Genomic DNA, 64484 nt, shown 5'->3' with positions numbered 1-64484 from the left:
GTTCAGACACAACACCGGTTACAGCACTTGCCCATCGACCCCACCGTCGTTTTGATTTATATAGTAATAAAATAATTTAGTTGAGTTAGAGAACAGACACTACAAATAAAAACTGAACCGGCTTAATACAGCATGAGCTGAACGAGAGTCTCGGCACAGACCAGCAGCAGGAGTCAGATTTCATTCATCACGAGAGTGAGGAGCTGAATGACAGGATGATCGCAGAAGATTTGGGTTCAAAGCGAAATGTAAAAGGGCCTATTTAAGCGAGCTTGTCATTGTACTGTTGTGATTTTCCTAAAAAGAATATATTGAACACACCATTCAAGCAATTGTCCCTGGATTAGTGCTAATTCTAAACCGAAAGTAAACCGACGATTAACCGGTGGGAAAATTTCCCAGCATGCGGGATATCCGCTTCTGAGCCAAATCCTGACTGATGGCAATCCATTCTTGCCTTATTAGTGCTTGGAGATGATCACAATTTCTGGGCTTCTGCTCGTCCACTCGCCTTTTGAGTCTCTATGGATTAAGATCTTAGGTGTTGCTTCAGCAACAGATCCACAATTTCAATGTAATGATCTCAGAGCCGCTACATTATCACTCTTGCCTTGTGACACAGTGCTCCATAATGTAGAATAGATCATCACCAAATTGCACCCGGGAGAAGTTGCTATCTCTGATCTTGCAACGATGTGAATCAACAATGCGATTTAGATTTTTTAAAAAGCAGAATAAAACAACAACAATGCTAAATTTAACTTTTTTCCTCTAAAAGTTTCCACGGACCTGCTTGCCATCCCCCTTGTGGCCCTTTGAAAAATAATAACAGCACTACCCACTACAATGTCCTAAGGTAAATCATAGATACACGGGCATTCATAAATACTCTCATTGCTTTTTAACAAACATGTCCTGTTCTATGTATTTGATATACACAAAACATTGGGGTGCATTCACTCATGCATATCCAGGGAGCTTGGTACAGGTGCACTTGTGCAATTTCCCATGATATTTCAACAAGCTGCGACACGCTTTTCTACCTTGTGTATCTCTCTCTGCTTAACAGGGTGCGTGCTGTATTCAGCAGTGTGGGAATGCCCTGTCCCTCCGATGAGTTACTGCACTTTGACTCTTAGCAACAAGCCAGCCAATCCCTCCATACAACCTGCACTGAGCTCAGATTTCTATTGGCCAAAATGTCAGAAGTCAGATTTTGTTGGGGAGCAACGCAAGAGGTAAGCATTATTAAAGAGAATTTGCCCAAACAGGACGGCCCTGTTGCATCTTAGCCTGATTCAATTGCCTTGATTCTGTTGCCAAAAGAAAGCTTACGGAGGGATTGTTTCCCTCGCGCTTATATAACATATGTCTTTTTTAAATGAAGACTGTAGTCATTCATCTTGTCATTTACATGAAAAGGTGATAAACGACTTGCCTTTGAAATAAATGAGTCATTTTCTGCTTCTGATCTTGGATGGCATACATCACGCAGTGCTCTGAGAATCCACAGAATTATCAGAATCCACGGGGGGAAAAAAGCAATAAAGATATAAATGAACAGTCATTAAAGGTCATACATTTTTAATATGTGTCCTATATTGAGCATGCCAGCTAATCTTTATTGCCATGCAGAAGAGAAGAGTTTTGTGTGTAGATCAAGTGTTCTGCAGAATGGATGGGCTACAGGGGGAGAGTAGAGAGGCAGAGTGAGGAGAGAGATGCTAGTCTCATGTTACACCAGACCTCAGTCAAATGACCTTGAATATGTAACAACTGGATCATCAGTGGCAGCAGGCCAACGCTGATCACAGTTCTCTTGTACATGTCTTTGTACTATAAATACCATATTTGCATTCATCTAAATGTCAACATCAATGTAAATATTATTAATAAATACCTTCCTTTTCAACAAATGTATGTGTATTTGTACCAGATAGATAGATACATACATACATACATACATACATACATACATACATACATACATACATGCATACAGTGGGGAGGACAAGTATTTGATACACTGCCGATTTTGCAGGTTTGCCCACTTACAAAGCATGTAGAAGTCTGTTATTTTTATCATAGGTACTCTTCAATTGTGAGTGACAGAATCTAAAACAAAAATCCAGAAAATCACATGATCACACATGATTTTTAAGTAATTAATTTGCATTTTATTGCATGACATAAATATTTGATACATCAGAAAAGCAGAACTTATTATTTGGTACAGAAACCTTTGTTTGCAATTACAGAGATCATACGTTTCCTGTAGTTCTTGACCAGGTTTGCACACACTGCATCAGGGATTTTGGTCCACTCCTCCATACAGACCTTCTCCAGATCCTTCAGATTTCGGGGCTGTCACTGCTGGGCAATACGGACTTTCAGATCCCTCCAAAGATTTTCTATTGGCTGGCTAGGCCACTCCAGGACCTTGAGATGCTTCTTACGGAGCCACTCCTTAGTTATCCTGGCTGTGTGTTTCGGGTTGTTGTCAAGCTGGAAGACCCAGCCACGACCCATCTTCAGTGCTCTTACTGAGGGAAGGAGGTTGGCCAAGATCTCGCAATACATGGCCCCGGTCATCCTCTCCTCAATACGGTGCAGTCGCCCTGTCCCATGTGCAGAAAAACACCCCCAAAGCATGATGCTACCACCCCCATGCTTCACGGTTGGGATGGTGTTCTTGGGGTTGTACTCATCCTTCTTCTTCCTCCAAACACGGCGAGTGGAGTTTAGACCAAAAGGCTCTATTTTTGTCTCATCAGACCACATGACCTTCTCCCATTCCTCCTCTGGATCATCCAGATGGTCATTGGCAAACTTCAGACGGGCCTGGACATGCGCTGGCTTGAGCAGGGGGACCTTGCATGCGCTGCAGGATTTTAATCCATGACGGTGTAGTGTGTTACTAATGGTTTTCTTTGAGATTGTGGTCCCAGCTCTCTTCAGGTCATTGGCCAGGTCCTGCCGTGTAGTTCTGGGCTGATCCCTCACCTTCCTCATGATCATTGATGCCCCACAAGGTGAGATCTTGGATGGTGCCCCAGACAGAGGGAGATTGATCGTCATCTTGAACTTCTTCCATTTTCTAATAATTGCGATCTACAGTTGTTGCCTTCTCACCAAGCTGCTTTCCTATTGTCCTGAAGCCCATCCCAGCCTTGTGCAGGTCTACAATTTTATCCCTGATGTCCTTACTCAGCTCTCTGGTCTTGGCCATTGTGGAGAGGTTGGAGTATGTTTGATTGAGTGTGTGGACAGGTGTCTTTTATACAGGTAACGAGTTCAAACAGGCGCAGTTAATACAGGTAATGAGTGGAGAACAGGAGGGCTTCTTAAAGAAAAACTAACAGGTCTGTGAGAGCCGGAATTCTTACTGGTTGGTAGGTGATCAAATACTTATGTCATGCAATAAAATGCCAATTAATTACTTATGTGTATCATACAATGAGATTTTCTGGATTTTTGTTTTAGATTCCATCTCTCACAGTTGAAGTGTACCTATGATAAAAAATTTACAGACTTCTACATCCTTTGTAAGTAGGAAAACCTGCAAAATCGGCAGTGTATCAAATACTTGTTCTCCCCACTGTTGATAGATTAAATATAGATAGACAGACGGACGGACGGACGGATATAGATAGATAGATAGATAGATAGATAGATAGATAGATAGATAGATAGATAGATAGATAGATAGCTACACTGTAAAATATAATTAGACTTTAAAAAAAACATGCAAACCGATTGCCTTAAATCAAGTAAAGTGAAATAGTAATAATAGTATGTTGTGCTAACAAATGCTTAGTACAGTTCAATTACACTAGAGTTCTAGTAACTAAAAAAGAACTGTAGAGAGTACTTGATCTTTTACTTTAGATTTACTCTTGACTTAGCTACCATTGTTGTATGCTGAATGTTGAAGTGTGTGACTCAAGCACGGTCAACTGCAGGGTTATTATATAGATTATATCAACCCACAATTAATTTTCACAGGTGTTTATGATGTAAGTGTTAGCACTCAACTTGTAAACGATCATTATACAACATAAAGGGAAATATTGCATAGGTTAATTTTAAAAGGTAACCTTAATGTCTGACTAAATCGTTAACTATAATGATTCAATCAGAAGCTAGGTTAACTTTTAAAAGCAACCTATTTATTACTTCTCTTCCTTTGAAACCAAATAACTCTGATTTATTGTTCCATTGCTGAATCAATAGGAAGAGAGTTATAATAACATGAATGTTCCAAGCGCCCAACCAAATGGAACACTAATCACCATAATGGTGAGTTGTTGTTGTTGTTTTTTTTTTGCTTGACAAAATTGCACTCAACCCAATTATTAATCTTAACTTGGGTTTTCTGTGTAAGGAATAGTATGTGATTAGTACAGCTTTTTACAATTAGGTTAAGACATGTAAAGTTAGCTAAAAAGTATTAGTTAGAATCACTGTTGGATTTTACAGTGTATAGACAGATTAAATATAGACAGACAGCTAGATAGACGGACGGATAGACAGACGGACATACAGACAGATACATAGATTGATAGGACGAACAAGAGCATAATGTTTCAGTATAAATAGTTATTTTTATAAACAAATAAACAAATTGTGAATATTTTTCTAAAAAATACTCCATATAGCCTACTGGCTATGCAAAACGAAGTAGAATGAAGTAGGCTGTTTCCCAAAACACTAAATTCAGTTGGGCTGAAATCCTGTTCGACAAGATTTTCAAATGAATCTACAACAGGTTTCTGTCCTCTTTGTGGCTGTAACCGACAGAGCCTCAGAAACACATATTCCTCTCACATTCTGCACTGGTCAAGACAAGTCCACACTCATAGTGTCCTCAGTCCGTTCACGGTCTTCAACTCCAATCTTTGCTGTTCACAAATTAAATCTTCCTCACAAAGTTTATTTATGATTGCCCTCTGAATGGGCGCAAGTTGTGGTGTAAAGATGCTGTAAATAGTACAACATGATTTTCTATTTGCTAGTCAGTTGCAGTTTTCCACCCACACCACTGATTGTTGTTGTAAACGTCAATGTAATATCATTCGAGATAATGAATATCCAGTTACATTATAATACGAGTAAAAGGATCACATTTCGGGGTTTGTTGAAGGGCTACTTGAGCCTTACTGGGGCTGTGGGGGTATAACATGTTTTTTTAAAACATTGTTATGTTATACTATGACTCGTTAGAGGTTGAGGACACCCCTAATCCACGAACCACCTGAACGAGAGAGACTGCTGCTGGGCCGTGACGTCACGGCGCACCGCCGCCCTGCAGTGTCAATGATTTTAGAAAATCTCTTGAGGACGAGACGAGCGGCCCACCAACACACCCCACTATCAGTGTCACTATCGGAATCCACTGGACATCTTCAAACGGCACGGGCTTAAAGAAAAAAACGCTGAGTCAACGAGAACACGCGAAAACGCTACGGATTTGCGGTCTGGCTCGGTCGCGCGCATCTGCTGCTGTGCTGTAGCATCGGGCTCGCGCTGGAGAGTGATCGGTGCGACTGTTGGATTTCAAATCTAAACAGTGAGACAAACAAGCTAAAGTGTCTCGCCATCGCGTATTTAGCTATCGGAACAGAGCGTCACCGTTGCCTGGGTGGAGTTGCAGTGCATCGCTCAATTATGCATGAAGAAGCGGCAGCGGTTAGCGCACTAGCTGCGCGAGCTAACCACTGTCCCGTGTTATGACAGTGATCTGCATGCCTACAGCGTTTGATCACGCGCGGCAGTCAAGCGCGTTTGACTTTGATGCTGGTGCCGGACAGGACCTCTGGTAGAAATTAACTTTTGCCCGTCATTTCATTGACATGGCAAACGGTTAGTCTGGGCAGGCCTAGCTAGCCGCTGTGTTAGCTAGTGGAAATCACTTTACTGGATTATAGGCAGCATGCAAACCAAACGGTTTGTTTGTAGCGAGTAATACCGGGGAACCAGAGACCGTTACAGTATGTTATAGATGCGAGGCGAGTAGATGGCTGAAAGCACGCTGCGAGTTACTAATCGGCTGCTAGCTCACTGCCAATTTGCCAAAACAGGTTTTTAATATCTGGGGAAAAAAGTGCCAGGCGTGAGCGTTTCACAATGCATCTTCTCAAGGCAAATTCGGGTTGTCTCACTGAAGCGAACACTTGGATAATAGAGGCACTGCCTCCAGCTAGCTAGCTCTTTGAGGAGTAACATGCCAGATCTTGAGTCGATTTTATGCTCTAAATAAGCAGCCAGCGTTTGCACTCGCTTAGCCTCAGCTGGCAATTGTAGCTCGATTATCACCGAGAGAGGGGATGCCCTAAACACTTCAAGCATGTCGAGCAAAGCGTCAGGTAAAGAGAAGAAGTCCGGCTTCAGCAAGAAGCTGTTCCGCCGGGGCTCGGTGCGCTCCGTGGGGAGTTTCATGAGCAGGGTCCTGAAGACCCTGTCCACGCTCTCGCATTTCAGCTCGGAGCTGCACCCGCCGGTGGGCGACAAGGACGATGGGGGGTTCACGGCCTTCAAGAAGGAAGGCAAGGGATCCGTCGCGTCGGACGAGAGCGACTGCGGGGGGTTTCTGTCCGGGGACAAAATCCCCGGGGTGTCCGGTTTGAAAAACCACGGCAATACGTGTTTCATGAACGCTATTCTGCAGTGCCTGAGCAACACGGAGCTGTTCGCCGAGTATTTGGCTCTGGAGCAGTATCGAGGAGACCAGACGGATGAGGAAGAGAAACCCAAGACCAACGGGGTCATGCAGAGGAAGGGCGGCCAGGACAAAGGAGAGGTGACAGAGCAGCTGTCGGGATTGGTCCGAGCCCTGTGGACTTTTGAGTACACGCCGCAGCACAGCCGAGACTTCAAAGTAAGTTCACACACCTGGGGGAATATATGACACATCTGACCCATAAAATGATCAAGTGGTACGCGTACTCAGGCTCCCTCTAATGGTACGCAGAGGAATCACTAAATTAAAGTCCCTTTAAAGGCAGTTTCTTAACACATTATAAATGTTGGCAATATATGTAATACTAAAATGTAATACGTTATGAATCAGTGAGTCGAATCAGCGATTTGGATCGCCAAAGTCACATGATTTCAGCGGTTTGACACGCGATCCGAATCATGATTCGACTCACTGATTCATAACGCTTCGAATCTTCATGATGCTGTGTTTTGAAATCGGTCATCACTATATAAGTCGTTATTTAGGGTTTTTTTGCGCACAAAAACTATTCTCATCACTCCATAAAGTTATTATAGAACCACTGTAGTGAGATGGACTTTGTAACAACGTCTTTAGTGCCTTTTATGGGTCTTGAAAGTGTACCGTGCATTGTGCCAAAGGAGGCCTTTCTGAGCCATCGGATTTCAACTAAAATATCTTCATTTGTGTTCAGAAGATGAACGGAGGTCTTACGGGTGTCCAACGACATGAGGGGAAGTAATTAATGACAGAATTTTCATTTTTGGGTGAACTAACCCTTTAAAGTCCCTGTAAAGGCAATTCTGAGATTTGTTTCTAAGCACATTATAAATGTTAGAAATGTATTGCTGAAACACATTACAAAGACTGTGAACTATGAAGTACTGAATTCAGAAGTTAGACCGTTAAACAGTTTTTCACCGCTGCTGTGTTCAGGATTTTCTGGGCGGGGCTAAAACGGTGGCTCGATGACGCACTGGAGCCACCGAGCCTGGCTCCTCCCCTAACACGATCATAACTAGAGCACATTCGCATCAGTTTGATCGCGAGTTACTGTTAGTACTGTTAGTTACTATAGTCAACTACTTACATAACAGCTTACAAAACAAAAACGATGAAGAAGTGGATTAATTTTGTGAACAGCAACCTTGATGGAGAGCTGAGGATCATCACCGACACCTACCTCTGCAGTGACTTTACACCGGATCGTTTTACAAACTTTCACCGGAGACAACTGGGATTCACTGATAATCCGCTGCAGAACCGACTATCCCCCGCCCAGGCCTTCATCCTCCCGTCCCACCGACATCTGGTGCGTCGTGATCATAGACGCTCGTGATCAGTGAGTGTTGTCTTGTGTGCTACTGCCGCTTTCCCGCGAGTGGCCGTGGTTTCGGCGCCGACACACCCCCAGCGTTTGAGAGCAGAGAATGCTGCTCATTTTTTCAGGTTTTTGATAAGCTATTTTATGTACTTCCCGGAATTTTTTATGATTCAAATTTGGCTGGGTGGTTAATAACACATTTATCTGTGGTGTGAGGAACTCAGAACACATGTTTAGTTTTGACTTTACAGGGACTTTAAGCATTTAAGCATTACATAACCAACTGTTACTTTAATACATCTCAAAAAGGAAATTTTTTTCAAAAACGCCCGTTTAAGCTCAAAAATACACAAGAGCTCAATTAACTTTTTTGTTTGTTTTTTTAAAAACATCTATATATTTTTTATGATTTCCAACTGTGCGAAACGCAGAAAATGAAGTACAGAGGCCTTAAGTCCACAATTTGTCATTTTAGTTTTCAGAAGGGTGGTTGCGAGTGCCCCCTTTTGCGGCCGATATACACAGCAGACTTCTACCCGACAGTCAAAGTAGGCATTGTGGTCCTGTCCCTGATGGCACCCTAAACACCCATGGTCTTCCTACGAGTCTGCACTTTCGTGACGTAACACCACTTTGTTGGGAAGAAGTCTGCCGTGCATATCGGCTGCAAAGGGGGAGCTCGCGAGCACCCTTCTGAATCCTAAAATGACAAATGACTGGTGGACTTAACAGACCCGCGCATGGCAGCCATTGTAAGTCCACAAGACCGAAAGTGCACATGAAGTGGGACATGTGGGACAGGGCCTAAGTCACGAAAGGGCTTAGGGTTCCATTTGGGACAGGTCATCTGATGTTGTGTTTACTGCCGTAAGGGCAGGGCAACCTGTCACTCACATGACATCACAGCAATAGCAAACCTCAACCATCCAATCAATTCCCAGTATACAAAATCAAGTCCCGCCCTGCTTTTTTCCTTTCTTTTTGAGACACTTGGATGCACATCACAATAGGGAACAAAAGACTATTGCAACTTAAAAAAAAATGGTTAAAATGATTTGTTCATGAATTGGACTGAATCAGTTTGAGTCAATAACTTGCTAAATCAATAAACCGAGAATTGAACATGTTTTGTAATTTGCAGAGAACCGATGATATGAGGAGGAGGAGTTAGTTTTGAATTTGTTCTTGTTCTCAGAAACGAAGCGTTCATGTTGAACTTTCCTGTAAACCACAAATAACAATTTGACTGCGACCCATGTTTGTTAGCCAAACAGCACACTTGTTGTAGGTGTTTGGTTGGTTACTAGTCCGCTTCAAGAATTAAGTGTAAATAGTTTCTCATAACATTCTTTACAACTTTGCATGCAAGTTTTGTTTTGTCATGTTTGAAGCATCAGGCTTTTGTGGCCCATGATATAGTAAGAATATGGAGCTCATACTAAAGGAGAAGCAAAACCCCTCGATTCTATTCAGAGGACTACTAAACTAAGCAAAAATATGTAATGTGGTGCAGATGTCGTTATTTATATGCCCAAAAAGTAAGAGGAAATTCTAGCTTGTCATGTAAATCAGTGATATTTGTGTAGCAGTATAGCAGACTACTTGCATAAAATGCATATAAATGTTAGTTTTCACTCTATATTATCTCCCAATATTTCTTAGTAAGATAATATATAAATGCTCAGTTTTATGATCAAAGCTCTTTAATTGAGGAACAAAATGCAATGATGATTGAGAGATGTACAGTGTGTATGGATAATAAAGTAAACCTAGGTTGCTTCAGTCTAGTAAGTGTTCATCTTGAAATTTTAACAAGTTATTTTAACGTTTACTTTATAAAACCCATTAAAGGTTTTACAGCAAAAAGGCAACTGTACTACAACTTTAGGTGGACATTTTTTTACAATATAATTTTTATTTATTTATTTAGTACTGTCCTGAATAAGATATTTTACATAAAAGATGTTTACATATAATCCATAAAACAAAAAATAGCTGAATTTATACAAATGACCCTGTTCAAAAGTTTATAAACCCTTGATTCTTAATGCTGTGTGTCATTCCCTGGATGATCCATGGCTATTCTTTTGTTTTGTGATGGTTGTTCTTGAGTCCGTTGTTTGTCCTGAGCAGCTAAACCGCCCACCGTTCTTCAGAAAAATCCTTCAGGTTCTGCAAAATCTTCAGTTTTCCAGCATCTTTTGCATATTTGAACCCTTTCCAGCAGTGACTGTATGATTTTTGATATCCATCTTTTCATTTTGTTTAAATATAAAATGTGTGAATTTAGTACTGCCCTTCGGAAGCAACAGAAGATACTTAGATCCGGAAGATAAATTCAGTACAATTTACCTTGATCTTCAAATTCAAAAAGTCTTCACCCCCCCCAGCTCTATCTCTCTGACAACATAAGGCATGTACGGTAGTAGATCGTGTACAACAGGTTTTTCAGCAAAGTTTTGATTATTTAGAGACCGTAGAAATTCATGTATCAAATATGATACAGTATAGGCTTTATAGGGTTAAAAACACAAACCCCTAAAAAGCTCAATTGTCAACACTGACTGGACGTTTTCTATATCTGATCTCGCTCATAGAGGTCAGAAACATTCATGCCTTCTTGTTCCAAGCTTGACTAATACCCTGTGTGTGTTTTGGTAGAATGCTGTGGCCAAGAGTGCCATGCAGTACCGGGGAAATGCACAGCACGACGCCCAGGAGTTCCTTCTCTGGCTACTGGACCGCGTCCATGAAGACCTCAACCATCTTGTACACCCTAACATCAGAGCCACTATAAAGGTATGGCTGATATCATAGTGAAGTGACTGAACGTTTTGCTGGTGCATAGCTACTTAGTTTAAGGAAGTTGTACTTTCTCCTCTTGAGGTCAGCTGAATTTGGAGACCGTTAACCACTCTTGCTGTTTACAAAGGTAGCACAGAATGGAGTTTTTTGTATTGGCAGGTCCATAAAAGCTTGAGCTTTCAATCGTTTAAATAGCAGAATAGGAGAAGAGCCAAACGTGGCTGGATTTATAGAGCCATTCTGCCCTGGAATGACAGCTAGCAGTCTCGCATCAGACATCAGTCTGACAAAGATCAGGGCAAAAGAGTTTAGGGAACTTAAACTCTGCGTTATATATCAAATACATGGGACATTAAGTCACATCCTATGGCCTGTTCTGAGGAGGGCTCATTCAGCCTGTGGTGTCCTGGAGCCTCATTTATAAACGTTGCGTACGCACAAAAGAAGGCGTACGCCGCTCTCTACGCAATAATTGGTATTTATAAAAAGCAAACTTGACGGGAAAATGTGCGGTCCTTCACGCAAGCTCTGACCCAGGCGTACGCACAAAAACCGGTGAAATGAGAAATGGCGACACCGTCGGCAGATGGAAGAAACACGTGAAAGTGTGTGAAACTGTAGACCGTTGTGTAAAAGAAATGGCAATACTGCCTCTCATAAATAACAAGAAGACTTCACAAAGCAAGTCTTACGTAATCGATCAAACGGGTGTTCGTGTAGGCTGTTAATTGTACAATTAACAGCCTACACGAACACCCGTTTGATCGATCTGCAGTGTAAAACAAACAAAATCAAACGAAAATTACAACAGATGCAAATTAACCCATATTTGCAAAAAGAAAAGTGAAATATGTTCTGCAATAATATTGGCATGTTATGCAATTCATCCTCATAAATAATATGGTAAACAGAACGAAATAATGTGCAAACTGATATTCTCGTCAATGTGTCCGTCTGGCGGAGCAGATAGGCTATAGATTCAAGACAGATAGATAGATAATTAGGGAGATATATAGATAAATAGATAGATTGATGTATTCATTGTCCACTGGGGAAAGTTGTTTTCATAGTAAAAATGTCTTCATCAGCTACGGAATCATGGTATTCATGCATAGGCTATGCCTTTAGTTTGTTTTATTTTTGATAAAATAACGTGTCTCAACCATTCAGAAAGCTGCAAGACTTTCCATTTGCACTGAACTAAAGCCTATTTCCCATTTCCACGTAGATTATAACCGACATCTGTAGCTTGTCAGATGCAATTAAATGGATAGAAATAAAATGCCCCATCACAATGCATAATGACGCACAATGGCTGATATTGCGCTCTTAGAGGATGTCGCAAATGGAAGGAGTCGGAGTGAACGCATCTTCAGACAGCAAGAAGAGTTGCTGGCAAACGAGGACACACTCAGGCGATGGTGCGCTAGACGCTTTTTTGCCTCGACTTTGATGTCCGACCATTTCTTTTTTATTTCGGCCACGGTCCGAGGTTGTGAGGCTACAGCATTTACGGCGTCTGCAACCTTTTGCCACTCAAGTGCCTTTTTGGCATTAGTAGCCTAATGCCCACACTGTGCCCTCCAAAACAACATTTTTCTCATCTTTTCCACCTCGCCAACGATAACTTCTACTTCACATTGAGTGACGTTACGTTTTTTTAGTTTTCAAATGTGGCAAATGTGTTTGCCATGATTTCCTCTCTGTGTTTGCCATGATTTCGCAATCGATGAATATTAACTTGGGGGCGTTTCGCGGACTATTTATAGGCAACTATGGGCGTGACATGAAGCCGCAAAAGCTACGCTACATTTAGAATTGATTGTGATTTATTAAGGGAAATCTGCGTAGGACGTGCGTGCGCACGGTTTTATAAATCCGAATATTTCTGTGCGTACGCACGTCCTATGTTTCATCCGTACGCCACTTCTGACGCAAATCCTACGCAAAGTTTTATAAATGAGGCCCCAGGTCAGGGTCAGCCACTTGCATCCTCGCATGAGGTCATTCAGCTTGTCTGATTGATTTAGATGTACGTTGATGTTTCCTAGAGTTTGTGCCAAGGAGCACGAGGCTGACAGTTTCCTGGCTGACTGACTGCACTGCCCTGGAGAGCCAGATGCTTAGCTGGAATCTTAAACGTATAAAAGAATGTCAAGTCTCTCAGATTATTAATCCCTTACACTGTCTTGGGGGTTTATTTATTTACTCAAGCTCTTCCTTTATAGTGCAGCGTAATCATATGCACCTTTACTCTTGACATTTGACAAGAGTTCTCCTGTGCGCTTAGATTTTCTAGATATTAAGTTATAGATGTTTTCTGGTCTAAATTCTGGATTTTTAAGGAATGTTCTTGGGTTATTATTAACAAGTCAAGATCAGTGTTTTGTGGCAATATGTTGATTTACCATAGAAATAGTTTTTAAGATCCTTCAGGGGTTTTATTTTCGAAGTTTCAGTACCACACATACAGTAGAAATAAATCAGAGCAGCGTTTTGGGTGGTTTAAAAGCAGACACTCTAACATTCAAAAGTTTGGGGTTGGTAAGACTTTTGAATGTTTTATTTTAAATGGATATATTTTGTAACATCATAAATGTCTTAACTGTCTTTTTTAAATTTATTTGAATGTGTCCTTTAATGTGTGAGGGGGGAAAAAAAGTATATTTCTTTATAAAAAAATTCTTATGCATTATGTGCATCATGCAAAAAGCACATGAACTGTCCAGTAAAAATGTGTTTGTTTAGGAATATTTGGAGAATTTCCTTTGGCACAGTCCTTATGGTGGTCATGTGTTCACAATTTTTATATGGATATTATATAGGCCATGTTCACACAGCAGCAGAATACGGTTGTCACACTCAGTCCTGTATTTTAGCCCTTAATACAGTTACATTCACACTAGGGAGGCAACAATACAGTTAGTCCACTGTTCAATACATACCTCTGTCTTTTAACCACGGTTTTTGGTTCGGTTCGGATGGCTTGTCACATCAGTGTTTTTTGATATTCTATTCTTAGGCGACAGGAACAGTAAGAGGTTAAGTAGGAAATTAAAAAAAAAACATGTATAGCAATACTCTTGCTTTATTTTACTTAATAGAAAGAAACCCTTCTACATCTTCCTATGTATAATATAACATAAATATATATAAAGATTAACACTGGCTGTTCAGAGCTGTACAGCAGCATTCAAGTATGAAATTTAATGAATAAATGTAAAAATAAAACACTACATAGACTTCACTATAAAATATACATTGATTCTTATTGAAGTTACGGTATTAAAGTTTTTCAGTCAAGAGCAATGAGTGATTTTTTTTCTTTGTCTTTTATTGATTTTATTAACATTAAAGGGATAGTTCACTCAAAAATGAAAATTGTCATCGATTACTCAGGATCAAGTTGTTTTAAACCTGAATAAATTTATTTCTTCTGTTGACAATAAAATATATATTTGAAGAAGTCCCCATTGACTTCCACTGTAGGAAAAATACTATGGAAGTCAATGGCTACCGTCAACTGTCTGGTTACCAACATTCATCAAAATATCTTCTTCTGTGTTTAATAGAAGAAATGAATACAGGTTTGGAACAACATTAGAGTGAGTAAATAATGACAGAATTTTAATTTTGAGGTGAAGTGTCTCTTTAAGGACAGCATGTTCACTATTAGGCTGGGCTGCTATCACTTTAAAGGGATAGTTCACCCAAAAATGAAAATTTGACATTTATCTGCTTACCCCCAGGCCATCCAAGGTGTAGGTGTCTTTGTTTCTTCAGTAGAACACAAATGGAGATTTTTAACTTCAACCGTTGCTGTGTGTCAGTCATATAATGGATGTCAATGGTGACTAAATCTGTTAGGGTAAAAAAAAAACATGCACAGACAACTTCGAATTAATCCATGCGGCTCGTGACGACACATTAATGTCTTAAGACACGAAACGATCGGTTTGTGCGATAAACCGAACAGTATTTATATAATTTTTTACCTCAAATACAACACCATGTCCAACAGCCCTGAAAGGGCAGCACTTCCGGAAAGGAAGGTCAATGTACACGATCTAGTGTAGAGACATCACTTCCTGTGTGTGAGGTCTCTACATGATCTGGCGTAGTTTACGCAAACGCCAGAAGTGCTCTCGCGCTCGTATACAGTAAACAATGAGTGACGTATACGAGCGCGAGAGCACTTCTGGCATACTGCCATACTGGCGAGCTGACTTGATTTCCTGTTTTATCAACAATTTCCTCGCTCGCTGCGGCACTCATTTTCCACTTATCACTCCACGCCGGTTCTGTTTACTGAAGAATTCATCCGATATGACGCAACCAAAACGATACAGTTACCTGATTGGCTGTTAGCCTGTCACTCCCTACGTTGCTTGGTTACCAGAGAGCGAGTGCCTTTGTTCATGCAACCAAACTTGCTTCGCATCCTCTGGTTTCTTCCGACGAAGAAAAAAAAAATTATCGAACGTTTTATCGAACGCATTTTTTATTGATATCGATTACGTGTCTATCGCGATACATATCGTTATCATTTTATCGCCCAGCCCTAATTCGAAGCATCAGAGGGAGGGGGCTGAACATATTATTCTCTCTCTCGAGAAGTGGCGCGTCTCAAGCAGGCAGGGCTTATATGCTCCGAGAACAGACACTGCCTAGTGATAACAGGAATTTGGCTTGCTGCGATAGTTGGTGTTACTGGTGTTCAGGCATAACACTGGTTACATCACTTGATCACCGCGGCACCGCCCCCCACCGTCGTTTTGATATATTATAGTAGTAAAATTCATTTGCGTTAGAGAACCGATTAACTACAATTAAAAACTGAACGTGCCGCGTGACCCGAACGAGAGTCGCACCACAAACTAGCAGCAGGACCCACCGGACGAATATTCGAATATTCTGTGCCAGCCCTACCTAAGACTTTTCCGTTTTATGGACCTTGCCATCCTTGATATTACTTTGGTCACTGGTAAGAGAGTACGAGCTTCATGTTCATGCAGACAGTATTCAAGACGCTACTGTCAGTTGCTATTTGAACAGGACATTTTGAGACTCACACCTGTAAGTAAATGCGGTTTGGTAATCCCAGTGTATGTAGCCATTGTTATAGTTGCTGCCTTTGCATGACTAGTTGCATATGAATTTCAGTTATTAGTGTGGTAACTGTTTGTTGCATCATATGCAAATCTATTATGCATATTCAATAATTGACCTTCCTCCTGTTTGTCTTGAGTTACTGGCATTAATATTGTGAACATTCTCATGTTTGTCATCGTAGCCACCTATTGAGGAAGATGATGGAGCATTAGAGGGACCTTCACCTCCTCTTTCAGCTGGATCGTTCGTCCAAGAGCTGTTTCAAGCTCAGTACAGGTATGATCCTTCATTTCTGTCTGTCAACTGTACTTAAATATTTGTCTTGGCTGAAATCACTCACTGTGACCTCTGTTGATTCCAGATCGTCGCTGACCTGTCCCCACTGTCAGAAACAGAGCAACACTTTCGATCCTTTTCTTTGCATCTCCCTCCCGATTCCATTACCTCACACACGGTAAGTACTGATGTCAGAGAGACCCTGATTTAATTTCCTTGACAACAACATGCTTCATCTGTAGACATAAAGGCAGATTGACCTACGTCATGTCTTTATTAATGATGAATATGAAGAAATATGTCCGGACACCTCTGCGAAATTTAGATTAAGCGTTCGATTTCCAGCTTTGTTCGATTTCATGACTGTTGTAATTGTTGTTTATTTAGTCATTCCTCCAGTCTTTAGTGTCACATGATCCTTCAGAAATCGTTCAAATATGATTATTTGCTGCTCGAGAAATATTTATTATTATCAAACTGGAACTGGAGGGTTTAAAAACGGGTGTGAATCTCATATTTTTATGAAAGGACTTTATTCAAAGTTATTGCTGTTATTCACGTGAGTGAAGTTTGTTCAATGTCAAATAGTGTTTTATGAACAGTTACATCTGGTGCCCTTCAAAATTTTGGGGTTTAACAAGTTAATGTGATCATATGATTTGAATGATTGGATTTAACTTAACACAGACAAGGTTAGTAAGTAAAACTCCCGTCCCATGCCATTTCCACATGTGGTGTCTCAATTTTTTGCTTCTGAAAGTGTGATAGTTGCAGATTTTGCATGTCTATTCATGGTGCTGTACACTTGACCGGTCAAGTGTACAGCAATATATATTTCCAGTTTCATTTTAGTCAAATTTTATAATGTAATTTTGTCTTTTTTTGTTATTGTCTTTTTAATAGTTCTATGTAGCTTTAATATGTTTTTAATATATAAGTTTTAGACATTTAGTGCCTCTACTTAAACATATTTCTGATAGTTTCATTTACATTTGTAATTATATTTTATTTTTAGTGCTGTCAAATCAATTAATCACGATTAATCGCATCCAAAATAAAAGTTTGTGTTTACACCGTACACAATTATATTATATATAATTATGATGTGTATTTATAAATACACACTCCTTCATGTATATGTTTAAGAAATCTTAGTATAGTTAGTTTATTGTCCTTTCGGAATGTGAATAGATGTGAATAAACAGACAAATTACAAAAAAACATTGATCTTTGCATGTATATCAGGGCTCGACATTAACGCTTGTCCGGGACAAGTGGATTTTTTGAAGGGGCAAGTGAAGGAGAATTTTACTTGCCCGACGGACAAGTAGCCTGATAAAACGTCATTAACAAAAAATAACTAGGGAATCACCAAAATGCAACAATGATTCGGCATTCATTACTGTAAGTGTCGATTGACAGTGGATGATAATATATAATGTATAATGAACTGACGGTAACTAACGTTGAACTGTTGACGCTAGCGCAGCTCGAGGAGAAATCGTAACAAATGTGCACCCTTACACAGAGAAACTCAGTTAACACACTGCCGTAAAAATGTAGAAATGTAGAGTTTATTTATATTTATAACATGATACAGTCACATTACCAAGAGTGCTGTTTTCCTGAATAACATCACGACTGAAAATGACACTGATTTCATATGACAGCTCCATAAACAATTATTAACATTAAAGGGGCTATATGCAACTTTTTCCCCAAAATAAACGTAACAATAGCCTTTTTATTTTACCATTTATGACTCAAACATCTCCTGATGAGCATACTGACACCTTGTCTGCTCACAGTGGGTGCACCTATAAGTCTGTATCCTATTTTTCCTATTTTCTGGCGGGTCGTTTTTTCCCGCGCTGTCTGCGGATGTGACGTCACCACCGCTGCGAGAGCGAGCAGAAAACAAGAGCAGTTCTGTTTTTTGGCCACAGGTGTCAGTCGCGAGTTTAAATTTCAGAAAAACGCATATAGCCCCTTTAAGTCACTTACATTTTAGATGTAATATTGAGTGTTTTTCTTCTATTTCATCAGTGAAAATAGTTCCTAAAGATCACAGCAGAGCGCGTGTCAGCAAAGCGTGTTAGTGAATGAGTCTGCGTTTTGAACGAATCGATAGAATCAAAGATTCAATTAACTATTCGCAAACGACTGCCTCATTCTTGAATGAATCCGTGTTTGAACGAATCGACTTAATGACTCACTCATTCAGACGTCACCTGCTGCCACCTACTGGTGGTTTAGTTTCATTTTTCCAACATTTCTTATTTGTATATTTAAAACAATCTCATAACATTATTTAATGCAGTTGTAATTTGTCAGTGTAAATTATTTAATTTGACTGGTAACAGCCAGTGTCGTCTTCTAATTTAATTTATTGATCCAATTTAAGAATATAAAAGGAAATCTGAATCATAGCCTATATTTAATAAGATTAGGGGAAAAATGGCCTTTATAAAAGGTACAAATATCACAAATATGCATTATGTCAAAGCTGATTGAACTGATTGATTTGGTGAGAATATTGCTTCAGAATAAATTTGATGTACAACACACACAAATTATTATTATTTTTTTTCGGACAAGCACATTTTTTACTCGGACAAGTGGATGACAGATTTACTTGTCCGAAGGACAAGCACGTGAACATGCTTAATGTCGAGCCCTGTATATACTCTGTGTGTATACATGAATGTGTGTATTTATATATACATCATAATTATACACAGTACACACTTGTATTATGTAAACACAAACTTTTATTTTGGATGCGATTCATCGCAATTCATCTGTTTGTCAGCACTATTTATTTAATTTATTATTTTTCCAATTACCAAAAACATTTTATTTTATTTAACAATAAAAACACTTGCTTCATAACCTTTCATTATAAGCATATTTTTGTACAGTGAAGGCATTTTCCATTTGTTTTCATTGATTGAAGGACAAGTTAAACTTATTTTCTGTGTAACCTGAGCATACCACAGATATGTCATGGTTATCTGTTTTGATAGTGCTTGGATTCCTTTGACTCAAAATATTCCTTTATAAAATTTAAAAGTTCTAAAGTAGATTTTTTTCTCTTTTGATTTAGGTGCTAAATATATACCTTTCCCTTCTAATTATCATCCAGTTCTGCTTCTCTCCTGAGGTGCTGTGATGCTATTTTTAACAGGCCAGTGTAGTGGTTTATCAAGGAGAGCATTTGGTTTAATTCAGAGGCATTTTTAAGCTGCTGAATTTTTTAGTACACGTTAATGATTAAAGAAGTCATACTATTAGAAGACAGACCGTGATTTAAAGCACACCTGCCCCTCGTTGTACATCAGAGATGATGAACCAGTGAATAATAGTCCCAGGGAGAGTAGAAAAGCTGGGCAGGTTTTACTTCCACATCATTATTGTGTAAAACCCAGCCGGTGACTTCATATCATCCCTAATTCAAGAAGTTCTACATCATAGAGTATTTTGACCCGTCCACCCACAGTAGCTTTCTGCACTGTCGGCATCTATCCACTCTGAAAAACATTAGTGCAGAGAGAGTAGATTTCGAGCTTATGCCCTGCCAGCATGAAGAATGACCGATCTGAGAAAGAGGAAATTTTCGTCTGGAAGTTCAACGATGTGCAACTTAAGGGATGACTTAGAGTTGCCCTTGTCGTCACAGTCTGTGGGAGTAGATTTAATTTGCCCTCTCCTTAATTCTGTTTATCCATGCTTCGCAATTGCGGTTATCTCTGTGTATTATTTCATAGGCCATTTATTCCCAACCCTTCCTTGATATGCCACTTCACGTGGGCATATATTAATGAAGAGTTGTTGATTTAGCCAGTAAGGGTTCGTCTTCTGGGGCCACTGCACACTGCTTTTCCTCTTTAGAGATGAGTTTGCTTCCTAATGCATTTGGAGAGGTGATCAAGCATCATTAAAGCAATGCTAAATGCTTTCAGTCCTTACAGGCTGCTGAATGCAATAAAAAGACCGCAAGAAGTGCTTTACGGTGTATCTGCTTGTATTTGAAATAGTTTTTTTTATCTACACCCTTACTTAAATTATAGAAATGCTTGCTGGTAAGAAGATAGCATTACTCTTTAAAAAGGTAGTTCACCCAAAAATGCAAAATCTCTCATTCACTCACAATCATGTCATTCCAAACCCATAAGACTTTCGTTCATCTTTAAAAGAAAAGAAAATATTTTTTAATAAAACTCCTGAGAGATTTCTGTCCCTAAGTTTAATGTTCATTCCCCCAACATTTAAAGCTTCAAAAAGTTTATAAAAGTTTACATCGTAAAAGAGAACCATATGAGAACACGTATCAGGCAAACTCTGTCCTGGAGGGCCACTGTCCTGCAGAGTATAGCTCCAACCCTGAGAAAACTCACCTGCCTGTAGCCTTCTAATTATCCTGAAGACATCGCAGAAATCGCCGTCTCATGCACTATTCCCTACATTAGTCCACTAATATAGTTCACTTGAGAGAGTGGATGAAAACGAGCGAGGGAATTCCGCCATTGAGAGCTGCGCTTTTGCATAGTTTGTACTAGCTGTTTAATAATTATTTCAAATAGGGATGTGACGGTGAGGAAATTTTCCCACCGGTTAATTGATGTGTGACAACACCGGTAATACCGGTATCACCGGCGGAGGCTTTTAAATCACTAATTGTATCTAACCGAAAGTAACATGCACACGACCGCTCTGAACTGAAAACGCGCCAGTGCGCACACACCGTGAATGACAGCTCGTCTGTAAATGCGCGCTCTGTGAGGCCATGGGCGCGTCTCAATCAGTTCCCTAGTTCAGTAGTCAGGGCACTGATCAAGCATTGATCAGTCTATGATTGAGATGCACGCCATGAATGCACACTGTTAGTTCGTCAGTAAAGCCTCGTTTATACTCGACGCGCCCGCACGTAGCAGCGTAGCGCGGAGGCTCGCACTGCGGAGCCAGGCGAAAGTAAACAATGCGCGCTCTGTGCGGCCGTGCACATTTTACTTTCGGTTTTTAATTAGCGCCAATTCGGCTGCGGGTTGCTTGAATTGTGGGTTCATTAGCCTATTATTTTTAATGAAAAACACAACAACAAAACAAATGACAAACTCCCTTAAATAGGCGCTTTTACGTTTCGCTTTGAAACCAAATCTTCCGCGATCATCTCAGTCAGCTCCTCACTCTTAAATCTCCTGCCGAGTGTGACTCCTGCCGAGACTCACGGTCGGATCCTGCTTTATTAAGCAGACACGTTCAGTTTTTATTTGTATTGTCTGTTCTCTAACTGAACTAAATTATTTTATTACTATAAAAAAAAAATCAAAAAGACGGTGGGCGGTGCCACGGTGGGCAAGTGATGTAACCGGTGTTGAGTCTGGACACCGGTAACACCGGCAACACCGACTATCGTAGCAAGCCTAATTTCAAACTTAGCTGAAAAGATCTTAGATGAAAAGATTTATCTTGAACTCTGTCATGGAAACTATGTATAAACCTTAATTAAAGGTCCCATGGCATGGCATTTTTCTATTATTTTATCATGTTTCCTGAGGTGTACTTATATTGTTGGTATGATTTTTACATCATAAAATGTCATAATTTAGAAATAAAAGGCATTTTTTTCTCTACTGATGTTTGCCCTCTGGCTGAATGCCCTGTTTCAAGAGGCGTGTCTGCTGTGAGACTTCAGTAAAAACGCCCACTGTTGTGATTGGCTGACATCACCCATTTGAAATGAGTATCAGATCTTGTAGCAGAAGGGGCGTGGTTTAACGAGGTCTACGAGGCACGAGCAGGCACGAGCTGCTGCCAGAGAGACGGATGGACCTGAGTTCACTTCACATCAGTTCTCAGCATGTCTCAGTTCAGTGAACTGTTTTAGTTACTAGCATATACTACTGGTTATTCGTTTATTTCTAGTCGGAGGGACTGTCACTCATGTCAGAAAGTTAGTAAATTATGGATCCGCGCTGACTGGAGACGCGAACCGTTTAGAACGATTCAGTCCGATTTGGTGAACTGGTTCGGTTCACTAAAAAGAACCGGTTCAAAAGAATGATTCGTTCGCGAACCGGATATCACGGAGACGGAGTGATTGCTAACAAAGTTATTTATAGTAACTACTGAGTTATGAGAGCGCTGTTAGCGCGAGTTTATTTTCTGTGTATCTGAGAGTTCTGAATAAACACGAGTCCCAGTCACGCAGAGTCCGCCTTCATCATTACTACCAACTTTGTAACACATGCAATGTACCATTACAGCTGTCGATATGAACGAGTTACGAGTAAGTGTTGATTATAGCATTATTTTTAGATATGTTCCTATCATATGAAAAGCGTCAGTGACGCGCATTGAGTACACAGCGCAAACAAAGACACAACAGCAGTAATCGAATGTAATCCAGTTTATTGTGGGGAAAGCTGGCTAGGCCGGATACGCTCACGCTTACCCCCCTTCTGCTTAATCTCGCGCCGCGTATGGTGCCTCCGCTGTGGGCCAGATGCAGTACTGGGGGTCGGTGATGTTGAAGGCCGACCGGCCAGTGCAGCCCGAGCCTCGGCGTGCGTGAGGTTTATCTCTAAAGAGATGTGAGTCTGCCGATGTTGAGCAGAAACTCACGACTGTATGCACATTGTAGAACAGATAGACGCGATGAGGACATACAAAAACACTGATTCACAAGATAGAAAACACAAAAACACCGTTCTGTCGGGAGAGAGAGAAGCCGCAGCGTGTGCACGAATAATAAAGTTCTGTGTGAACTTGAATAATTAGCTACACATCAGAAATCACAGATCAGAAGGAACTGAAAAAAGACTTATGTTTTCATTTATACATCCAAACACTGAGAAACTGCCAGCATTCACTTGTTCACAAGCCATGATCTCTCGAGGACAAACAAATATGGCGCTCGCATGGGTGTGCCAAATTCTCTGGGTGGATGAAAGGGAGGTAACCGTGCCTGTTATGACTTCATAACAGGAGACTTCAAGATTGGCTAGTCTGGCCTGTCATTTTCTCAAAGGCAGAGAAAGACACCCAGAACTCGGTTTTACACCGATCAACATTTCTAGCCACTTGGGGACAATATTCAGGCTAGGGGAACTCATATTAATGTTGAAAAACCTCATAAAATGAAAATTTCATGCCATGGGACCTTTAAACAATTTAATAATAAATTAAAAAGGAATTTATACCTGTATGATATTGCGCTGTAGCCCCATTTGACCAGCGGTTTGGAAAAGGGATAGATGGATAGATGATTCAGCTATGGGGGCGATCTGCCGGGACGCGGGAATTCATTCAGCATGCGACTCTCACAGTGCATTATGGGTATTCTCTAGCCATTGAGCGTATATCGGTTGTACTCTCCTTATTGCAGTGCATTGTGGGATTCAATGAGTGTACTCGAAAACGTCCACTATGGTTTCAGACACCACTACAAATGGCTGTTCCCTCAAATAGCGCCCATTTAAGGGTATAGGGGGTGATTTCGGGCAAAGCCATTGATTAGATAGTGCAGGTGTGTTAAGCTAAACTTTGCAGGACAGTGGCCCTACAGGACCGAGTTTGCCCATCCCTGCTTCAAATGACGAACAGATTAAATTTAGGCTTTTAACCACATTATTAACACTGATCAAACCACGAATATGGTAAACTCAAACATGCTTTCTTGACGTGCAAGAACCAGTACGTTATTGCTTGTCAAGTGATGATTACTTTATGGTGTCTTCATGAACCTTTTGAAGCATCATAAGTTTTGGTTGTGTGGACTTTCAATGGAGGGACAGAAATTTCTGGGTTTTCATTAAAATACCTTCATTTGCCTTTGGAAGATCAATGAAAGTCTTATGGGTTTTACACAACATGACAGTGAGTAAAGGATTGCAGAATTTTCATTTTGGGGAGAATGGACCCTTTGAGTTTGGGGTTAGGTTGGATGTGGACTAATGGTTAAAGATCCAGGTTGGCAACCAAAAGCCTGTAGGTTTGAACTTTGCACGGGATGATCCATGAACTTTCATTATTGTGCATTTGGCTGCTCCAGGGTGGCTGTCTCTGTGCACTATAAGTGTCTTTGAATTAATTTGTTGCATCACTTGCCATCCCGCAGGCCTCTGTATGTGACCGTGGTTTATCAAGGCAAGTACTCTCACTGCATGAGGATTGGTGTGGCCGTACCACTCAACAGCACTGTGTCCAGACTGAGAGACTCCGTATCACGTGAGACCAAGATCCCACCAGACCAGGTGCAGTTTCCACAGGTTTTTTGTATAGTACTGAGATGTTATTTTGCATCGAATTTAAGTCTTGGTGCAAAGATCTTTTCCGTTTCCCTGAATACAATATTGATTCTCCATTAATATTGAGGTGTGGGCACTGATGGAGGGTTACAGTAATTGCTGTTTGTGTTCGTCTTCCCATATAACGTCAAGCCGTTTCCTGTTTGTTTGCCTTGTTTTGCCGAGATGTTGAGTGTAAACCACTTCTGACCATCCGTCTCTCTTATGTCTGTGCAGTTTGTCCTGACCGAAATGTATTACGACGGTTTCCACCGCTCCTTTTGTGACGATGACGACGATCTTGATATCATTCAAGAAAGTGACTCAATCTTTGCTTTTGAAACTCCTGAGACTTTTAGATTAGAAAACATTCGCTCTAAAAGAGGTACTTTTCCATGCATTGCACTTTGGTTAAAGCCCAAAGTATACATCAGTTTTGACCCGAACACTTAGGCCTCCAGCCAAACACGTCAGCTTTCAAAATATTCCCCATTTCAGTAGCAAGCGTGAACATGCATTGGTGGTTAACGCATGCATACTAGAAAGTTTCATTATTACCCAGTATCGGTCTGCGCTATTACTGATGAAAATGTCTTTATTACTTTTGTGTGTGTCTCTTAAAGGGTTAGTTCACCCAAAAATGAAATTTCTTCCATTAATGAATCACCCCAATGTTGTTCCACACCCGTAAGACCTCCGTTCATCCTCGGAACACAGTTTAAGATATTTTAGATTTAGTCCGAGGGCTTTCAGTCCTTTGAATGTAAGTGTATGCACACTTTGCTGTCCACGTCCAGAAAGGTAATGAAAACATCATCAAAGTGGTCCATATGTGACATCATTTGGTTAGTTAGACTCTTTTGAAGCGTCGACAATACATTTTGGTCCAAAAATAACAAAAACTAAGACTTTATTAAGCATTGTCTTCTCTTCCGGTTTTGTTTGAATCCGCGTTCACGACACCACAGTGACGCTGCTGACGTAAGACGCTGTGACGTGTTATTTGGTGCGACAGAGCTTCGTTTGTAGTCTGAGGGACATGCACACTTACCATTTAAAAAAAAATATAGCAATACAAACAATGTAGAACAGCTTGTTTACAGCGTGCGTCTCCCTCAGACTACAAACGAAGCTCTGTCGCACCAGATAACACGTCACAGCGTCTTACGTCAGCAGCGTCACTGTGGCGTCGTGAACGCGGATTCAAACAAAACCGGAAGAGAAGACAATGCTATTTTACAATGCAATGTTATTTTTGGACCAAAATGTATTGTCGACGCTTCAAAAGAGTCTAACTAACCAAATGATGTCACATATGGACCACTTTGATGATGTTTTCATTACCTTTCTGGACGTGGACAGCAAAGTGTGCTTACACTTACATTCAAAGGACTGAAAGCCCTCGGACTAAATCTAAAATATCTTAAACTGTGTTCCGAGGATGAACGGAGGTCTTACGGGTGTGGAACAACATTGGGGTGAGTTATTAATGGAAGAAATTTCATTTTTGGGTGAACTAACCCTTTAACCCCTTTACACAATCACTAGTCAACATTGTCGTTTATTGTTGTTGCATCTGCAAGAGTTTGTTGTTGTTTCGTCTGTTTCTTTTTTAACTGTGAAACAACGGACCGGGCCAGTGTTGTTTAACAGTCGAAAGTTAGTCTGTGCTTTTGCACCAAATAATTAGTGCAAACAAATATTCACGGCACGTGTGAGCTGAGAATACAGAGTATGTGCGGTTAGAAAAATCAGGCCGTGCTGATGACAATATTTGTCACCCGCACTGTACAGATACCCTAGTGTACGTGTAAAAACTGAAGAATACTTTGGGCTTAAGAAAAACTAGATGTATAGTCCTGTAAAATAATCCTAATCATAACCAATCAGCCTTTATTGAAACATAACTACTAATCAGCTAAAGCATAGGAACTAACTTGGCTTAGATCTCTTCCTTCTAGTTCTATCTCTTTTGTTTTAAATGATGTAAGTAACATTTGTAACAATTTCCAGGGAGCCTCCTTGCAAATTTGAATCAGAACAATTTGAAATACGGAGCGGAGAGCAGCCGGACACCGTCTTTCATGCAGGGTGCAATAAATCCAGCATCACCCAACAAAAACACTGGATGTGAGAAAATGATTCTGCTGATCTGTAACCGAGCCTGCACTGGCCATCAAGGACGGAGGTAAAAGCAGAAGCCGAAAACAGTCAAACACCCTCATTATTGTCTTTCCCTCATGCTAACACAGCAGTTGAAGTTCCATTATTTTTGATATCTTGCGTGGAGAAAATGTAGTAAACTCATTAATGTCTTACATTTTACGGAAAACTCCCACACAATATAAAGTGGTAATGTATCACAAAGCGGAAAATCAATGCATTACTCTCTGTTTGACGCAGGTTTGGTCTTCCATTCGTACTATATCTAGAACGCAGTGTGACATGGGATGTCTTACAGAAAGAAATTCTGGAGAAAATGCGTCACCTATTAAGGCCTGGGGTTTACATTCAGGTCAGTGATATTTCTACTTGCTGTACTTCTACAAGGATGTTCAAATGCAGCTATTTATTTCTATCAGTTGAGTCTGGTTGGATCGGTACGAGTACATATGGCTTTTTTTCTTGCATACAACTTGCACTAATAAAGTGGATTGATTATTTTAGGTTGGACCCTTTAGTCTGCGTGTGGTAGGAGTGGTTGGGATCACATATCTGTTGCCACAAGAGGAGCAGCCACTATGTCACCCCACTGTGGAAAGGTTTGTTATGCATGACCACTGTGTTCAGAGCATGTTTTGTGAACTTAAATTTCAGGTGTCCAACTGACTGGTTTAAAAGACATGTACATTGTTTCACCATTGATGCACATAAACAGTTTTTCCACTGGCTACATGTGTAGCGAGCAAATACTCAGTACTTTTATTAAAGCTGCATTTACTACACAAACCTCCGAAGACATTACATTAGTCTAGATGCTTTAATGAGCATAGATGAAACGTTTATCAACTGCTTTAGTGTGCAGGCTGGGTGATCATTAGATTTAACAAATGTAATAAAACAAAATAAAACGAGGCTTCTTCATTTTGGATACTGAAACATCTTTTAAAGGGATAGTTCAGCCAAAAATACAAATTCTTTTCTGGTTCTTTTCACTACTATTGGATTCATTTTTGACTTGGGTATGTTTGGCTTGGATAAGCACTCGAGTGGCAAAGCTAGCGCTCATTGCTTTAGCATGTAATCTTCCGTTCAAGCATTTCTTTACAGTCAAGCTAAAATTGTGACACTTATCCAATATTTGCTCAGAAAATTTCATTCTTGGTGTGTGTGTGTGTGTGTATACACACGTTCGCTCTAGACAGAGTGTTGCTCTCATGACACATAGCAACATAGCTAAAAGTTTCCTAATATATTTGCCCATTTATTGAAAGTAGTCTACATTTACTTGTTGATGCCTTCACAAACACCCGTAAAAGCTGTTGATTTGAGTCATTGGCTGAGGACACACCCTACAATCTATGGCACACACTTCTAAATCAGAAACGACAAATAAGAAACATCATGGCAGGTGTAAAATTTTGTATGCCAGTTTCTTTTTTTAATCATTTTTTTTAATTAAGAATGAATTATAAGTATAATATAATAAATATTAGTAGTATTAATATTTACCTAATATAAATAAAATATTGTAAAAAAATAATTAGAATAAATGTAAGTATAATACAAATATAATTATTTTAAAAATAAGTTGAAAGAATGTAAATTGATGACTTTAACAAACACAGACTGCCGATTAACAGCCTCGGATAGTTACAGTTCTGCTTACAGTAGGTCTGTCTTTAACAGTTAACAGTTTTCGTTTAAAAATACATTTCCCTAGGGAGAAAATGAAATACTATGAACATAGTTTATGACCTTTTTTCACTTGATTCAGGCTATTTAGTTTTGTATCAAACATAATGTGATTTTCGGTGATTTGAGATCTAGCAGTAACAGTTAAATGTTCCTCTTGGGCGAGAGATCCGCTCACAGCTTACTCTGCTTGTGAAATCCAGCATATTCCAGCAAACCAATGAGAACGCCGGACAGTGATGACGATACATAACGACAGAGCGTAGACACCAAAGCTGGAACTACAGATTTGAAGAAAATTACAGTCGTTTGGCAAAATAAATAAATTACAGAGTTACATACGCATGACTAACATTTATAATATCATGTAAGCTTTATGGAACACATCAAACAAGGGAATTTATGGTCATTTATAGTGTTAATACTAATCAGCGAGTCCACCAATGGCTTGGGTATGCGGAGCATTCGCAGCTTATATGGACCGCACGCCCCTGATATACTAAATAATCATGGTGAACATGTCTTTCCTCAATCTCTCCTTTGTAGAGCATATAAATCCTGTGGACCAGGAGGACCTCCTCATGTTAAGATTGTAGTGGAGTGGGACAAAGAGACCAAAGAATGGTAAGAATGACCAAGCCATCAAATCAAAATGTATTTCTAAAGTACAATAAAAACAACAGAAGTTGACCACCGTGCTGTATAAAACGTTGCTAAAAAGGCAGACATAAATATAAACAATTTAGACCGCCATGGAAAGAGAAGGAGAGTATGAAAAACACTGAAAGGGGATGGATCCTTATACTCTATGGACCGTTATAAGCCTGGGTAAAACGATACGCTTTTAACTTGGATTTAAGTTCAGATTCTGAAAAGACTAATCTGAGGGAAACTGGAAGATTATTCCACAGTTTTGGCCCAGCAATAGAGAAAGCACGGTCAACCCTCAACTTTAATCTGGTTCTAGGGACCATCAGCACTCTTTGCTCAGAAAACCTCAGAAATCAAACGGATGTGTTTGGGTTTAAAAGATCTCAAAGATATTCAGGAGGCGTTACATTCAGAGCTTTAAAAACAAACAGTAAAATTTATAATTAAAGCTGCAGTCCGTAACTTTTTTTATTTTTATAATTTGATTGGTACTGGTAGCTTTCCGTAAGAAATTTGAGCATGTCGCCGCTCGTCTTTGCGTCATTATGTCCCGTCCGTATACATAAAGGAGTCCGGGGTAGGCTATATCGCATGTGAGGATGCTGCATGTGGTGGATCATTTATAGTCTTTTCTCACAGCAGATGGAAAAATTAAACGTTTCGTTTTGATGGCGGATTGTAATTCAGAAAGTTCCAAACGACAATCATCAGTGACAACTGGAGATTCACCCATAGTCAAAAGCAAAATATTAGACTTTTAATTCAATTAAAATCTACACTTCTACAGGTAACGCTGTTGTTACCATTAACAATTTGAGAACAAAGTATAACGATAATAATGATTTGCACGCTTTGATGTGATATGAGCCAAGCGATCATTGGATTCAATCACCGTTGATAGCGTAATTTATTGTAATGATTTTTTTCTCAGTTGGTCAGAACAAAAGTGGCAGACATTTTACTTGTTCAGATGACGTTTTCCGGTGAAAATTCTTATTTTGGTTGTACTTACAAGATGTAGAAACTGAATCCGAAGTACAGTATCCAATCCGGTGTGGTAAATGACTGCCAGCCACACATTAGATTCTTCCACGCTGAGGACCCGTGCCGATGCACAACCCGTGTAAACATAATTCCGCAAATAACTGCAATTGCTGGTTTCAAAGAGAGATGACAACCAAAGGCAAAACTTACGGACTGCAGCTTTAATATAATTAATACTAGTCTGTAGTTTTTATGTAGAAAACGGCGTGATATTTGGACAATTAAACCACACTTATTGGATATAAGAAATAAGTGTATACTCCAGTGTATATTTTGATTCCCGCAGTTTGTTTGGACACACTGAGGAAGAGTACATCCCTGATGCTGAGAGTGTGTATCTGCACAGAGAGCAGCACCATCAGCCGCAGGCCTGCACCCTCGCTCAGTGCTTCCAGCTCTACACCAAAGAGGAGCAGGTAAAAGTCTGGCCTAATGCACGCTCAAGTTTTTAAAAATGCTGTCATCATGTACTCACAATCTATGTCTCCCAAACCTGTATGACTTTCTTCTGTGGATCTCAAAAGGAGAAATGACCAAACCACTCTATACAATGAAAATGAAAAGGGACCAAGGCTGTCAAATGAGATTTTAAGTGAATAGCAAATGTTAGAAAGGTATTGCTGAAACACTTTACAAAGACTGCAAACTGTGTAGTACGGAATTTTTTCACCATTTCTGTGTTCAGGATTTTTTGGGTGTGGTTAAAACAGTGGCTCGATGATGCACTGGAGCCACTGAGCATGGCCCCTCCCCTAACACTATAAAAACTAGAGCACATTTGCATCAGCCCCCAGCGTTTGAGAGCAGAGAATGCTGCTTATTTTTTCAAGATTTTGAAAAGCCATTTGATTTACTTGCTGTTTTTTTTATCATTCGAATTTGGTTGGGTGGTTAATAAAAAAAAATGTCTGTGGTGTGACAAACTCTGAACACATATTTAATTTACACAGACTTTAAGGGTGTTCACACTTGTAGTTTGGCTTTTATATTTTTTGCAGTGGAACTTGAACCAAAAAAATACTGTGTGCTGGGCTAAACGCACTTCTATGTGCGTACATATGATGGCATTTTTTACTAGCTGAGAACTCGTAAAGAGCTTATAAAAATGGGTAAAGGTTTCAAAACAGTGCCAGGAAATCCTCCTTTGCACACCAAATCTGCTACACAGATCTGCTACACAGAGACAGTGGTTCCGATGCCTGTACTGAACTGCAATGCGCAACGTAGTGTCTATGATGAGAAAAATAAAGTGTGGTTGAGCATTCTGTCCTTTTTAGGGTTGCATCTTGTGACATCATGCCCCGTTTTTGGTTTAAGATGTCTTTGATGAGATTTGACTGAAATATAGATGCAACAAAGTTCATTTGGAAGTGCTTGCTTGGCGCACACTAAGAGACCGAATGAGTTCATTTGAATTGAACCAAACCTGCCAAGTGTGAACACACCCTAAGTTTCTCTCTCTTCCTTTCACAAGAGGCACTTTATGATGCTTTTGTCATTTTTGGAGCTTGACAGGCCCCATCCACTTTTCTCATATGGAAAAGAGCAGCTTGTACATTCTACTAAAACTCTCCTTTTGTGTTCATGGAAAAAAGTAAGTCATGCAAGTTTTGATCAATACGAGGGTGAGTAAATGATGACAGAACTTCGATTTTTGGGTTAACTATCTTTTTAAAAGAGTTATCACACTTTAATTTTCACTTCTCTAGAACTGCCTTTGTGGACATGTCAAGGTTACTCTATTTCTGCTGTCAGTGCTGTTTTAAAATTGCTAGTTTTTTTTGCAAACACGTCTTTAACCCTGGAATGGGTCCACATAGCGTATAAATATACACTGTGGTTAGCCAGAGCTGGTTTCAGGCAGTTAAAAAAGGGATTGGAACTGGCTGTGCTTTAAGGGAAACGAAGAAAGAGCCAGATTTGTAAAATGTAAACCCCCTCTGACTGATTTTGTTTATTTCTGCTTCCTGTATGCCTTCCAGTTGGCGCCAGACGATGCCTGGCGCTGCCCCCATTGCAGGCAGCTGCAACAGGGTCGGATCAAACTCAGTCTGTGGACCCTGCCTGACGTTCTCATACTGCACCTCAAGAGGTTTAGACAGGTGCTGTACTAATCAAGTCACATCACCTGCGCAAATGGTGCTCTCAACATGCAGTGCAAATGTGTGGTAGAGTGGCCTGTGGTGAAAGTTTGACTTGTAACTTAAAAGATTAAACACTAGGGGGTGATCCATTGTTTATTATGAATATCTAACTGGAGAAAGCTGTGTGTTAGCATTCCTATTCAATATCTTTGGATAAAGGTGTGTGCCAAATGCTCACTTACTTATATGTGGTCCTTGTGTCTTCAAGGAAGGGGACAGGAGAGTTAAGATGCAAAACATGGTGAGATTTCCTTTGATTGGTATGGATATGGCACCCCATGTGGTGAAGAGAAGCCAGAGCAGCTGGAGCTTACCCTCCCACTGGTCACCATGGAGGCGACCTTACGGACTTGGCCGAAACCCAGACGACTACCTTTATGACCTCTATGCTGTGTGTAACCATCATGGAAACATGCATGGAGGGCATTACACAGGTAAGGGTTTATAGACAACTAGGAACTTTACTTCAAAATAGTATTGTATTTCCTCCTTGATTGGTGGATTTGATATCTCATTCCCTGATTTTTTTACTCTTAACAGCGTACTGTAAGAACTCCATTGATGGGCAGTGGTATTGCTTCGATGACAGTGAGGTTCAGCCTATAGCTGATGAGGATGTCTGTCAGCAGACTGCATACATTCTGTTCTATCAAAGGAGGACAACTATTCCCTCCTGGTCGGCAAACAGCTCTGTTGCAGGTGACTTCTGTTCCTTGTTGAGTTTTGGGTTGACACAGTTTGCTGACTCGTTTGATTTGTTCATTTCCAAGGCTTGTGAAGGTGCTGCCAAGTGACCCTCTTTTTCCAGCCCAGTGAAACTGCTTTGAATATTAGAATGACACTCTTTGATTAGCCTTTAGTAGAGATTCTGTTCTGGAGAATTAAAAATTAATGTTTGATGTACTGTATAGACATATATCTTGCAATGAAGGGCCTCCTGCTCATTTATGGAGATGGTTACAAAAATGGGTCATTCAAAATCATTATAATATTGACATCGGAGCCATTAGCACAGAAATAACGCACCCAAAAATGAAAATTCTATCATGGGTTTCTTAGTTTTGGGGTCCCACAAAGTGGAAATAAAACAACTATCAACTGTCTATTTCAGTGGTTTGTCAATAGGTTAGCCAATCACAACATATGAAAAGTAGAGTATCAAAACCATTTCATTCTAAGAGAGTGAACAGAAAACATAGTATTGTTTTTTATTATTCAATAAATTTTAAATGACATGTTTTTTTTGGGGGGAAATACAATTTTACAACAGTGCAAAGCATGGCCCTGTAAATGAAGATCCTTGTTTTTGGATTTGTGTAACCGTCTCAGGCTCCACCAGCTCGTCTTTATGTGACCACTGGGTTAACCGGCTACCAGGCAGCAGGCCGCCCAGCCTGGCTTCTGGAGCCTCCTCAAGACGCACATCTCTGATCTCTTTGGCAGAGTCGGTGGAGTTTCCCGGTGATCGCAGTGAAGATGATGGTGAGAAACATCGTAATGCCTCCTAACATGGATGTTTATCTTTCCAGTGTCTTTAATAAATCTTTAGAAGCCAACCTCATTTTCCTTGTGTCCTCTTATTCTGTGTATTGTGCCAGTGTTTTACTCTTGCCTTTCTTTATTATGTCTTCTCTCTCTTGTAGCTTTAGCGCTTACTAACACAGGATCTCCCGCCTTGCTCAGTTAAGACAAAACTGCATGCCAATGCTCTTTTCATTCAGTCTTGTATCAGCACATTAGTTTAAAACTCTCTGTCCTTTTTGTTAAGGAGGATTTTCATCGCGGCCCTTCGTGAGAAGCATTCAGCGGCAGAGCTTGTCCTCAAGATCATCGGTTACCAGTCCTCTGGCTTTCAGTGAAAACGGGATGAAACCTTCCTGGTCTTTGTCAGCAAAACTACAAATGAGATCTAGCTCGCCCTCACGATTCTCTTTGGACTCGCGCTCCTCCCCTCCTCTAGAGAGGATAGGAGAAGCTTGTGACGACAAAGTGTCCACGTCTTGCTTCGGCGGCTACAGCAGACACGAGCGTCAGCCCAGCAGTAAAGCCCCACTGGCCATGATGGAGGGTAATTGTAGTGATGACAGCAATGGGAAAAGAATTCTAGACGAAGCCTATTGTAGAGCTCCAACACAGGCCGACAGAAAGAGCTCTAAAGGTGAGCCCATCGACAACAACAACCAGATTAATGCTGTGGACCAGAACACTCTTGGAGTGCACTCCAAAGAGCAGAAGCATAAGAGCTCTGGGTCGGAGAAGAAAGCAGAAGGGTCCGCCAGCAAGAAGAGCTCCACTAAGACCAAGGGAGACCAAGCGAAGTCCTCCAAGAAACGCCAGAGCACCTCTTCAGTAACAAAATCTCCATCGTTTCAAGTGTCTTCCAGCCCTCAAGCAAAGGGCACCAAAGTAACCAATCTAAAAGAGAAGAGTGACTCTCCCAAGAGCACCAAGGGTACACCTTCAGGTACACCCTCCAGAAGGAAAGAGTCCTTGCAGGCACAGGAGTCTCCAGTGTCGGGAGGCACAAAGGGGAAGCCTTCCCTTACTTCCACGCCCCAATCGTCTGCCTCTCCATCGCCCACATCCAAGAAGAGCTCCTCTGCGGCTGAGAGAAACTCTAGCAAGAAGAAGCTGGTGGAGAGAGGCTCCAGCAAGGACTTGGCCCACACCAGTCCCCTTGCAGAGAAGTCAAGAGTCAGTGGCACCCCGCGGACATCCCAACCTAGAACTGCCGAGGGAAGCCGGCCTGAGAGGAAGCCAGTGAGGAGCTCCAGCAGTAGTTCCTCAGTCACCAGCCTGCGCTCCCCAAGCGTCTCCTCGAGAGACCTCCGCCGCAGCAGCAAATCCGAGGACAAGGGACTCTCGTTTTTCAAGAGCGCGCTTCGGCAGAAAGAGACTCGGCGGTCTGCTGATCTGGGCAAGGCCTCGATTCTCGCCAAGAAGGCTGTCGAGAGGTCTGCCAAGTCCTGCAGCCAGAACAAACTCAATGCTGACGAGGGCGAAGGCTCGGGAAACTCTTCCCAGCAGGTCTCTCCGGAGCCGCGCTCCAGCAAGGCTGCCACTGATGAGAAGGAGTCCTCGAAGACCTCCACTCCTATCAAACGCTCTCTCTTAGCAGTAGGCAAGTCCAAGTCTTCCAATTCTGAGACTAGTCTCCAGTCACCCATCAATGGGAAGAGGCCTCTTGAAAAGATGGCATCATCTAGAAAGCTTTCTTCCAGCATGCAATCCTCTGCACGGCCAACACAGACGCCTCAATGAAATTTGAATAGCAGTTCCATTATTTTCTGTAATGCAGCTATTTTTTGACGTGCCTAAGAAGAATATAAAGTATATAGTATATACCTGTATTTTACTTTTCTCAAAGAAAATATGTAAATTATCAGAAAGCGCCTTTCTATCCTGCCATGGAACCAAATCGTTGCCTCTGGCAAGGTATGGTAAATGAATCTACTACTGTTCATGACTCTGAATAGGAATGTTTTAACTTAGCACTTTGTACATATTTTTTCTCCCTCCAATAATGCTTAGGTGTAATGGATAATATGTACAATACTTTTTATCTTGGTACCGTTCCTTTTTCTTTGGACAAGTCACTTATGATGAAATATTAGATTCTTGCGTTATTCCTTGGAGTACTGTACCAATTCACTCCACATCTACACTTGGTGCTATTTACAGTCCAGTGTTCCCCTGGCACTGATACAGTATGAGATCGAGAAGAGTTGCATCACGAATCCTGGCCGTAGACTTAACGTGGTTCAGCAGTGAACAATCTCATTGGTACCTCTCAAAGGCTGCTCTCCTTCCCCAACTCTATCCTTTTATACTTGAGAGCAGTTACAAGTATTCAAGTAGCGTTACTGCCCTTAGAAATGTGCCGATAGCTGAATTGTTGCTGTATGAATGTGATCTTTTGATTGGTAAATTAGTGGAGGACAATCTTTAAACTCAATTTGTTTCGTTTATTATCCAGCAAAATGCTGTGCGATCTCCATATCTGGATATTAATGGAGGCGGTGTAAGCCCTGCATGAAATTGTTTTGTATCTCTCTTTGTTTTTATAATGAAATTTTGAAAGCCACATAATCATACTTGAACCTTTTCATGCCCACCAAAATCCAATGCCAACATATATGAGCAGATTTCATTTGGCTTGAGTGAGCTGGAGTTGAACCCTGCAACGGTTTTTATCTCCATACTTATCTGTGGACAAACCAGTGCAATAGTTTTCAACACTTTGTAGGAGAACAGATATATTGACATTCTCTATTCGGTAATGTTGCTGTTTTAGAGGAACATTATTTTAAATATAAATACTGTGCGCATATGCAATAGTAATTAAAAACATTTAATCAATGTAAATCGAAATAATTTTCAGGATTATAATGCCTCACCACGATAATGGGGTTTATTTTTTTATTTTGTTTGGTGTGCCAAGAGTTTGTGATTTTAATACCCAGTTGAATTGGCTCGACAGAAAGGCATTTGTTTATTTTGCATACTTGTCAACGCCATAATAGGTCACCTAAATATATTTCCATCTGGAGTAAGCTTAGACAAGTTCATTTGGACTAATTCAAATTGTTATATATGCCAGGAGAAATATAAGGTTAAACAAGTCATTATTGTTACATTTGCATAATGGTGTCATTACGTCGGCCACTGTTCAGCTTGCTGCCCTGTAATTAAAACATTAATCCAAGTGGTGCTGACGCCAACCGTTCTCATTTTCATGCTGCTGTTCGGTCTCAGAAACCCTTCCCTTTTAGCACACTATATCTTAAAATAGATACTTTAATAATGAACCTAATGTGTAGCACGCTTCTTCTTCCTTTTTTCGCGACAGGCCCATATTGTGTGTGCACTGAAAAAAGTATTTGTACAAAGCAGTATTGCATGATTACATTGACGCATGCACTTAACTATGCAAGTGACTGTTGCTAAACAAGACGAGTCTGGTTATCAATGTCTCCTTTTTTTTCCCTTTTTTTTTATGAAAACAGCATGAATTTTCCTTTTTATTGCTTTTTTGCACAGTTGTCGAACCTTTGATTTCATAAATATTGTAATATGAGAGCATAAATTATTAGCTTTAACCATATGTATACAAAAACTTGCAATTGGCATTGCATTTTCATGCTATTTTTTTTTTCTTTTTTACCTCCTTTTTTATTATTATTCATTCATAAGCTGTTCTTTATGGTATGACCTCCCTGTTTCCATGAGATGAATTTTGTTTTTTTAATATTTCTATAGGCGCAACCTATTTTGATTTTTCACATTTCGCTGGCGTGATGTGTTATTTGTAGGGAGTGTCGTATCTCATTTTGACCTTCATCATCAGCCTCCATTCAGTGCACACAATTCCCGCATCGCTTGCAATGCTGATACACTACATTCATTTTGACTTTCATGTCATTCCATGTCTTAGGTTGTGAGTTTCTCGGACCATAAATTCAGAGAAGTGCTATTACCCTCTCTAAGTCTTATTGCATATGGGATATTTTCAATGGCTGAAGTGCTAATATGACATGGTCTTATCAAGTGTTTGGATAGGACGGATGACTTTATCATTATAACGAAGCTGTATCAGTCTTATGATATGCGTGCTCTTTGGTTTACACACTGGAATGATTTATCTCGGCCCAGAGCAGTTTTTATGTATTGTTCACAAACTGGTACCCGCTTTGGTGGGCTTTATAACTGGGCAGTCATTTTATTATACAAACGTCAGTCTAGGTCAACCAAAAGAGGAAAATAATAATAAACCATGTAAATGTTTGGTTGCATGAGACTGTGTCAAATGCTTTTTGTTAATTTATTTGTATGTTTTGTTATGTGTATGCACTTTTATTTTTAAAGTTTTTTTTATTATTATTTTAAAGAATGCATTTCTTTGAAGAATCATTTGTATTCATAACATTGTCTCCCCAATGTAAGTTGGCGGTTGAATTATGATTAAAAAATAGACCTGTATTAAAGGTCTAACCTCAAATTTGTTCTTGAAGTTATTTTGAATAATTGTATTTGCTTAGCTTGGTTTTGAACTTTTCTTTGCGTCAAACACTGTAATATCCGATGTTGACCACAAGATGGAGCGAGCCACCATTGCTTTAGAACATTATGCTGTGACAAGATTTCCTGTTTGGGGTAAAACAGGCAGCTTTTCGGGAGACTCTTTTATTTTTCTGCACTTCTGAAAATTGGTGATTAACTTGGTAATTCAATTTTTATAAAGTGCTCACAGTGAAGGCCATCACCAAAGGAATCATTCTAGTATGGGTAAGAGTTTAATGTAAACACAGTCATGTCCTAAAGGGTTAGTTCACCTATAAATGAAAATTTGACAATGATTTACTCACCCTCAAGTCATCCTAGGTGTATATGACATTCTTCTTTCAGACGAATAAAATCGGAGTTATATTAAAAAAGTCCTGGCTAATCCAAGCATTAATGCCAGTGAATTGTTGTCTCGTTTATGAAGTCCATAAAAGTGCATCTATCCATCATATAACTGCTCCAAACGGCTCCGGGGGATTAATAAAGGCCTTCTGAAGCGAAGTGGCGCATTTGTGTAGGAAAAATATCCACATTTAAGACTTTATAGACTAAAAGAACTAACTTCCGATGGAAAGCCGTACGCAATTCGACTTATGGCAAAAGATGACGCGATGTATAGAAGCATCGCAAGCTTTGACGCCTCTCACGGATAGGTCTGGGCAACAAACTCAAGCCCCTCTTATATCGAATTCCTTCGCCATTTCTCTTTTAAAATGATAGTTTTAGACTCTAATTTATGTGTTTTGTTTTTCTCTATCCTCTGCGCTTCTGCGTTCGTCAATATGCAGATTCGCAGATTTTGGCCATTCCAGTTTTCTTTCTAAGAACTATAATTGACAGCATTGGCTATACAAACAAAAATCCACTTTTTCTTCAAACCAAAATTTTATTTTTATTATAAAATAAAATATTAAACATTACAACAGGATCTTCTCTCACTTGAACAACTCTCAAAAAATAAGTGTTTTGTGCCTGGAAAGAAGTAGAAATAACAAATAACTGAAAATCAGTTGCTTTATGAAACAAAACATTATAAATTGACCTTTTTCTCTTTTTTACTTGTCTAACAAAAGTCAAAAGATCCTATGAATGAACAAACCTGAAGTGTACAATACTCCTCCAAATAATAGTTCAGTAATTGGGTAATAAATGTTGCCAGCTAGGGATGTCACGGTACCAAAATTCCAGTAGTCAGAACCAATATCATAAAACTTTTACGGTACTCTGTTCCAGGGTGGTGATGGAGTTTTAAGTGTCTAATTAGGTTGGTCGTGTTGTGCGCTTTCCTGGTGGTTTCCCCGCGGTTTATTTTAACCTTACAAGTTTTACAAATGGCATAATTAATGTCTTCTTCGCTCACAGTAAAAAACGTCCATGGCAACGACATGTTTGCATGCCTGAGAGCGAGCGTGGCTGTGACGTCAATGACGCAGCCGTGCTCGCGCTCACAGCCGCATGTAGACACCGGATCGGCTCAAAATCGGAGACACGTGAGACTGATCGGCCGATCACCGACCAGGGCCGATCATGCAGAAAATTGGCAAATTCCGATCCCTGGCCGATCAATCGGTGCATCTCTATATTTTAGTCTATAACGTTTTAAATTTAAGCCGGGTGCACACTGTGAGATTTGGCCGTCTGAGACAAATTTGGCAAATCCTAAAAGATTCCTCTGATTCTAGGCTAAAATCTAAAGTCTTTGATCGTTAGTTTGACATGTTCACCGTCCGCCGATTAATGACCGATGCGATCAAATTTTTACCTCAGACTAAATTCTGGCAGTATCAGAAGATTTGGCGCACAATCCTGCAGTGTGACTTCTCCTACGACCACCGTCAAATTATCTCCGTTTTTCAAGACAAACTCTGACCAAAATGAGCGCTTGAGATTTCTTTGTAGCCACCATTTCAATCCCGCGTGTAATGCGGCTCACTTTCACCGAACGCGTCATTGATTGATGATATAAAACTCCGGACGAGTTTTCTTGTACGTGTCCGTTTTTAGCGCGACTATCATACAGCCTGACATTAATTACAGTGTGACATGGACAGCGGGGATCATGTTCGTACAGTCAGACAAGGAACAATCCTAAAGGAATCGCACAGTGTGCACCCGGCTTTACACAAACGTGCCACTTCGCTTCAGAAGGCCTTTATTAACCCCCCTGAGTTTATTCGTCTGAAAGAAGAATGTCTAGGATGACTTGAGGGTGAGTAAATCAGGGGTAAATTTCCTTTTTGAGTTACCTATCCCTTTAAGCGTGCAAAAGGAGCTAATTATCATGTGACATTCATATTAAATTAGTGCGTCAGCTCCAATGTTTTCCATTTTTTCATATGGCAGGTGCATGTTTACATTTGTAATCTTGCGTTGAGAAAAGACAGTGTTCCACTTGAATAGCGGCCCATGTGTTTTTGCACTGATGAAAAAAAGGAGCCTATTATTTCATTTGAGGCCTCGATATAGGCTACACTTCAACTCGAGCAAACATTATGAAGGGCTTAGCCCTCCCTCAATATCCCAAACCTCCAGGGACAACTACAATATTTATTGTTTGCTTTTAGCTTAACTTCACCCAGTTTTCACGTGGCTCAGCAGTGGCTAAAGCTGTCTCTATAAGCAAACTGCATCGGCAAGGTGTTCAAAAGCACCGGCAGACCTAATACCATGTGCTGCATTTCAAACGCCCTCTATTCCCGTCTTTTCTGTTTGCCTTTTTAAATACAGCATCATCAGCATCCCTTTTTTCTCTCTCTTCATTACAGATTCTGACAGACATTTGTGTTCGTGAACAGCCCAGTTCTTCTGAGTGCTGTTATCATTAGCTGCTATTTTTGAGGACTGGCAAGCTCCTTGGGTGTTGAGTGCAAATGCAATGCTGAATATAGGCCTGTTTAACATCTGTGATATTAATTTACACAGTCTAGAAAGCAGCTCACTGAAAGTGCTCTTTGCACAGTTTAATCCATAAATCATTTACAGATTGGAGGAACTTCATTGATTAAAGTTTTGTTCTTTGTGGCATTTTATGTTTGCCATAAAGTTAATAGCTTTTCTATTTATTGTTAGTTTGAGATTTGTAAACTACCTAGCTCTGAAATTCTGACTATTGCATCTCCAATTGTGTTTTTAGACAACAGGCATATATATATATATATATATATATATATATATATATATATATAGATCAGGCATAATATTATGACCTTCTGAATATTGTGTTGGTCCCCCTTTTGCTGCCAAAACAGCCCTGACCCGTCAAGGCATGGACTCCCCTAGTCCCCTGAAGGTGTGCTTTGGTATCTGGCACCAAGATGTTAGCAGCAGATCATTTAGGTCCTGTAAGTTGCGAGGTGAATCGGACTTGTTTGTTCAGCACATCCCACAGATGCTCAATTGGATTGAGATCTGGGGAGTTTGGAGGCCAAGTCAACACCTCAAACTCGTTGTGCTCCTCAAACCATTCCTGAACAAATTTATGGTTTATGGCAGGGCGCATTATCCTGCTAAAAGAGGACACAGCCACCAGGGAATACCGTTTCCATGAAAGGGTGTACATGGTCTGCACCAATGCTTAGGTAGGTGGTATGTGTCAAAGTAATATCCACATGGATGGCAGGACCCAAGGTTTCCCAGCAGAACATTGCCCAAATCATCACATTGCCTCCACTGGCTTGCCTTCTTCCCATAGTGCACCTGGTGCCATGTGTTCCCCAGGTAAGTGACGCACCCGGCCATCGATGTGATGTAAAATAAAACGTGATTCATCAGACCAGGCCAGCTTCTTCCATTGCCCCGTGGTCCAGTTCTGATGATCATTTGCCCACTGTTGGCACTTTCGACAGGGGTCAGTATGGGCACCCTGACTGGTCTGCGGTTATGCAGCCCCATCCGCAATAAACTGCGACGCGCTGTGTATTCTGACACCTTTTTATCAGAACCAGCATTAACTTATACTTACGTTTAACTAAAACAAACAAAATTATATTGAATATATTGTATTTTCGTTTATCGTTCTACATGTTATCATATAATGAATGCATCTAGACTACATCTGCTTAACACATGTACTTAATCAGATTTTTCAAAAGATATTTAATCAGAATACAGCTTCTTTTGAAATGCCTTCAGTGGAGAACGATACTTTTGTGCCCCCAGATGGTGTCGTTACGACATCTACCAGCAGGAGCTAATGTGGAGCTTCCAACAAAGCTAAACCGTTACCCCTTGTACCAGGTAGGCGGCTCACATTTGGTCCAACATTTGTGTCCCCTGCATTACTGCGAGTCCCACACCTAGCTGGCTATGATCACGTCTAACGTTCACCCTCGCTGCCTCTGGCATCTACTCTATCCTGCTCCATCTGCAGCCTGCTCAGCGCTCGAGTCTGTACAGGCCAGATGAAGACTGTTCATCGCCATACAGCCCGATTGTGTTGCCTAATTACAACAGTTAGTGGTGAGGATTGTGAGTCATTCACAGGCCATTAGAGCTCAGTCCACGAGGTGATATCATCTGTCACTTCCTCTGTGCTCCCCTGCAGCGTTCCAGTGTCTGCGGCGTCAGTCTGCATCCCTCAAACCCTGAAACATGAAGCCTTAAATCTGCCTCGTAAGCCTTGCGCTTTAGTTCTTTTCCTTCCTTTGTGAAGTGAGAATGCACTTGCCTGGTTAGTGGTTTAAATGCACACTTAACATGATCAGGTTATCCTTTGTAGCCAGGTGTGAAACATAGTGAACAAACCTGTCAAAATGCTCCCAACTGTTTTAAATCTAACCTCAGTAAAGGCAGTGGAAATAAACAAGACCGTCAAATTATGCTTATTTACCTTTGAGATGCAAATTTTTCATTTTACGCCGTGCCTCTATAGTCAAGGGCAGAGGGACGATGAAATGATGAAAAATGTGTTGAATACCAATCAACATAGGTCCCCTTTGTGCACATGATGACCTCTAACCGCGACTGTGCTAAGAAAGATAATGCATTGGTCTGATTAGAGCGGCCGGAAAAAGGGAGAATTGTTTCAATATGACCAACAATAATTGCTGTTAAATTTTCTGGAAAACCGTGGATAAAGTGTCCGTTCGCACAAAACATGAAAATTCTGTCATCCTTTATTGACCTAAATTTCATTACAAATACATGACTTACTTTCTTACTTTTTTTCATAAACAGTGAAAGTGAATAGAGATGGATGCTGTTGAGCTCCACCTGTAAAGGTGTTATAAAAGTGGACCGTACAACTTATGCACTATATTTCGAGCTTTCTGGTAGCTTTGTGTTTGAAAAACAGACTGAAATTTGAAGGTTTTTTTTTGTATAAGATCTTGTACTTTTCCATATACGTTTCAAATCTTTGCATTTACGTGTGAGATATTGCACTATTAATGCCAACAGTGTGAAACGCCATGCATCGAAACTTATTGGGATGTACTAGGGCAGGGACGTCGTTAGGCCTATTTTAGGGGGGCTGAAGCTACCCCAAAATGTTCCTAAGCCCCCCTAAATGATAATAAGAACAACAATAACAATTCGATTTATCAATAACCGTATCCTCATTCATATTTAGACACAACAAATTATATATATATATACACTTATCCAGCTACAAAAAAAATAGCCGAAAAGTCTGAAGTTGGACAGAAGTACGTTGTGCTATCAAGACGATGCACTGCGTCGTCTCATTGGTGTGAACTGTGGCAGCTTTCAGAGCGTGAGCACTACTGCAAGTAACTGGAGGATTCATCTCGTCTCGTCGTTACCAAGGTTATAATCGTTAACGAAAACGAACGAAAAAGCGAAAACTAGGTGGGTTGTCGTTAACTGAAATAAAAATAAGAACGAGGCATTACAAAAAAACGATAACTAACCAAATCTGTAATGTGTGTTTGGCAAAACTAACTGAAATAAAATTATATATTAAATGTCCGTAGTTTTCGTCTTTATCAATGTCTTTCATAGACCAAATAACGTTCAGCTGAATTTCCTTTCCCTGCGTCTCTCACACATATACGCGCGCCCCACACACACACACACACACACACAGCCCCTCCCCTCCGTGCACACCGACACTGTGTGTTAATGTCGACCCGAGAAGCGATTGCTACTTTAGAAAGTTAACTAGTCGCAAGTTTGAGGTAAAATGCACTTGTTGTCGATGTCAAAACACCATATAAGCTGTGATTCAAATATTAAATAATGTTATGTCATTAGGCTATTGTATAGGGTAAATTTAGTATAGGGTGTGAAAATTGTACAGCTGTGGTATTTGTATAGGTTTAGCTCAATTTAGGTTTAGCTGTATATTTGTATTTTAGCTCAAAAATGGGTTGAATACATGCGGTTCTGTGTAATTAAATAGCATTCTGTGGACAACTTATCTTAGATAGAGAGGAATTAAATATTGTATGCCAATACTTTATCATACATTTACATGAGCAGACAGATAGCATTTAAGTCATTGCTTATAGAAACTCATCAGGAGCAAAGTCTGGCCTAAGTAAATTCCCCAATCAGCTTTGATGTGTCTAAAAGCTAACATTACAGTAACTTTTCTGAGTAGAACAGAGTACTAACAGAGTAGAAATGGAAGAAGAGGATATGTCTGTCTCGTTTACTTAACATCTTGGTTTCTTGACTGGTTATTGACATAAGTGTAGCTCTAGATGTAAGTGCAAAGATTTTGCAAACGCAAGTTACAAATACCCTGGGGGCTAAGCCCCCCCTGTCTTCCAATCCTAGTGACGTCCCTGTACTAGGGGTTTCGCAATGTACTGGTATACTGGTAATAACTATGTAATAACTTATAATTACCATGGTACTGGTAATAACCATGTTAATTTAAAACAAAAATTATATTTATATTATGTTTATACTACACATGATAAAATTGTGGTGGTATTGCACCTTAATTCTGGTAAACACGTCATAAAACGAAGATGGAAATGATGAGATAGGGGCCACACTAGGCACTAAGTAATTACTTTGTGACATGAATGTGTGAAGTATGAATTTAAATCATACTACACACATTCTGCTATGTTGTCATTGTCATGTGACCTACTTCCTTCAGTTGTGTCGCTTAACTCAGGGGTTTTCAAACTTTATTATGCCAAGGACCCCCAATTATGATGAACCTTTTATGAGGGACCCCCTTCCTAAAATCCATCTTTATATATTTGTATGTATGGAAAAACATTTAAACAGTTAGATAAATAGTAAGTGTGAAATTATAAATACAACATATTGTTTCCAAATTTAAATTGGCTATACTTAATGTTGAATGTACAGTTCTCAAGAGCAACCATCACAAAACAAAATAAACAGCTGTGGATCATTCAGGTAACAACACAGTATTAAGAATAAATGCTTCATAAACTTTTAAATGGGGTATAAATTAATTTTAAATAAATTTTAATAAATTCAGCAGGTTTTTTTTTCTTGTGGACTATATGTACACTTTTTTATGTAAAATACCTTATTCTGGACCACACTAAATAAAAAAAAAAAAAGACATTTTGTATGATCTCTCTTATTTTGTTAAAATTATTCACATTTTCACAGATTCTGCAATCTGCAATTCTCACATACCTTTTCTTGCAACTGTATAAACCTGAAGAAGAACATTTTTAATAAAAAAGTATTTGTATAAGCAACTTTCAAAATAAATACTGTGTTAAGAATACTGCCTTATACAACCCCAGTGACTATAGTGAGGGGACTATAGTGAGACAAACTCACTATAAATATACAAAGCAAACATAAAGGAGAGAAACATTCAGAAATTGAACAGTTAGAATGTTCTGTACTTGCTTTGTCTTTTTACTCTCTAAAATGTTCTGGGGACCACTTAGAACCTTCTGGAGGACCAGTTTGAAAACCCCTGGCCCAACTTCCGTTCACAAATCCTCTCCTGTGGCCTCATGGGATAATAAGTATTGGATGCACACTTCAGAATCTCAGCAGAAGTACTCAGTCATCTGGTTATACTTGCCTAACATTTTTGAATACTGTGAATTTGGGCATTCTACTCTTTCACATATTGTCTTTCACCTTCCTACCCCTATGTAGCCATATTTGCATAAAATCATGTTGGAGGAGATGACAGATGAAAATAAGACACTCAATCCGCCCCCCAAAAAAGTAATTTCACCTAGTGCAAGAGTTTTTAGGATTTCGTAAAAAAGACGAGATGTTAGACACTCCCGTCTGCAGGAAGTGCCGGTAGACAGCGAGTTCGGTTTGTAGAGTTATGGTTACAAAGAACACATCAGCCTGGGCCTAATGGTCAGAGAATCAGACTGGTAACCCGAAGGTTGCGGGTTTGATTCTTAATATTGTGATGACTGAGGTGACCTTGAGCAAGGCACCTAACTCACAATCGCTCCCCGGGGACCCTACACCTGTATTTTGAGAGTAATTCATTGACCACCCTCTCGTTTCCTCTTTTTGCTTTCCTCCGACAAAACCTTTGCTTTCTTATTTTTCTGTGCTGCTTCGGTCATGACTATAACATTCGGCAAACAAATGATAGTTTGGCTCGCATGTCCGAATTTAAGGAAGTGGGGGTGGTGGTGGAAGTGACGTATATGCCGTTAAGCGGTCGAATTTTGTAGTTCTTTTTGTTCTCGGGTTAATTCCCGAAGTTTAAAAGTACGATTAAAAACGATACAGACCCCGTCAGGCTATGGCAGACGTGTCATTCAACCTATTGTAAGTCGATGTATCATCACAAGAGTCTTGAAAATTCAACCTGGTCTCATTATGAAAATGTACCTCTGGCAACGTTTTTGCAAACCGCCAAAATACGTACCAATAAGTACATATCTCTGCAGTTTCAAAGTGAAATGAACACTAGAGGCAGTAAAACAGCAAGCACTTTTTATCGTTTTTTTTTCTTCATGTAAATGAATACATTTTGGAGTTTGCGTCACTTAATCTGCTCCATATGCTCTGCTTTTTTTATATAATAAGTTTGCTCAGTAGCTCAGCTGGTACAGATTTGTACTTGTAATAATGAAAGCTCAGGTACGAATCCCGTGAAAGACAAGTCATGATAAAAGAGCTCAAAGATGAGTTCACACAAGCTAACAAGACATGGTTACTATTGTATTTTTGTCACATTTGCTTTTGTTAACACTATCGGTTAGGTTTAGGGTTTAGTGTAGGTGTACGTTAAATAAACAATGTCACAAAACGTCTGATTGACGCTCATCTGTTCCGGAAAAAAAACGAAGCTTTTGGCGGCCCCCAGTGGACATATCACTTTGAAACTGCAGTGATATGTACAAATTGGTACGTATTTTGGGGTTTGCAAAAACGTTGCCAGAGGTACATTTTCGCAATGAGACCAGGCTGTGAAAATTATATATTATGAAGGTTGAAAAGTTACCTAGTGCTGCTTTAACTAGACCATTATGTTATTGTCAGCTGAAAACTACAGCTCTTTTTAGTATGCTTGCACAATGCTGCTGTTCCCTTTGGTTTCCCAACCGTACAAGAAGTCAGACATTTTCTGGATCTCTTCCCATGGCATACCAAAGAGAGGTAGACAGTAGCCACATGGAGGAACCTGTGGTAACGCCTCACTCCAATACGGAAAGAAGTTTGAAGTTGCACAGATGGCGTCATTTACGTACCAATTACCTTGTCCGTCGTACTGTGTTGTTCTAGTTTGCACTCAATAATTTCTCTTTTCCACAGTAAAACGGGTTACTTTAGTAATTCACCTGTGGTTTTCATCCCCTTTGTCCCCTTTCTTTGACTTGGCTCTGGAGAGTGAACAGAACTTTGTAAGAAAATCAATAGTAATTGATTCCTCCAAGGCTAGACATAGAGGGCCACTATTCAGAGCCAAGCATAGGAGCATCAGAGTGAGAGGCAGAGGACCTTGGCTTTAACATGCACACAACAAACCCTGCTAAAGGTCACAAATGTGATGCTGTTTACAGCTGCAGATTATCAAAAAGAGTCGGAGTAAGTGCGTATTTACAGCTTTGTGGAGCCCCAATTACAGGGAGGCTGGCTGTTTTCTAAAGATTATTTGAATGCCTACTTTTGATATCTTGGATTACACTGTATTATGTGCATGAGAAAAGTTTGCTTGGTGTGTAACACACTCTTTTTGCTTTTTCACTACTGTATTTTCACCTGTCACTGAAGGTAACATGTGGGACCATTTTGACCATTTGGGTATTGATTACACATCAAAATCAAGCCAGACTGGAGTTGTAGTTGATTGTGGTGAGGAATATTTTGGACTTGTTTATTTATTAGTTTCCTCCTGCTGGGAAATTAGATGGTGATTTGGACACGGAGGCTGAAGGTCAAGAGCAACTCGACATATTACCAAAGGTAATGCTTCTTTTTTTTTTAAATGTATTTGTTATTATTGCTGATAGCTTATGAAGTTAGTTCAAGTCATCTAATTTGATTGTGTGTTACAGTTTGTATCACTCTATGTGTCTGTGTTCACAGCTTTTCACTAGTTGAGAAAAATATTAATACTAATTGGGTGCGTTTTGACTAAAACATACAGCAATTTTCTCAGTGAATATAATTAAAATATTAACTTCTTGTTCATACAACCCCAAATCAGAAAAAGTTGGGACAGTATAGAAAACGCAAATAAAAAAAAGTAGTGATTTCTAAATTTACTTTGACTTGTATTTCATTGCAGACAATATGAACACAAAATATTTCATGTTTTGTCTGGTCAACTTCATGTCATTTGTAAATATGCATCCTTTCCTGTCATTCAGACCTGCAACACTTTTCAAAAAAAGTTGGGACAGGAGCAATTTAGGGCTAGTAATGAGGTAAAATGGTTAAATAATGATGTTATTTGAAACAGGTGATGTCAACAGGTGATTGTAATTATGATTTGCTACAAAAGCAGCATCCAAGAAAGGTCTAATCCTTTAGGAGCAAAGATGGGCCGAGGAGCGCCAGTTTGCCAACAAATACGTGAGAAAATGATTGAAATGTTTAAAAACAATGTTCCTCAAAGAAAGATAGGAAGAGATTTGGATATTTCACATTCAACAGTTCATAACATAATTAAAAGATTCAAGGAATCTGGAGGAATTTCAGTGCGTAAAGGACAAGGGCGCAAGCCTAAGCTGAACAACCGTGATCTCCGATCCCTCAGGCGGCACTGCATCAAGAATCGTCATTCATCTAGAAGCGATATCACCACATGGGCTCAGGACTACTTTGGCAAACCTTTTTCAAGTACCACAATACGTAGTTACATCCACAAATGCCAGTTAAAACTGTACTGTGCCAAAATGAAGCCCTATTTTAACAGTGTCCAGAAGCGCCGTCGACTTTTCTGGGCTCGGAGGCATCTGGGATGGACCATCACACAGTGGAAACGTGTACTGTGGTCAGATGAATCAGTATTTCAGGTATTTTTTGGGAGGAATGGACGCGGTGTGCTCCGGACCAAAGAAGAAAAGGATCATCCAGACTGTTACCAGCAACAAGACCAAAAGCCAGGGTCTGTCATGGTATGGGGTTGTGTCAGTGCCCTTGGCAAAGGTAACTTGCACTTCTGTGAAGGCACCATTAATGCTGAAAAGTACATAGAGATTTTGGAGCATAATATGCTGCCTTGAAGAAGACATCTTTTCCAGGGACGTCCATGCATATTTCAACAAGACAATGCAAAACCACATTCTGCACACATTACAAAGTCCTGGCTGCGGAGGAAGAGGGTATGGGTACTTGACTGGCCTGCCTGCAGTCCCGACCTGTCTCCAATAGAGAATGTGTGGCGCATTTTGAAGAGCAAAAATGCGATAGCGAAGACCCCGTACTGTTGCCCACCTTAAGACTTGTTTGCAGGAAGAATGGGACATAATTACACCTGAAACACTTCATCACTTGGTGTCTTCAGTCCCTAAACGTCTTTTAAGTGTTGTGAAAAGGAATGGCAACATTACAAAGTGGTAAATGCGTTACTGTCCCAACTTTTTTTTAAATGTGTTGCAGGTCTGAATGACAGGAAAGGATGCATATTTACAAATGACATGAAGTTGACCAGACAAAACATGAAATATTTTGTGTTCATATTGTCTGCAATGAAATGCAAGTCAAAGTAAATTTAGAAATCACTTCTTTTTTTCTTTTTTTTTGCGTTTTCCATACTGTCCCAACTTTTTCTGATTTGGGGTTGTATATAAAATTAAATTACAGCATGTTTGCTCTTGTGTCATTGCTTAAACCTTAAATGCATGAATGTTGGGTCTTTAGCAACCCACAATACGGATGAATCTATACCTGTCATGATAATATAAAACTCATGAAATCAGAGTAAAAATTACAGAAGAATAAAATAAAGCATATTTTGTTACCTTTTGGAGCTTAGAAGGGTTCAGTTTTAGCGGATGTTTTATACCATCATCATCACTGTCCTCGTCAGAGCTTATTTCCCAATCAGCATCTGGCTCATATTTGCAATATCAAAACATATTCTCAAAACTATAATTTTCAACTGCATAGCCACAGACCAGTCAGGGTGCCCATACTGACCCCTGTCCACCGCTGAAAGTGTCAACAGTGGGCACGTGAGCATCAGAACTGGACCACGGAGCAATGGAAGAAGGTGGCCTGGTCTGATGAATCACGTTTTCTTTTACATCACGTGGATGGCCGAGTGCGTGTGCACCGCTTACCTGGGGAACACATGGCACCAAGATGCACTATGGGAAGAAGGCAAGCCAGTGGAGGCAGTGTGATGCTTTGGGCAATGTTCTGCTGGGAAACCTTGGGTCCTGCCATCCATGTGGAAGTTACTTTGACACGTACCACCTACCTAAGCATTGGTGCAGACCATGTACACCCTTTCATGGAAACGCTATTCCCTGGTGGCTGTGGCCTCTTTTAGCAGGATAATGCACCCTGCCATAAAGCAAAAATTGTTCAAGAATGGTTTGAGAATTAAGAAGAAGGTGTTGACCTGGCCTACAAATTCCGCAAATTTCAATGCATCTGTGTATTTCCAATATGGAAAGATGTTAAGAAATGTAAGTATTAAGTATGTATATAAATATTCAAATTGAATAATTTATAATTCATTGAATTATTTTAATATATTTTTAGCCTAGCCTTTATAAAAGAGCTAAAAATTACATCAGAAGTACCATACATATCTTTAGGAGCCTTTGAATGTTATCTTCAACAACGAGGTAAATCAGTATTTAAATTATTGTTTTAATGTCTACAACAATACCTACATGGCTGTTTAACTATTAGTCAACATTATTTTCCTCCCTTGGCAATGTCAGCTGATAGGAAAGTCATTTCAGAGGTGGTTGTGGTGAATGTGTACAAAGCCAAACATTTGTATTATTATTATTATTATTATTATTTGGATCAGCATGCATTGATCACTTGTGCACAGTAAGAGGAAGTTAATTTTGATTTCATGTTGAGTTAGGCTCAACTCTTTCAGGCCAGGAATACATTCCCCTACTATTAGTTTCCTGTGTGTCAGTTTCTCTTTCCTCAGGTGATTCTGTCATTACCTCTGTAGAGTGATGTGTAGAGATTCAACAGGAACAAACCACCCAGAGCACAGCCACAGATAAAGAGGTCCGAGATGTGTCTCCTGTGGTGCGATGAGGTCAACTGGGCCGACAGCTTTTAGATTGATGCAGGACATCCTCCCAGACCACCGCAGCCCACTGGGCGAGAGAGTGTTGAACAACACGAGCAGTAAACCGAGACCCCTGCAGGGATTTCTGGACACTAGACTCCCTGCGGTCTTGATGAGCTTCTCCCCTGCTTCACACCCTCATCATCAAGGATTGTTTCAGGACATTCATCCTCTAAAACCTACCGCTCGGGGGAAGACGACACGCTCAGAAAACACAATGTGAGCGTGCAGGAGAAAAAAATATTTTGGGGGCCATTGTTCTTGTTTTGGAGATGACTTGCTATAATTTCCTTTTCTTTCCTGTCTGATGTTATCAGTAGAAGCAAATACAGCGTTTATCTGGCATGGAAACAAAAGCACACAGTGTTTGACTGAGATTCACATCGCAGCAATCCAAACTCGAGTTTGATTTTAATATAGATCTTTGGGGTTCATGTACTCAGCCTTTAAGCAGAGCTCAAATGCCACATGATTTGATCTCCCCTCATACTGGATGAGTTGCTCTAAGATATTGATACTCAATCTATTTCACTTCATCTAACATCCGGGGGATTTTCATTTAAAGTCTGTCTTAGTCATTGTCAGACTGTTTCGCGTGGGCATTTTTTTCCCCCCACAGGATGTTAAACCAGAATGACAAATCGAAGAATTTGTTAAACTGAAAATTTTGTGTCACACTGACAGTAAACGCATGTATAATGTTTAGATTTCAATTTAAAATAAATGCTGTTCTTTTGGATTTTCTATTAATCAAAGAAAATATTAAAGGGTTAGTTCACCCAAAAATGAAAATCCTTATTTGCTCGCCCTCATGTCGTTCCAAACCCGTAAGACCTTCGTTCATCTTCGGAACACTAATGAAGATATGTTTGATGAAATCCGAGAGACAGCGTAGGAGACTGGCACAGACGTGAAGAAATGGATGAATAAAGTCTTTTTTTGTGTTGAGAAAAAGTATTCTTGTCCCTTCATGAAATTAAGATTGATCCACTGGAGTCACATGGACTATTTTAATGATGTTTTTTCTACCTTTCTGGTCCTTGAAAGTGTTAATTAAATTGCTGTCTATGAAGGGGTCAGAGAGCTCTCGGATTTCATCAGAAATATCTTAATTTGTGTTCTGAAGATGAACGAAGGCCTTACAGGAACGACATGAGGGTGAGTAATAATGACAGAATTTTCATTTTTGGGTGAACTATCCCTTTAAGCACTATGTAACTTTTCGTCCACGTAGTTTGATGACGCCAAGTTTGAGCGCAGAATCTTGGGACATGTGGTCTCCACCTCACAGCCGGTGGAAAAGAATCGGGATAGGACTTGGGCAGAAATCATGTTCATGGATGTGATTATTAGCATTACTGTAGTATGAAGCAGAAGCAGGAGCGATTGTTAATAAGAAAAGTTAATATGCTGAACACACGCCTCGCGAGCAGCGGGACTTTTATTATGGCATATTCGCCGGCGGGACTTTTATTATGTGGCCGGCGCCATTTCCGCTTTTCTGGTCATGAGTATGAGGTAACACAGCTCTGTTTATCATATTAGATTTGAGTTTGTTGAAAATTATGTCATGACGTTACTCTGTGCGTTCGCTTGGCGCTGCTATGACACTTGCACACTGTAGTAAGAGTAAAGCGTTTCTGCTAAATAAAACCGTACACAGAGGGGAACGCAGACATCATGCCATCGACAGGCGACTCCTTCAAATGTCCTGGTTCCTTGGTTAAAATAGCAATTTTCTCACGATTTACAAATAGTTGAGAAGATTTAGGATATTGTAAGTACTCAACTGAACAAAATATATGACACTGGCCAAGTGGCTTTTGGATATTTTACTGAAATTCTTTTACATAGTGCACCTTTAACATCGATAATAATAAGAACTGTTTCTTGAAATGATTTCTGAAGGATCATGTGACACTGAAGACTGGAGGAATGATCCTGAAAAGGTTTGAAACCTTAAAATCACATTTATTGTAATCTGGGTTGGGGAGTAACGAAATACATGTGGCCTAATTTAGTTGCGTATTTAAAATACAAGATCTGAGTAACTGTACAGTTACATTTTAAATGGGTGGTAATCAAATCACAGTTACATGTCATGCATATCATTTAAACATTAATGTAATCTGTAACAGGCAATTAATATAAACAGCAATTGGTGATTCTCAGACTCTGGCAGTCTGCAAAAGCATCCTAAGCTACATTTCTGTTGAAGTTTCATACCGCTTGCAAAATATGCACAATTTTATTAATTTTTAAAAAAATAAGAGGGATCTGGGATCATAAAAATAGCTTGTTACTTTTATTTAGTACTGTCCTGAATAAGCTATTTCACATAATAGAAGTGTACACTCCACAAGGCAAAAGTAATTTTTTTAGGTAACTGCGATTCACAATTCTGACTTCTTTGACTTGTGAGATATAAACTCGCTATTGCAGGGGGAAAAAATAATTGCAACTTTAATATAAAAACAATAATAATTGCGACTCACAATTCTGACCTTATAACTCGAAATTGCGAGTTTAAGTCTTTCAATTCTGAGAAGAAAAAAAAGTCGCAATTACTTTTTATATTTAGTGGCGGAAACAAGTTTCCACAAAACACAATGCATTAAGAGCAGGGGGTGGAAACTTTTGAACAGGATGATGTCAAAACTTTACTTATTTTATTTAAAGATCATATTTTTTTCATTTAGTACTGCCCTTCAGAAGCTAATAACTACATATTTCCCAGAAGACAAAATGAGAACAATTTACCCTGTTAATCCAATTCAAAAGGTTTACACATCCCAGATCTTAATAGTGTTGCCTTCTTGAGCATATATATATATATATATATATATATATAATGTCTGCATTTTTGGCCTCAGTAAATATTGTGGACAACTGATGTTGTTTAAAATAATATGCAGAGGAAAACCAAGTCCTATGTTTAGTGATTGCTTTGTGTCACATGCCTTATTAGTATTTAGACTAATTACAAAACGTGTGTAATCTAAGGAAATACATTACAGATCACTTTTTTAAGCATGTATTTTGTAATATGTAGTGAAATGCATTTTAAAACCTTGATTGTAATTACATGAAAAGAAGCAATACTGTATTCAGAATTTCGGTAGCACTTTATTTTACAGTCCTGATCCCCATGGAAACACCACGTACTAGTAGTTACAGTAATTACAATAACTAGGTACAAACCCTGAACCTATGCCTAAACTAACCTTATTACCCAGTACTGTCTTAGCTAAGTACGCTGTAAGTACACGTACTGTAAAATAAAGTGCAAGTGTTCCACAGAAAAGAGAAATCAATACGGTTGGGAACAGTATGTGGGTACAAGTAAATGATGCGGAAGTTTGGTTTACTATTCCTTTGCATTTCATTTCAAAATAGCACCTGGCTTCCTGTTTGCTAACTGAATTTGAATTCAGGAATTCAATCGGACCTCACAGATTGTGCTCTGAACGGTGCACAGCCCTGTTCTCAAACAAGGGAATTATCAGTAATCAAACAACGTTTCCCGCCGACCTTCATTTATATGCTGAAAAGCCCAGTGCATGTAGAACAAGCCAACACAGTTACTTAGGATCAAATCTCATCTTCAGAGAGTCATGCAACAATCATGACAGCATGCGTGTTTGTGCGAAAGAGGGACGGACTTGCTTTTGATCGGCCATGCATAATTACAGTATTTCACAAGCCCTGCTGATGTATATCACCGCAGCGAGCACATGCGCATTCATTCATCATGACAGCAGATGCCGGCTGGTTTGATTGCTGCTTCTGAAGCTTTCACTCAGATTTAATGAAGCTTCTGCACCTGTCAATTAGGTCATATTACAGCCCTCGCACTTTCACAACTTGATTAATATAATGGCAAACAAAGGCTGATGGCTGGGGTAAACATTTTTCTCTTTTTGCATTTCACCACCTCTTTTAAACGTTGCTGTTGTTTCTTGTCATATATTCTTGCCGTGTACACACTGTAAAAAAAAATGTATGCGCCATAATACAACACATCATATTTTTGAGTAGTTTTTAAGGCTTGGTTTCTTTAATGGAATCTACCTGAATAAATCATGTACAACCACTTAAATCATTTAGTCTATGAAACAATTAATTTAATATTTTTAGATGACTAAAAAAAAGGGTATAAATTAGAGTGAATGGAAGTGACCTGTTTATATTTGACTTTGAGTTATGTTACACAATGTATAGACTGAATGCTGCTAGCACAGCACAAGCAGAAATGAACGTGTTACTGCCCTGGCATTAGCAAAGTTAAAGGCCCACTGAAGTGCCTTTAAACGCGCAGCATTATTCAATGTGTTGACGTAATTTCCCCTGAAACGGCTCCAGCTGTTAGCAGCTCCTCCCCTTTTTTGAAACAGCCAATAGCGTTTCGTTCATACCACAGTTTGACTAGAGCCTTTCTGTTTGGTAAAACCAGAGTTTCCTCCTAATCTCTAACCGTTTCTCATCATAATCTCCTCCATATCGGTTAGAAATACAGCATTCTGTGCAGAATTTAAATGGGTCCGATATGCAAAATGCAAAATGCTTCTTGTCATATTCATATTCAATGTTCATATTCTTCTCAGCATATGGGCCTTCTCAGCATATGCTCCAAAACTGTGGAACTCTCTACCAGCTGACATTAGGGGAGCAAAATCATTGGAAATCTTCAAAACTAGTCTTAAAACATTTTATTTTAGGCTTGCTTTTATTTGACTTAATGTGTTAATTTGGATTATTTTGTCTTTTGTTATATTTATATTATAATATTTTGTTATTGTTGTATTTGATCTTGTGTAAAGCTTTTATGTTAAGCGCCTTGAGAAAGGAATTTTAAAGGCACTATATAAAATAAATGTATTATTATTATTCATATTCAATTATGAATACATGAATCATGTAAATGACCGCCTATAGCCTATTTCAGTATAACAGTGAAATTAGACAAAAAGGCAAGTAGTTTACATTAGTGGGTATTACTGTTAGTCAAAATAGTTGTCAAATAGTATTAAATATTTAGCAACTTAAATCTTAGCTCGCACTCTTTCGCCATTAAAAACTGTGTTTCTGTGAACACTAAAGTCCGCCTTCTTTGACTTAATTGGCCATATCTAACATATTTACATTGACGGGCGCTGAAAGACCACTGAGGCAAACCACACAATATTTCTCACATTAAGCCACCAAAATAAAAATAAAGAACAAAACCCCAATTTTTCGAACAGTGTGCGCGTAACTACTGAAAGAAGAGCATTATGAAGAAAGGTACTAAAGTGTTAACACAAGCCCACTATGTAGTGTATAGTTGTCATTTTCATTTTGTAAGTATTTTTCTATAGATGTTATCCATGTTTTATGTCTCAATGACATGCAAGCAAACAACCAAATAAAGGATTTCAAGAAGAAAAAAAAGGCATGAGGCTGCCAACTTCTTACCTCTACTTCAAGGAAGCAAGGCGAAGACAAAACCTCCCAAAGAAAGGTCATTTTCATGTTACTAATAATTATTTTTTTTGTGTCATATATATGAAGACTTCAGGAGCAAAAGCCTCTTTGTCCGTCTGACGTTTTTCTTTAAAATAAGCATTTTTTGTCAGGCTCCTATGTATATATATATATATATATATATATATATATATATATATATATATATATATATATATATATATATATATATGTATTCTGTATATATAATCATGAAGGTCTCTAGAATCATCCAAACAAAACAAATCTTACAAGAGATTGCCGGTGGGCAAATTACTTGTAAGTACATATATTATGGGGTGAACTGTGTTAATAGGTTAATAAATCAAGGTTTTTGGTCTTGTTTGCTTTTTGCTTTCTTAATATCCCACCTAAAACATAACTTAACCCTTTAACTGACATCTCTACTGTACAGTAGACCTTAATTCGATAGGGAATAAATCTGTCAAAAGGAGGAGATGAGAGAGCAATCCTTCCACAGCTCTACTGTCCCACCCCTGTGTCTGCTGTTCATTGGGGGGATTGGCCTGTTTTCAAGCCACAGTCACACAAAAGGAAGAATGGACAGATTAAGTTAAATGGGATTAATTGCTGTAGATGATCTTTTTCTCCATTTTATGTTATAAGGGGCAAAATATTGAGGACCCTTCATCCAGTTTGGATGTTTTTCATTCTAATCAGTCAAGGACATCAATTATTTTTATGTCTAGTAGCTAATGATTCCATTATAATGTAAGTAATAAGTTTACATTTACATTATTATATGAAATCACCTACTAGTCAGCCAATGAATACTATGGACCTTTTTTGTTTTTATTTAGATGTAATTTTTTCGGCATTCTATTTATTTATTTTTATTCATACACAATGCCCTGTTGGGGCAACCTAATGGCTGCACTTTATTCTGCACTATGTTCCACCACTTTAAGACAAATGTTTTTGTAGTTTGTTGTGTTTTCATATTCAAAAGATTATAAGACAGTTGCAGCTTTTTTTTTGAGTTTGCATCGAATGTTCTTCGACTTTTATTCATAATAAATTTGTTTATAAATAAATACTGATCTGTTGAAAGCAGTTATTTTGAGTTAGATGCCAAATGTTCTCCTCCTATTCAAATTTGACATTGAAGGGGTGCATACAACATATTTGCCCACCGGCAACTAGTTGTTTGCACGTTTAAAAAAAAAAAACTAAAACCTGGGGAAAATAAATGAAGAACATGTTCACATAGGACATTATTAACACGACTATATGCTTGAAACCATCCTGAAAAATTTGGGCATAAATGGGTTAATGATATATATACATTGGCAGAATTGGCAAAAATGTCATTTTGGACCCTGCATTAGAGACATTTGTTCTTTAAATAAAATGTATTTTAACAGAAAACAAACAATATTACACAATAAGACTACAGCGAAATCGCCCCCCATCTTCTCAATGCCTTTCTAAATGGACAGTTTCATTTCCATGCAGTCATAACGTCGGCCGAATAGAGCTTTATCAGGATCCATAGCCCCTTGAGTGCTAATATGAGGCTGGGGAGCCAGATGCCCTCATAAGCGGCCCTCAACATTATTTATTTATGGACAAATAAGTTCAGGCTCTTCTAATATTTCTCTGAGCTTAACTGGAAAAGCTAATGGTTGTGTAAGTCTTTGTTCTCTATTTTTTTAATTAACCCTATTACTGTCATGGGATTAAGGTGTTGAATTGGGTATTTTTCACTCCTTATTGTTCATATTAGAGTTCACTGACTCTAATTAAATTTTCTGAAATATGGTGAAAGATTGCCTACTAAATGCAAAGAATTTCCGTTCTCATGACATGTAGCTGTAATGTGTATTTCAGTCACCCGCTTGCTGTTTAATTACCAAATGAATGCATCACTTTGTGGAAACTGTATATATATATAAACATCTAATATATATTTTTAAAACCTGTGAAGTGATAATATGCAAATGAGTGTCCTTGAGTACAGCTGCCGTTTAACAGCCTAAGTGTGAAAACTGCCTTTAAACTCATTGTCACTCATGAAGCAAACCTACATTATGGTAGGTTGTCATTAAAGGGCTTCTTGCCACCGAGCCTGTGGGGGAATATAAAGGAGGTAAAAGCTCAGGGTGTCTAAAAATCATCTTTAAACTGAGACACTCAAAATGCAAATGCAGATACATTTACTGTTAATGACTTGGTCGACAGCTCTGTCTCTCCCTCGTACATTTGCATCATAAATATCACCTACAGCAGCTCTGGAAAGTAAATTGGTGCTTTAATAGATTTGTCAGCAAGAGGGATTTCTCATTACTTCCATTAGGATGCAGCTGCTAAATTCTTCAGCACCAGAACAGGAGCTCACAGAGACTATAAATCAGGCCATATTAGCAATGTCTCTTCAAAAACAATTAAATATTTTTATTAATGCCTCACCCTTACAAGTGCATTGCTTTTAAATGACATGGCTATGCTTTCATGTCATAAAATCTGTCCTTGCTAATGTCCATATCCACATTTAGCATAACCTTGACACTTTGGCAGGTTGTCTTTTGCCCCCAGATAAATATCAATAAATAAAGCCACGCAGGCTGGACAGCATTTGAAGGAATATTCCATCTTAAATTGAACTTAATTCCATCAATGGAAGTCTCTGGGGTAAGCGTATCGGAGGATTTAAAAACTGAAAACAGACAAATCTTTCATGATTTATTTTGAAGAATGTATATGACTGGACTTAATTATCCACACATATTCATTAAATATACATTATGTAACTTTTTTTGCCACTGTAAGATGTAAATTAAGTCTCTGGTGTCCCCAGAGTGTGTATGTGAAGTCTTAGCTCAAAATGCCCCACAGATAATTTTTTATAGCTTGTTAAAAATGGCACTTTTGGGGGGTGAGCAAAAACGAGCCGTTTTGTGTGTGTCCCTTTAAATGCAAATGAGCTGGTGCTCCCAGCCCCCTTTCAAGAAGAGGGCGGAGGTTCAAGAGCTCATGCAACAACGGCAACAACAAAACAGGTCAATCTCACACACTGAAAATGTTCAGCCTTATATGTTAAGTCATCTGTCATATGACGGTACTGTGCACAATAAATGCTCATTTATGAATTACGTAGACGGTGAGCGTGGCAGGATAAAAATAATGACATAACTCTCATGGTCTCCTGGTGCCTTCACGTGCTATTAGAAATTTCATAATTCCCACTTCTGAAGTCATGATTATGCGCTTGTCGCATTCAAGTAGCCGACTTCAAAGGGCACTCATGTGCAATTTTTAACTAAGAAACTTGTATTTGCGATAATTATGATAGCATGTGAAGACAGAATCGGTGAAAACAGGCAGAGACAATGGTAGCTTTAGCAAACTTAGCCGTACAGAGTGCCAACAAGCTCTTTCAGAAAGGCAATTTGAAAGGACCTTTACTTTGTGTGGAGTTTGCGCACAAAGCGTTGGTTTTGACCTATCTTTCAGAATCAACCTTTTTGAAAATGCAGCATTGAAAAGCCCCTCGTTTGTGAAGCAGTCCGGCGCAAACATATAAGACTTTAGAGATTTTCTTTGGGACATTTCCTTCGAAAATGAAATTTAACCGAAATGTCTCTCAGTGACTCGTAAAATCCTCATGTCGTGTAAATGAATGGCTAAAACACATAAAAAAGTTTTCCAACGGTGTCATGTAAACAGCCCCTTAGTTTTCATTATCACCGTTTTGCCTATGTTTGAGTTTTTCATTAGTTGGCCTGGTCCCTGATTAGTGTCTAACAAACAGAAGTTATTTTCTTTGAAAAAATCAATAGAGCTAAAGTTGTACTAAAAATGAACCTAGGGGTAATTAACACATGGTTACCAAGTAGATCGTTCTCTGGGATGTAAAGAGTTTTATTTCTAAAAACAGATTAGCTTATAACGCTAGTGGGGCATAGAATAAGTAAAATTAAATCGCTAGCTAATAGCCTACCACTAACAAGGCTCAAAATAGCCTCACACTAACAAGGTAGCATAATGAGGGTCCCTACATGCAAACCGAAGCATTGAGAACTTTGTAAGTGTACAAACAGTTTAATAAGAAGATACTTTATAAAGACAGTTCATTACGTGTATATAGACAGGAGCCATCTTGGAAAACAGTCTCGACAAGTCGAGCCACGAACGCTGTGCTAAGTGATGAACTGTGACTTGGAATCTCATATGATCCGTGGTTTCCGGAAGAAAGCACTGAACGCAACAGAGAAAATAAATAAATAAAAATAATAAAAAAACTGAACGCAACACAGACTAGTGCTTCCAAAGGATACACACTAAATATAAACCGTGGCTCGACTTGTCGAGACTGTTTTCCAAGATGGCTCCTGTCTGTATACGCGTAATGTACTTCTTATTAAACTGTTTGTACACTTACAAAGTTCTCAATGCTTCGGTTTATGCTCTTATTATGCTACCGTGTTAGTGTGAGGCTATTTTGAGCCTTGTTAGTGGTATTAACTAGCGATTTAATTTTACTTATTCTATGCCCCATATACTAGCGTTATAAGCTAATCTGTTTTTAGAGATAAAACTCTTTACATTTGATTTTCATGAAATGCATCCCAGAGAACGATCTACTCGGTAACCATGTGTTAATTACCCCTAGGTTCATTTTTCACCTTTAACACTTGGGTTTATCGTAATTATGGACTTTACCTCAGCAAATCAAACTCACTTTTTTAATTTAGGTCGCACTTATACTGTATGTTGGCAGAACACTTTAGAACAGTTTAATAAGTTGTTGTTATGGGATGTGGATGTTTAAGAAACTTCAATGCCACATCCCATAACAACAGATGCCACAAGCATCTCTGCTCTGAGCATGTTGAACATGTGTATTTGCCGCAATTCTCCTGTTTGAACAGGGCATTTGTATCTCATTTCATTACTTGTCATGTAACAGATGCTTTCATCCAAAGTAAATTGCAGTGCGCTAATTGCAGGAACGGTCCCTCTGGAGCAATCTGGAGTTGAGTGCCGAACTCACAAACACAATGAAGGTGAAATTCCCCCAGTTACTCTGGAGTTCACAGAGATCCATATCTAGGACTGAACCTGTGAACCTAACAAAGCCTTAACAACATGATTAACATAATTTCAGTCACAGTGCTAATTATTAATGTGCTGTTTAGCGGACGCTTTGACTTAACAGTTATTATAGGGACGGCTCCTCCTGAAAAACCTGGAATTCAGTTCCTTGTTCAAAACACTTTGCTCCATGGATCACCCCTTTTTGTTTAAACCATCTGGTTACCACCCCAGATCATTGGTTAGCATGAAACTGCTTTCTCAACCCATTTTATATCCATAATGTGATATAGGGGAAAATGTGGTGTGAGACTTTTTTTTTTAAAGGAATATTACTGGCAAAGTTGACTAACTGACAATCTAACTAACCACCTAAATATAAAATAGAGGTTACAGTGACACAATTGCAGATAATCGGGTCAGAAATTTGAAGCTTATCATTTTTATAAAATCATTTGCATTAACTCTACAGTTTAATCATGTGTATTATTTGAGTTGTAAAACTGTTAATATAATCAATTAAACAGTAATTATAGGATGGGGGGTTCGCAAACCTTTTTTTTCTTCCTTTTTTTATTAGTTGTACAGCCCTATTTATCCATTTTTAACTTCAATAGCTAATTACACTCTTAAAAAATGCTGGGTTAAAAACAACCCAAGTTGGGTTGAAAATTGACTAACCCAGCAATTGGGTTGTTTTAACCCAGTGAATGGGTTGTTTTAACCCAGTGAATGGGTTGTTTTAACTCAGCGGTTGGGTTAAATGTTTGCTTAAAACAACCCAATCACTGAGTTAAAACAACCCAATTGCTGGGTTAGTCCATTTTCAACCCAATTTGGGTTGTTTTTAACCCAGCATTTTTTAGAGTGTATCATTAGTTATTAACCCCAGTTTGGAAACCCTTTTTTAGGTGAAGAGTATAATGTTGTAATAGCGATATAATGTTGTAATTGGATATAACATTACACAGCAATAGATAAAAAGCGATTTTTCCATAATAAAATCTTGTTAACTTATTGTTTGCATCTTGTGGCTACTATTTAAAAATTGAGTATTTTTAACATTTACGGATTGGCCCCATTCACTTCCATTGAAAGTGGCTCTTTCACCACTTAAAGGGTTAGTTCACGCAAAAATGAAAATTCTGTCAGTAATTACTCACCCTCATGTTGTTCCAACCATGTAAGACCTTCGTTCATCTTCGGAACATAATTTAGTATATTTTTGATGAAATCTGAGAGCTGTCTCACTCCTCCATAGGCTTTCAGAGGGACTGAAACTTAATGGCCCAGAATAGTAAGTAAAAACGTCATTTAAGGTGACTACAGTGGCTCTGTATTAAGTCTATCATGCGACGAAAATACTTTTTGAGCGGAAAAACAACAAAAATAACGACTTTATCACACTATTATTGTTGTTCAATTTGAGCCTCTGACGAGAGTTCGCGGGAGTGCCACGACGCATGCGCGAGAACTGAGATTAACCCTACTCCGAAAGAGTGAGCAGCCAGTCAAGTAGTAGTAGAAGAAGAACGCCGTAATCTCAGTTCTCGCGCATGCGTCGTGGCACTCCCGCGAACTCTCGTCAGAGGCTCAAATTGAACAACAATAATAGTGTGATAAAGTCGTTATTTTTGTTGTTTTTCCGCTCAAAAAGTATTTTCGTCGCATGATAGACTTAATACAGAGCCACTGTAGTCATTTGGACTCCTTAAATGACGTTTTTACTTACTATTCTGGGCCATCAAGTTTCAGTCCCTCTGAAAGCCTATGGAGGAGTGAGACAGCTCTCAGATTTCATCAAAAATATACTAAATTATGTTCCGAAGATGAACGAAGGTCTTACATGGTTGGAACAACATGAGGGTGAGTAATTACTGACAGAATTTTCATTTTTGAGTGAACTAACCCTTTAATATGTCCCTTTAGACAACTGTGAAAGAAGAAATGAAGAAAATCCCCAAAAGCAATCGGCGTCTCCATCCGC

General features: G+C 39.4%; 1 protein-coding gene across 1 annotated transcript; it reads left to right on the top strand.

Moving 5' to 3' along the window:
- The first annotated feature begins 6343 nt into the window (after positions 1–6343).
- On the top strand, positions 6344–38215 carry usp31 (ubiquitin specific peptidase 31). The gene is made up of 16 exons (XM_079829210.1): positions 6344–6877; positions 10704–10841; positions 16141–16235; positions 16321–16413; positions 24355–24490; positions 24761–24908; positions 26537–26711; positions 26927–27038; positions 27191–27285; positions 28925–29002; positions 30360–30489; positions 32056–32175; positions 32426–32651; positions 32758–32916; positions 33547–33699; positions 33986–38215. The coding sequence occupies exons 1-16, from the start codon at positions 6347–6349 to the stop codon at positions 35476–35478; spliced, it is 3882 nt and encodes a 1293-aa protein (XP_079685336.1). The 5' UTR covers positions 6344–6346; the 3' UTR covers positions 35479–38215.
- The last annotated feature ends 26269 nt before the right edge of the window (positions 38216–64484 follow it).

Source organism: Gobio gobio (assembly GCF_949357685.1).
Source record: "Gobio gobio genome assembly, chromosome: 1".
NCBI lineage: Eukaryota > Metazoa > Chordata > Actinopteri > Cypriniformes > Gobionidae > Gobio > Gobio gobio.
The sequence above is the reverse complement of the archived record's forward strand: the minus strand, read 5'-3'. Positions and strand labels throughout refer to the sequence as shown.

What these genes read in the sequence shown, in the direction of transcription:
- usp31 (XM_079829210.1), top strand. Translation starts at nt 6,347, where the DNA reads ATGTCGAGCAAAGCGTCAGGTAAAGAGAAGAAGTCCGGCTTCAGCAAG. An exon ending in AGCACAGCCGAGACTTCAAA is followed by an intron (nt 6,878 to 10,703) that starts GTAAGTTCACAC and finishes GTGTTTTGGTAG; the next exon opens with AATGCTGTGGCCAAGAGTGC. An exon ending in AAACATTCGCTCTAAAAGAG is followed by an intron (nt 24,909 to 26,536) that starts GTACTTTTCCAT and finishes AACAATTTCCAG; the next exon opens with GGAGCCTCCTTGCAAATTTG.